Genomic DNA, 72089 nt, shown 5'->3' with positions numbered 1-72089 from the left:
GCAGTATAGGTGGTTGGAGTTGTTGAAGGAATATGGTATCAGTATCTTGTATCATGAAGGTGAGGCAAATATGGTAACAGATACCTTCGGAAGAAAGGCGAAGAGTACAGGGAGTTTGGCATTTATTCTGGCTGAGGAGAGGCCTTTGGATATGGATATGTAGGCTTTGGCCAACAGATTTGTGAGAGTAAAAATTGTTTGGGCTGAGTTCCCTAATTTCTATTGTTTTGCTCGGGAGGCTGTGAAGTTAATGACTGAGAGAGGTTGAGAACCTAATGGTGAGGATATTATAGGCATATATTATGGGCCGGGCTGCACGCCACAACGATACTTATATAGATCGGGCTGCACGCCACAACGATATATATATTGAATCGGGCTGCACGCCGTAGCGATATATATATTGGATTGGGCTGCGCGCCACAACGATATGATGCTTGGGCTGTACGAGCCCCTCTAGAGTCTGTACACCCCTAGTGAGCGTAATCGACTATAAATTACAGATCGGGCTGCACGCCGCAACAGCTACTATGATTTCTATTACTATGAGATATTAATAAGCCTGAGTGCTGAGAGTGAGTACTGAGTGATGAGAGTGAGTCAGAATGACTGAGAGGCTGCCCGAGAGGCCATGTTCTGAGTGATACCTTGCTCGAGGGGCCCAGTTATGATGTTTTCATTGATTTCACTTTTCTATTAAAAATAGCCTTTGTTGGAAAAAAATTGCTATGTGTATGATTTCAAGTTTAAGCTGAAGTTGATAATTTTACGACGAAACTGGTTTTAAACTGTGAAATGGACTTGTTATCCTGTTTTTTATTCAGTTATATGATTTTTTAACTGCTCGTCACTACTTTCAGACCTTATTTACTTTAGTTACTTACTGAGTTGGCGTACTCACGTTACTCCCTGCACCCTGTGTGTAGATCCAGGTGACCAAGTGGTAGAGTGAAGGTCCTCAGCTGATTCAGAGGTTGCCAGACATTTCAAGGTACCTGCATGGCATCCACAACCCTGTTTTCTCCTTCTTATCTTGTTCTTTTCCGCATTTTTCTAGACTTTTGTTGTATCAGACATTCAGTTATGTAGTAGAGGCTCTAGACTCGTGACACCGGATGTTTGGGATGTGTTTTCTTATGTTTTATTGACTTCCGCATATTTCAGTTATTTTAAACACTTCTTATGAAAATTGTTATTCAAACCCATGTTAGAAAAATGATTTTATGAAAGGATATTTGTTGTGGTTATATGGTTAGGTTGGCTTGCCTAGTAATGTGATAAGCGCCATCACGACCGAATATTTGGGGTCGTGACAAGTTGGTATCAGAGCCTAGGTTACATAGGTCTCACGAGTCTTTAGCCGGTTTAGTAGAGTCTCGCGGATCGGTACGGTGACGTCTGTATTTATCCTCGAGAGGCTGCAGAACCTTTAGGAAAAACTTCATATTCTTGAAATTCTTATCGTGCGAATCTGTTGATCCGAGTACTAAACTTGTGTTATTCCATTCTCTCACAGATGGTGATGACATGTGCTACTGGGCAGGATGGACGACCGCCAGTACCACCAATTGGGGCCACCAGAGGCCGAGGACGTGGTCGAGGCCGTTGTAGGGGCAGTGAAGCTAGGGCAGCACCTACAGATCCACCAGCTGCACCAGTTTAGGATCAGGTCCCAGTTGTGGACGCTACAGTAGCACCAGTTGTGCCTATTGTGATTCCAGGCCTTCAGGAGGCTTTAGCTTAGATCCTATCAGTGTGCACTGGTTTGGCTCAGGCGGTCTCGGTTACTATGGCCGCAACTACTTCTCAGGCCGGGGGAGGCACCCAGACTCCCGTTGCTCGCACATCTGAGCAGGTTGTGCTGGGAATCCAAACATCGGGGGCACCTCCAACCCAGCTGGTTGTACCAGCTTAGGAGTTTGTGGTACTAGTTATGCCAGACGACGAACAGCGTTGACTAGAGAGGTTTGGTAGACTCAAGCCTCTGACTTTTAGCGATGCAGAAGACGAGGATGCCGAGGGGTTCTTGGATAAGTGCTAGAAGATGCTTCGTACAATGGGTATTCTAGAGACCAATGGTGTGGCTTTTACTACCTTTTAGTTTTCTGGGGATGCCTTCACTTGGTGGGAGGCATATGAGAGGCGTAGGCTTGTTAGTGCATCGCCCCTTACTTGACAACGATTCTATCTTCTCTTTCTGGAGAAGTATGTACCACAGTCTCACCGATCGTAGGTAGTTCAAGCAGTTGCATCAGGGAGAGATGACTGTGATGCAGTATGAGATGCGATTCTCTGAGTTTGCTTATCATGCGGTCTGGTTGGTTCCGATAGATAGAGAGAGGATTATGAGGTTTGTTGATGGTCTCACATATCAGCTTCGGATTCTCATAACTAGGGAGAGGGTGATATGTGCTACTTTTGAGGAGGTTGTTGACATCGCCCATGAGATTGAGTCGGTTCGCTGCCAGGAGTGATAGGAGAGGGAGGCCAAGAGGCCTAGGGGATCTGGTAGCTTTAGTGGTGCTCCTTCGAGGGGTCAATTCCAGTAGGGCAAAGGTCGTCCATTCAGGCATGCTTATTCAGCTCGCCCAGGTTATCGTGGGGCATCATCAGGTCATGGTTCTCATAGTTCTCATCAGGGACACTCATCACTTAGTGCCCTTCCAGCCTAGAGTTCATCCCGTGCTCCATCAGTTCAAGGTTCTTCCATGCCAGGTCCTTCTACTGGTCATTCTGGTGCCAGGGGTTCCCTTCAGTCCCCATCTCCAGCACCGTGGAGTTGTTATGAGTGTGGAGAGTTTGGGTATATGAGGAGGCAATGTCCTCGTCTTTATGATGGTCAGTCTCAACAGAGGGGTTAGCCCTCGATTTCTGCTCCAGTTACTTCACCACCCGCCAGCCAGCTAGGGGTGGAGTTCAGTCAGCTAGGGGTCTCCCTAAAGGGAGAGATCGATCAGGTGGTGGTCAGGCTCGTTTCTATGCCCTCCCAGGTAGACCAATTCTTGCTGCTTTAGATGCCGTGATTTCAGGTATTGTTTCAGTCTGCCACATAAATGCCTCTGTATTATTTGATCTCGGTTCCACCTTTTCTTATGTGCCATCATACTTTGCCCGTTATCTGGATACGCCCCGTGAGTCTCTTATTTCACCTGTTTATGTATCTACTCCAGTGAGCGATACCGTTATTGTAGATCGCGTGTACCGATTATGTGTGGTGACTATTGGGGGTCTGGAGACCCGCGTGGATCTTTAATTATTGTGCATGGTGGATTTCGATATCATTTTGGGCATGGACTAGTTATCTCCATGTTATGCTATTCTGGACTGTCATGCAAAACAGTCACATTAGCTATACCGGGTGTGCCACGAATTGAGTGGCGAGGTTTGACTAATTATGTTCCTATTAGAGTGATCTCATTCTTGAAGGACCAGCGTATGGTTAGGAAGGGATGTCTTTCGTATCTAGCCTTTGTGAGGGATATCGGAGCTGAGACTCCCAGTATTGATTATGTTCCAGTTGTGAGGGATTTTCCGGATGTGTTTCCTGCAGACCTGCAAGGCATGCCACCGGGCAGGGATGTTGATTTTGGTATTGACTTGGTGTCGGTCACTCAACCCATTTCTATTCCGCCATATCGTATGGCACTAGCGGAGTTGAAGGAATTAAAAGAGTAGCTTCAGGAACTCCTCAATAAGGGGTTCATTAGGCCTAGTGTGTCAGTTTGGGGTGCGCCAATTTTATTTGTGAAAAAGAAGGATGACACTATGAGGATGTGCATTGATTATAGGCAATTGAACAAAGTAACAATTACGAACAAGTATCCTTTGCCTCGCATTGATGATTTATTCGACCAACTTCAGGGAGCGAGAGTGTTCTCCAAGATTGATCTCCGTTCAAGTTATCACCAGTTGAAGATCAGGGACTCGTATATTCTTAAGACAACTTTCAGGACCCGATATGGTCATTATGAGTTCTTGGTGATGTGTTTTGGGCTGACCAATGCCCTAACAGCGTTCATGCATTTGATGAACAGCGTGTTCTAACCTTATGTCGATTCGTTTGTCATAGTCTACATTGATGGTATTCTGGTGTATTTGCGTAGTCAGGAGGAGCATGCAGAGCATTTGAGAGTTGTGTTTTAGAGATTGGGGGAGGAGAAACGTTATGCAAAATTTTCCAAGTGTGAGTTTTGGCTCAATTTAGTGGCTTTCTTGGGGCACGTGGTGTCCAGCAAAGGTATTCAGGTTGATCCGAAGAAGATAGAGGCGGTTTAGAGTTGGCCCAGACCATCCTCAACCACAAAGATTCGCAGCTTTCTTGGTTTGGCAGGCTATTATCGCCGGTTTGTTCAGGGGTTCTCATCTATCGCATCGCCCTTGACCAAGTTGACTTAGAAGGGTACTTCATTTGTATGGTCGGACGAGTGTGAGGAGAGCTTTCAAAAGCTCAAGACAGCTTTGACCACAACTCTAGTGTTTGTTTTGCCATCAGCTTCAGGTTCATATACCATGTATTGTGATGCTTCAAGAGTGGGTATTGGTTGTGTTTTGATGCATGAGGGTAGATTTATTGCTTATGCTTCTCTTCAGTTGAAGCCCCATAAGAAGAACTACCCCGTTCATGATTTGGAGTTGGTTGCCATAGTGCACGCGTTGAAAATTTGGAGGCATTACTTGTATGGTGTGTCTTGTGAGGTGTTTACTGATCATCGTAGCCTCCAACACTTGTTCAAGCAGAAGGATCTCAATTTGAGGCAGCAGAGGCGGTTGGAGTTGCTTAAGGATTATGATATCACTATATTATACCATCTGGGAAAGGCCAACGTAGTGGCCGATGCTTTGAGCTGAAAGGTAGTAAGTATGGGGAGTTTGGCATATATTCCAGTTGGGAAGAGACGTCTTGCAGTTGATGTTCAGGCCTTGGCCAATCGGTTTGTGAGATTAGATGTTTTGAAGCCCAGTCGGGTATTGGCTTGTGTGGTTTCTTGGTCTTCCTTATATGATCGCATCAGAGAGCGCTAATATGATGATTCGCATTTGCTTGTCCTTAAGGACATAGTTCAGCATGATGATGCTAGGGATGTGACTATAGGTGATGATGGGGTGTTGAGGATACGGGGCCAGATTTGTATGCCCAATGTGGATGGGCTTCAAGAGTTGATTCTAGAGGAGGCCCATAGCTCGCGATATTCCATTCATCCGGGTGCCGTGAAGATGTATCAGGATTTGAGGCAGCATTATTGGTGGAGAAGAATGAAGAAATATATTGTGGGATTGGTAGCTCGGTGTCTCAATTGTCAATAGGTGAAATATGAGCATCAGAGACCGGGTGGCTTGCTTCAGCAGATGGATATTCCCGAGTGGAAGTGGGAGAGGATCACTATGGACTTTGTTGTTGAACTTCCACAAACTTTGAGAAAGTTCAATGCTATTTGGGTGATTGTGGATCGGCTGACCAAGTTTGCGCACTTTATTCTTGTGTGTACTACCTATTCTTCAAAGCGATTGGCAGAGATCTATATCCGAGAGATTGTAAATTTGCATGGTGTCCCAATTTCCATCATCTCAGATAGGGGCACTCAGTTTACTTCATAGTTTTGGAGGTCTGTGCATCGAGAGTTGGGTACTCAAGTTGAGTTGAGCACAACTTTTCACCCTCATACGGACGGAGAGTCCGAATGCACTATTCAGATATTGGAGGACATGTTGCGTGCTTGTGTCATTGATTTCGGAGGGTCATGGGATCAGTTTCTACCGCTTGCAAAGTTTGCTTATAACAACAGCTACCGGTCGAGTATTCAGATCGCTCCATATGAGGCTTTGTATGGGAGGCGGTGTAGATCTCTAGTTGGTTGGTTCGAGCCTGGTGAGGCTAGGCTATGGGGGACAGACTTGGTGTATGATGCTTTAGAAAAGGTGAAGGTAATTCAGCAGAGGCTTCGTACAGCGCAGTCGAGACAAAAGAGCTATGTTGATAGGAAGGTTCAGGATGTATCCAACATGGTTGGTAAGAAGGTTCTATTGAAGGTTTCACCCATGAAGGGTATTATGAGATTTGGGAAGAAAGGGAAATTGAGTCCTCGGTTCATTGGGCCTTTTAAGGTGCTTCGGAGGATTGAGAAGGTGGCTTATAAGCTTGTTTTGCCACCTAGCTTGTCGAGTGTGCATACGATATTTCATGTTTCTATACTCCGGGAGTATATTGGAGATTCGTCTCATATTTTGGATTTCAGCACGGTTCAATTGGATGATGATTTGACTTATGATGTGGAGCCAGTAGCTATTTTGGGTCGTCAGGTTCGAAAGTTGAGGTCAAAGGATATAGCTTCAGTGAAAGTGCAGTGGAGAGGTCGGCCCATGGAGGAGGCTACCTGGGAGACCGAGCAGGAGATGCGGAGCAGATATCCTCACCAGTTTGAGGCTTCAGGTATGTTTCTTGACTCGTTCGAGGATGAACGTTTGTTTAAGTTTGGGAAGATGTGATGACCCGGCCAGTCGTCTCATGAATTACCGCTTTATTTTTCCTATTTCCGCTTCTTTATGCTTTGTTTATCCATGTTATGTGGTCTCGGGTTGGTCAGATCGAATCAGGAATGATTTTGGTAAGGTTTGAGACACTTAGTCTCTTTTGAGAAAGCTTAAGTTGGAAAAGTCAACCGGATGTTGACTTATATGTTAAAGGTCTCAGATGTGAGTTTCGATGGTTTAGATAGCTTCGAGAGGTGATTTGGGACTTAGGAGCGCGATCGGAATGAGTTTTGAAGGTTTGGAGTAGATTTAGGCTTGAATTGACGAAGTTGATATTTTGGCAATTTTCGGTTGGTAGGCGAGATTTTGATATAGGGGGCGGAATGGAATTCCGAGAGTTGCAGTAGTTCTGTTGTGTCATTTGGGATGTGTTTGCAAAATTTTAGGTCATTCGGACGTGGTTTGGTTAGGTTTTTGATCAAAAGCAGAATTCGGAAGATTTTAGGAAGTTAGGCTTGAATCCGATGTGTTTTGGTCGATTTGATGTTGTTTGAGGTATTTTGAAGATTGGAATAAGTTTGAATAAGGTTTTAGGATATGTTGGTGCTTTTGGTTGAGGTCCCGGGGGCATCGGGGTGATTTCTGATGGTTGACGGAGAGTTTGAGAAATTGTTGCAGCTGCAGATTTTTTTGCTGCTTCTAGTATTTCCGCACATGCGGATTGGGGACCGCAGGTGTGACGCCGCATACGCAGAAGAGGAGTCGCAGAAGCGGAAGGAACTGCAGAAGCAGTTGTGGGACCGCATCAACAAAGGCGCAATTACGGTATAGTTCATCGCAGATGTGAAACCTGGGGACTTAAGTGATTCCCGCACAAGCGGTGATTAGGGCCATAAATGCGAAAATGCCTGGGCAGAAGGTATAAATTGTGCCCTTCGCGATTTTGAGCTATTTCACCATTTTTATCTCGGTTTGGGAGCTTTTTGGATGATTTGAAAGAGGGATTTCAAGGGAACTTCATTAAGGTAAGGAATTTGGACCTAAGACTCGTTCCTATGCTATTATTTCACGGATTAGAGCTATGATTAATGGAATTTAAGGGCTAAAATTGGGGAAACTAGGATTTGGAAACTTAGACCTTTGCTTGAGGATTTGAAAGACCATTTGAGGTCGAATTTCAGAACTTTTGATATGTATGAACTCGTGGGGAGATGAGGAATCTATTGATGTAAAAATTATCGAATTCCTACATGTGGGCCCGGGGTTCGGGTTTTGGTAATTTTGGGATTTTTGGTATTATTTGATTATTTTCGCTTTGGCTTCGTTCCCATAGCATATTTTGATGTCGTGATTCTGACTTTGGATAGATTCGACGCGAGTGGAGGCCGATTCAAGGGACAAAGGCATCGCGGAGTAGTATTTTCACAGGTTTGAGGTAAGTAACCATTGTAAATCTAGAACTGAGGGTACAAAACCCGGGTATTTGACTTGTTTTCATAAATGCGGTGACGCACATGCTAGGTGACGAGCGTGTGGACATGCACCGTTAGGGTTTGTGACTTGGTCCATCACGTAGCGATTATTAAGCCGCGTATTTGATTTGAAATCTTATGATATCACGTTTTTGAGAGATTAATACTACATTATGGGTTGTATGCCATGTTTGGGGCCTTGTGCCGACCTGTTGAGACCCTGAGGGACATTTTTACCGTTTTCCTCACTCTATCTATTTGAAAGCATATCCTCAGTCATGTTTTACCTGTTTATTGTTAAAACCAGGTTTTATCCCTCTTATTTTCAAAATGTCAAAACTGTTTGGGCTGAGTTCCCTAATTTCTATTATTGTGCTAGAGAGGCTGTGAGGTTAATGACTAAGAGAGGTTGAGAACCTAATGGTGAGGATATTATAGGTATATATTATGGGCCAGGCTGCACACCACATCGATACTTATATGGATCGGGCTGCATGCCGCAGCGATATATATATTGGATCGGGCTGCACGCCGCAGCGATATATATATTGGATCGGGCTACGCGACGCAGCGATATGACGCTTGGGCTGTAGGAGCCCCTTTAGAGTCTGTACACCCCTAGTGAGCATAATCAACTATAAATTACGGATTGGGCTGCACGCCGCAACGGTTACTATGATTTCTATTACTATGAGATATTAATACGCCTGAGTGCTGAGAGTGAGTACTGAGTGACGAGAGTGAGTCACGAGTGACTGAGAGGCTTCTTGAGAGGCCATATTCTGAGTGATACCTTGCCCGAGGGGCCCAGTTATGATGTTTTCAATGATTTCACTTTTTGGTTAAAAATAGCCTCTGTTGGAAAAAAATTGCTATGTGTATAATTTCAAGTGTTAAACTGAAGTTGATAATTTTACGACGAAACTGGTTTTAAACTGTGAAATGGACTTGTTCTCCTGTTGTTTATTCAATTATATGATTTTTAACTGCTCATCACTGCTTTCAGACCTTATTTACTTTAGTTACAAACTGAGTTGGCGTACTCACGTTACTCCCTGCACCCTGTTGTGAGCACGTGATTTTTGCCTTACGAAAAACTACTCCAAAATAAATCAAAAGATAAAATAAATTTCTTTTACTGTGTAATTTTTTTTGAATTTGCGTGGTGTTAAATACTTGTGTTATGTCCGTAAGTGTTTACATTGTCATAATAATGAAAAATAAAATAAAATACATATTGCATGCATATAGGATTTAATTATGCATTTAAAAGATAATTTAAATAAAATCACAAAACATATGCAATCGTGTGTTAAATAATTGTTATAGAGTAATTAATATATTTTTTGTGAAGTTAAAATTATTTTATAGTTAATATTAAAATTTAAATTAGAAAAAAATGAAAAAATAATACATATACACAAAATCGGACCTAGATTAAAATCCAGGCCCAAACCATTTTAACCCACCCCCACAGCCCAATCCAAAACAGCCCAGGTACCGGTCCAATTCAGCTACGCCAAACGACGTCGTTTGGTGATCATTCATCAAGGGCCGTTAGATTAGATCAATTCAACGGCTGAGATACACTGCCCTTTACCCGTAACCCGTAACCCGATCCAGTGACCCGACTCAGCTGACCCTGGAATTAAACCAAACGACATCGTTTGGTTTAATGAATTGATCCTGGCCCTTCATCTTACTTGATCGGACGGACAATATAAATCCACCCCACCCCTATATAAGTCCCAAGCCCCTACCCCGACCCCTAACTGAACACCCCCCTCCTCTCACTGTTCATCATCTTCCTCAGACCCCCCTAACCCTAGCCGCCCTAGGATCCCACCGCCTAAAACCCGGCGGCATCAACGCCGCCGGTCACCAAAATAACACCCTAGAATCCCCTGAACATCCTCTACACAGATCTAACATTGTTTTCCTTCGAATCAGGCCCCAACTCTTCGAATCTTAAATCGAAGGTTGGCCTGAAAACCTTATCTTCTCCGATGACCTCCAAAATAACACCACAGTTTCTCCTAAATCCCCTCACCAAGGATCTGTTAGTTGCATGGTTCGAATCATACTGGAACTACTCGAATCTTCATTTGAAGATTCGAGTACAACCTGACCTTATCCCAACCTACTTCAAACTCACACCAGTTAACCCCCTGACCTCCCTCACCCTTGTATCATGTTTGGTTCTCCTCGAATCTGACCAGAAATGGTTAAATCCCAAATCGAACTTTCAAGAACCCTAAAAATACCAAACTTTTGGATTCCGTTCAGATTGAATAAAGATTGAGGTTTAATCGACCTTAGTCGAAGTATTTTCAGTGGAAAATACTTCGACTAAGGTCTGTTTGATTTCAAACAAAATCCGAAGCCGAGTTGAGTTCGAGTCTGATTAAAATTCAGAGGTACTTTTCTATTTCTGTTTGCATATTCTGTATGTATTTTTGTTTGTTTTAATAACTTGTTAATTTTTTTTTATATTTTTTGTTTTGATTAATTCTGTCATTTTGTCTCATGCCCGTCTATATGATCAAAATATGAAACTGTTTCTGTTGGTTGTGATTGTTCATAATGTAAGTAATCGACTCGATTAAGTTCGTCGATTAGTTATATTATGAATTCTCATTTATGATAATGCTAATAAAAAAACAGTCTGCTTCTATTATTTTAGACTGATTATGGACAAATGTTGTAAATAGTCTACTGATTAATACTTGTCAATTAAATCATGTTTGTTTGCAAATCAGTAATTTCAAATGTATGATGTGTATATATCGTTTTCTGAATAGGGCATTGTCAGTATATTGACAAGGCTCCTGTGTTTGTTTGATTTATTGTTCAAAGTTAAAGCTCAGTTACTGAACTCAATATAATATGTTGCTATGGTGATTGGTTCTGAATTCAGTATGATTCTACCAATGTTTGATTGGATGTAATTGTGTTAGGCATTACATTTTTAATCAGAATTCAGTCCAAACTTTAGGATTGGTTATAGCTGCTTAAACAGATTTTAAAATCTGTATTGTGAAATTCTGAATTTAAGACAGTAATAACATTAATTACAGTAGAAAATCTGGGACATTTTTGGACAGAATAGTGAGGGTAATATGATATAAAAGTGAGCTGATAGTGGAGTGATAATGGCTATTAGTTAATGAGTAATAATGGGGAACAAAGGGTAATGGGCTGCTTAAAATCAGGATAGGATCATTTAATGTATTAAAAAGTAGTTTGTAATGGAACTTTCTGTTTTAAAAGAAGAAAGGGGTCCAAGAAGCACTTAAAAAGCATAGGACCAGCCCTGTATAAAGACAGGAGCTGGACAGCTTAATGAAAAACTTGAAGAGAGTTTGAGAGATTTTAGAAAAAAAAAAATCTGAAAAAACAGAAGATTTTAAGAAAGAAAAAGAAAGGAGACTGAGAGTTTTTGAGAGAGAGAATTGGGACTGATTTAGGGCAGCTTAAAAGAAAGAGTTTTCAGACAGAAAAATTAGAAAGGAAGAAGAGAGAAAATCTGATTTGAAAAGGAAAGGGGCAGATTTTGAATACAGATTTGGAAGAAAGATTGAAATCAGATTTTGAGAGGGAGATCTTATCAGTTTTCATAGAAAGAAAGAAAAAACTGAAGCACAAAAATAGAATTCTGTCTCGAAAGTCAGGATTGAAGTTGATTCTGTGTTTAAAAATTGAATTTTTTTCAGTCTGTTTTGTTCTAAGTCTCAGAATCAGAAATATCATTCTTTTCATTAAATCTGTCCGGATTTGTTCAATATCGTTGTTCAGTTAAAAATCTGAAACTTCCTAAAAGTTCTGTCACTGTGCATCTGGGTTCTTCGGGTCTTATTATTGCTCAAACCTGTGGAAAGACTGCTATTCCATTGATTTTGTTATTGCTGCTACTGCTGAAACTTACTTTTTCTACCTCCATTTCCAGGTACATATCCTTTTAAATTCTATGTTGGAAAGAGATTCAGTATGACAGATAAATGAAGCTTGAATTGTAATAATATCTTTATTCATTTAAGCTCTTTAATTAAAAATTCAGTTTTGTTTCTGGATCAAATAAGTAGTATATGTTGATAGGATGACTGTAAGTTAAATATCCTTTATTGAAGACTGTATAAGTGTTGTAACAAGGTTAATTTTCTAAATTTTCATTAAAGTATAATTGTGATTAAGATTGTCAAGGTAGGAAACATGGCATAAAGTGGGCCATTATTTAAATTTTATGGTGTTGTTAGATAAGTAAAGAGTAATGTAGAAATATCAAGAAAACTACATTACTAACTCTTGTTGTTAAATAAGGTTAAGATGGTATTGATGGTATATTTTTATAAAGATAATAGATGTGTGTATAAACGTTGGTGAAAGGTGATATGATATAGCTTGTTACGATGTTAAAACGTTATGAATGTTTACGACATACAGTTAGGTTGCATGTAAGGTAATTTTATTGAATTAACTTGTATAATAACTCCTTTCCTATAAACTCGATGCCTATCTACCTTCATAAAACAAATTGACCAAATAATTAGGCCTATTAGATTAAAAGCGAGTATATGAGAATGAAACGAGATGTATAAGCACCAATTGCAACACTTTATATCAATGGTAATTAGAAATAGAATTTGTTAGTTTCATATACAATTCATTCTTTGGCATACATATATATGTTGTATTTGCTAAAAATCAAATTTTTATCCTTTCACTGTGAATTTGAATAGTCTTGGGATGAACATAATTAATACTCGGAAAATTATAGTCAACGGGCAATATTTAAAAATTGTGAATTTCTTTTAAAAGAATTTAAAGACATCCCTTGAATATGAATTTCTCAGTATTTTCATATAAAATGTGTAGATACAACAAACAATTTGTGGAAAAATCCCTAATATCATTACAAATATTTTGCGCAATTAGGGATACGTTCGCGTACCCTGATTATATTTTTAAAAGCAAAAATTCGGATTATGCGTACGCGCAATTTCGAGCGAATATTTAATAAAAGGATTTTTTTTAAAGGCGTTAAATTAATTTCATAAAAACCCGCGATGTGCGGTTCAATATTTAAGAAAAACAAATATTCTTGATTCAACACAATTTCGAAAAAATGATTGCTTAATAAATATATTATCAAAAGTTATTGTGTACACGTACGCATGACACAATTCCGCATTTTTAAATTTATAACACGAATATACGTACGCGTAATTCGATTCAAAGAAGGGTCCTTAATCACAATAAGTAAAAGCGGTAGAAAAATCACGTAACAAAAAGTATTTAATAAAAATCAAGATAATTAAGCCAATAATAAAAACAGTTAAGCGACCGTGCTAGAACCACGGAATTCGGAAATGCCTAACACCTTCTTCCGGATTAACAGAATTCCTTACTCAGGATTTCTGGTTCGCAGAATAATAAACAGAGTCATATTCTCCTCGATTCAGGGATTAAAATTGGTGACTTGGGACGCCTTAAAATTCCCAGGTGGCGACTCTGAAACAAATAAACAAATCCCGTTTCGACTGTCCTTCAATTGGAGAAAACTCCCCACGCGCCCCGCGGGCGCGGAAAAAGGAGGTGCGACAGCTCTGGCGACTCTGCTGGGGATAATAGTGGTTTCTATCTTCCACTGTAACCCAGAACCACTGGTTCAGGGTTTAAAGAATTCGAGCTTAAAATAACTGCATTAATTGGCTTTGTTTACTATATGATTTTCAATTGTTTATATGCTTAACATGCTAAATTTTTTTTTACCGCTTTAATATTATTTGAATTGTGAATATATACAACTGCTACGAAACCCCCTTCTTTCTGAGTCTTCTGAATTTATGGTGTACACGTGCGCGTGACCCACCTTTCTGTTAAAGTCATACCAAATAAGACGGAGTTGGGACAAGTAACTAGGCCGGGCAGACTTTCGTGCTCCCGGTACGTTGCCCCCGCTTCGGCTCAAACTGTCTGTTTGGGTAAGCCAGGTTTAGAACAATCAACCTAAGGTTTTACACTTAGAATAACTCAGCCATGTACCGGATCCCTAGTAGGAACGAATATTTGCATCATATGCATTTGGCCTTGGAGACTCAACACAGGGGTTGGGTCTGTCTAGGACAGGTGAACCCAAAATAAAAAGACCATCATGATGCATCCTACTTGTTACTTGTGCATTCATTTGCCTCGAACATGCTTGTTGACCAGCTTAAATAAAATCATGGTAAGAAGAAAGGAATAAAATGGGTTGTTTTAAAAATTTCGAAAAAAAAATATAGTTTTAAATTTTGAAATAAAGGTATTTAATAAATAAAAAAAATTTCGAAAATGATTTTTTTTTCTAGTATAAAGTTTCAAAATGAATTTTGACTTTATCAAAATTAAATTTCAGATACAAAATGAGCACCACACAAAGCCCCTCATCCACAAGTACGGAAGAATTTCTATGTCAGCTTCAAATGTGGTGGTATGATTTAGGCGAAGACGGTCAAAAATGGGTCGTCAAGCATTTGGGAAATCTCACGGACATTATGAAAGTTAAACCCCGTGATGATCTGATTGCGGCGTTAGTAACTTTCTGGGATCCTGTTCACAATGTTTTTCGTTTCTCTGACTTCGAGCTTACTCCTACATTAGAGGAGATAGCTGGCTATGTTGGTTTTGACGGAAGTTTAAGAAATCAAAGCTTGATATTCACAAAGGCTCCTTCGGTACATCGATTCTTCGGTCTTCTGAACATCAGCAGTCAAATCAGGAAAAGCAATGTCATCAATGGATGTTGTTCCTTCAACTTTTTGTATTCAAGGTTCGGAAAGTCAGATGGGTTCGAAATTCATGAGAAAGGCCTTACCAATAAGCAAAACAAAGACACTTGGCAGATTCACCGTCGCTTTGCTTTCATGGTGGCTTTTCTAGGAGTCATGGTCTTTCCAAACAAAGAGCGAACAATTGATATTCGCACCGCGAAAGTTGTGCAAATCCTCACGACCAAAGAAAATCACACCCTTGTCCCCATCATTCTATCAGATATTTATCGGGCTTTAACTTTATGTAAATCAGGAGCAAAGGTCTTCGAAGGATGCAAAATTTTGTTGCAAATGTGGGTGATGGAGCATCTCCAACAACAGCCCAAGATCATACAGTATGGGTCAAACAATGATAATTGCATCGAGAGCTATGAGGAAAGAACAAAAAATTATCAGGCTCCAGAAGGGATAGAAGCATGGGTATCTCATCTAAAGGCTTTAACGGCAAATCAAATTGAATGGACTCTGGGATGGCTCCCGATGAGGGAAGTAATACACATGTCAGCCTCAAATAGTTATCTACTACTATTGGGATTGAGAAGCATTCAGCCGTATGCACCACTGAGAGTCCTAAGGCAATTAGGGAGATATCAAATAGTTCCTGATGATGAAGATTTGAGTGTGCAAGTAATCGAATTACACCCAGAAGCCACTATTCCCGAGGCTCTACTTCAGCAGATGTGGAATGGGTGCCGATACTTGAAAAGTGATACTCAAGTCCCAGACGCTACAAAGGGTGAGATAAATCCTGGATATGCAAGGTGGTTTGAAAAACGATCTCGCGTGGATGATGTATCAGAGCCTGAGCTAAGAAGGCCAACAAAAAGACCCCATGTTCAAAACTTCAGTGATAAAATCCAAGAACGGTTGATCTGGGGAGAAAAGGAAAAAGGGTACAAAGCAACTATCCATGCCCTAAAAGAAAATCTAAGAAGCCTCAGTTTGGAGAAAGATTTGCAAGCACAAGAAGCCGAAGGCGAGAAAAAGAGTCTAGCTTGTGAGAATGAAAATCTTCATGCTCGATTCCAAAAAATGAAAAGAGTTTCTGAAACGCCAAAGAGGAGCTGGAAGGATCAAAAAACCATCGCCAATCTCTTTGAAAGAATGCAAGATTATGATTCCATTCTTGCGGAAAACGAAAGGGCATTGAGCAAGGCAAAAGAAAGGATCCAACAATTAAACGAAGAAGCCAGATCTAACAAGGAACGCCAGGATAGGCAATCCGAAAAAGACAAGGCACAATTCAAGAAGGAAAAGGACTATTGGATGCGATCAGAAGACCAGCTTCATGCACAACTAGAAGAGGCAAGAAGATGCAACAAAGAACACCAACAAGCAGACCTCGACAGGGAAAGAGCGCAGGCAAGATTAGAGCAGGCCAGACTCCGAGCTCTGTTATAATCAGCTCTAGATCGTGAGAACCGTGTCAGAGATATAGCCACCACTCGTCAGCAGCAATTGCAAGACCAAGACCAACGTCTCCAAGGTTTCAGGGCACAAATCCACGATCTGACAGTCTTCACATCTCAAAGTTATGTAAACTGCCAAGGAATGGATTATAAAAGGTTTACAGAGCATGCACCCACTTTTGCTCGTCATCTAGCAATGGAGTTGGAAAGGATGTATCGTACGCTGGGAGGCCATCCGGGTCAAGCCCCACATTGAGCAGATAATCCAATATTTGACAACAAAAGTGGAAAGTGGGGCACGTTGTGAGATGTTAAGAATTGTATCTTTTATTTTGATTTAAGTGTGTGTTTTCAAGCCATTTTCTTAAAGTTTTCAAATGTAATTCCATCTTTGTGTAATGAATAAAAGTGATTGCCTTTGGTCCGAACTACGCAAGGTCTGATTCATGTAAGGCATGATACGTAGGCAATCTCTAAGATTCGACCACCACGATAAAAGATATATATAATAAATAAAAGTGAATAACAATAAAAATTTCAAGAAAGCTGGGACGACACAAGCAGCCGAGCAAATGCATAATAGAAAGGGATTATTTGTCTAGGAGCATTGCATCTCAACGTGTGATTATATATGTGTTAAACTCTCAAAACTAACAAGTTTGTTCATTTCCAGAATTCAAGCAGTTAGTTTCTCTAAAGAGTATACTGGCATATTATCACTATCACACAAGATCAAAAGGACCAATACCCGAAAGTATGTCTATCCCAGATGTTGACACAGGTATGGAGATAGAGGAGATGGATGTCGGGAAAATGAAAGAAGAGATGTTTAAGCTCAAGCAGCAAATGGCTGAGATGTACCAAGCTTGGTCTACAGGACAGTTACCCCCATCTTACCCAAATAACCCTGCTCCATCAATGACCCAAACTCAGGATAATATCACCACTGAATTATCCCCAAACTTCCCCATTTACCAGCACTACCGAGGCACCACCTCTCAGACACCGCAGTCTCCACCTCCAAAACCCGTTCCATATTTTCCTCCACCTATGACTCCTGTTTTCGTAGCACCTCCCCCTGCTACATTCCACAAATCTCCAAGTGAGCCTACATTCCAGGCCCAAGACAACCAAATATTACCCCCCGGAGCCCACCCTCAAAGCCTCCGAAATCCATTCAACTGCTCCTCGTTTTGATCTCCCAACCGAAATTGACAAGCCAGCCAAAAATGCTGAACAAGAAGAGATGTTCAGGAAGGTCAAGAGTCTAGAACAATCGTTCAGAGACATGCGAGGATTAGGTGGGCAAGTCAGTGTAGCCTACAAAGATTTGTGTTTGTTCCCAAACGTACAATTACCAGTTGGCTTCAAGATGCCCAAATTTGACTTATACAACGGGCACGGTGACCCAGTAGCCCACTTAAGGGGTTTCTGTAGCAAGATGCGAGGAGCTGGGGGAAAAGATGAATTATTAATGGCTTACTTCAGTCAAAGTCTAAGCGGATCAGCTTTGGAGTGGTATACACGCCAGGACCATGGGAGATGGTACACCTGGGATGACCTGGCACAGGCATTCGCATACCATTTCCAATACAATCTGGAAATCATCCCAGATAGATTATCTTTGACAAAATTTGAGAAGAAACATAATGAAAGTTTCAGAGAGTATGGTTTTCGGTGGAGAGAACAGGCAGCAAGAGTGGATCCTCCTATGAAGGAGAGCGAAATGGTAGACTACTTCCTCCAAGCCTTGGAACCGACTTACTATGCCCATTTGGTTTCAGCGGTTGGGAAATCATTCAACGAAGTAGTAAAGATGGGAGGTATGGTGGAAGAAGGCCTCAAGACAAATAAAATCATGAGCTATTCAGCAATTAAGGCAACTACTCAAGCTATTCAAGGCGGGGTAGGAGGAATCAGAAGAAATAAGAGGAAGGAAGCAGCAGTAGTTGATTCAGGAATTTGGCCGAGACCCAGAGGTTCACCGCTTTACTATAATCAGCAACGACCTCGCCAATCAGCTTACCACCATGATTCATCCCAACACTACTATCACCCTTCAGAGCCTCATTTTTCCATTAACCATGCTCAAGCATACAATCAGCCACCTGTTCACACCAATTGGCGTGCTCCTGTCACACCAAATACTTACCCACGAGCCTATCCCGGACCAGGTTTCAGGCCTAGGCCAGCATTCAGGGGAGAAAGGGAACAGAAAAAGAAAACTTACACTCCATTGGGAGAGTCTTACACTAGTCTGTTCCACAGGCTGAGACAGCTAGACATGCTGAGACCAATACAATCCAAGCTACCCAATCCTCCTCCAAAGAATCTGGATTACACCATTAGCTGTGAATATTGCTCCGGTGCACCAGGCCATGATACGGAGAAATGTTGGCATTTGAAAAATGCAATACAAGAACTGATTGATACTAATAAAATCGAGGTTCAAAACCCCGAAGCCCCAAATATCAATAGAAATCCAATGCCAGCCCATCAAGAGGCTAATATGATAGAAATCATACAAGCTGATGGGGAGACAAAGAAGCCGTCACAAACTGTCATGATGATCAAATCTCATGAAACCAAGCCAGATAAGCAGTTAACAAAGGAGAAGCCGGTATCCAAGCAGAATAGAAATGGTAATGGACCATCTATCGAGGAGGAATCATCGAGCAAAGTTGCCGCAAAACAAGAAAATCCGAAAGTGATAGTACCAGGGGTTGCTAACAAACCCATTGTATTCGTGGAAGGAGCCCGTACAGATCGGGTTATTATTGCACCTGTAATTCAGCTGCCAGTCATCAATAACAAAGCCATTCCATGGAACTATGAACGAGTGACTGTAATGTACAAGGGCAAAGAAATCAAGGAAGAAGTATGTGAGGTGCAAGGCTTGACACGTTCGGGAAGATGTTTTACTCCCGAAGAGTTGAGAAAAACTAAAAACAATCCAATGCCAACAAAGAGAGCTGTGACGGAAGAAGAGGCGGAGGAGTTTTTAAGAAAAATGAAACTCCATGATTATTCTGTTGTGGATCAATTAAAGAAGACCCCCGCTCAAATTTCATTGTTGTCATTACTGATCCATTCAGAGGAACACCGTCTGGCGTTGATGAAAATCCTGAATGAAGCTCATGTTCCTGAAAAGATCTCTGTAAATCATTTGGGAAAAATAGCCAACAGAATCTTTGAGACAAACAGAATTACATTTGCTGATGATGAATTACCTGTGGAAGGTACCGAGCACAACAGAGCTCTTTACCTCACCGTGAAATGTGAAAACTCCGTAGTAACCCGGGTATTGGTTGACAATGGGTCAAGTGCAAACATATGCCCTCTCTCCACTTTAAACAAATTAAAAATTAAAGAGGAGAGGATCCAGAAAAATAGTATCTGCGTACGGGGGTTTGACGGTGGAAGCAGAGATTCATTTGGCGACATAGTGTTGGAGTTAACTATAGGGCCAGTTGAATTCATAATGGAATTCCAAGTGTTGGACATAACTGTTTCTTACAACTTGTTGTTGGGTCGACCATGGATCCATGCTGCTAAAGCAGTTCCGTCAACACTACATCAGGTTGTCAAGTTTGAATGGGATCATCAAGAAGTAGTCGTGTATGGAGAAGAAAGTTTAAATGCTCACAGCAGTACCATTATACCGGTCGAGGGAACAGAAAATGACCAGGGATCATGGGTATACCAAGTGACCGACACAGTATCGATAGAGAAAATTCCAGAGGGGAAATATCTTCCAAATCCAAAGATATCCTCTGCATCAGTCATGGTAGCTTATGAAATGTTAAAAAATGGCTTTATACCCGGCAAAGGTCTGGGTTTATCTTTGCAAGGAATTATACAACCAGTATCTCTCCCCGAGAACTGGGGAACATTCGGTTTGGGGTTCATACCCACTGCCAATGACGTGATAAGGGCTAGGAAGCTGAAACACCAAGCATGGGTTCTTCCAAAACCAGTCCCACATCTGTCAAAGTCTTTTGTCAAGACCGGTGCTAAAAATCGCCCGATAACAACAATTCCTAAATCCCGGGTCAATCCTGAGAAGGAATTAATTGAAAGGTTCGAGAAATTGTTTAGTGATGTGAATATGTTGGAAAGCGGAGAAGGGTGTAGCAACGCAGAAGTTCAATTCGTTGGGCCAGAAACAAAGCTCAATAATTGGAAAGCCACTCCTCTCCCAATTCGAAAGGAGTCTTGGTAGTTTATTTTGATTTTCTTTCAGTTTGTTTGGGTTACTTCAGGGTTGTAATCCCAAAGCTTATCTTACAGTTTGTTTGAAGTGTGCAAACCTTGTTATCTTTCATCATCCAATAAAAAGCAGTTTCCTTTTTATTATCATTCCTAATAGCTTTCTTTTCTTTTTCTTCTTTCCTGTACAGTTCCTTTTACGCTGGCTCTAGTGATATGGCATGCATGAGGAATCCTCAGCCCAGTCTTAAAAATCAATCTGGTTCCGAAATATTAATTCAAGAAATATATTGTGATTATGAATCAGAATATGATGAAGATGAGGTTTTTGAAGAGATTAGTAAAGAGTTAATTCACTTTGAGGAAAAAATCAAACCTAACTTGAGTGATACCGAGGACATCAATATAGGGGACACGAGTAATATCCGAGAAACTAAAATAAGTGTCCATCTGGAACCAAAGATCCGAGAGGAGTTAATTAAAGCACTCATAGAATTCAAAGATGTTTTTGCATGGTCGTATGACGACATGCCGGGCCTGAGCACTGATTTAGTGGTTCACAAATTGCCCACCGATCCAACGGTGCCTCCTGTCAAGCAGAGGCTGAGAAAATTCAAGCCTGACATGAGTGTGAGAATTAAGGAAGAAATCACCAAACAATTGGAAGCAAAGGTCATTCGAGTCACTCGATATCCTGTTTGGTTGGCTAATATCGTTCCTGTACCAAAGAAAGACGGCAAAATTAGAGTATGCGTCGACTATCGCAATCTCAACAAAGCAAGTCCAAAGGATAATTTCCCATTACCTAATATCCATATTTTGATCGACAATTGTGCCAAGCATGATATAGGGTCTTTCGTGGATTGTTATGCCGGGTATCATCAAATTCTAATGGATGAAGAAGATGCAGAAAAGACGGCATTCATCACACCATGGGGAACTTATTGCTACCGGGTAATGCCATTCGGTTTAAAGAACGCCGGAGCAACCTATATGAGAGCAATGACCACAGTGTTTCATGATATGATACACAAGGAGATTGAGGTATACGTGGACGATGTGATCATAAAATCAAAGCATCAGGCCGACCACGTTGGGGATTTGAGGAAGTTCTTCTTAAGACTTCGCAGGTACAACCTCAAGCTTAACCCTGCCAAGTGTGCATTTGGAGTTCCATCTGGAAAGTTGCTGGGATTCATAGTCAGTCGACGAGGCATCGAGCTAGACCCATCAAAAATCAAAGCCATCCAAAAATTGCCACCTCCCAGGAACAAAACTGAAGTAATGAGTTTGTTGGGAAGATTGAATTATATCAGCAGGTTTGTTGCTCAGCTCACAACAACTTGTGAGCCAATTTTCAAATTGTTGAAAAAGGATGCTGCGGTCAAATGGACCGATGAGTGTCACGAACCGTTCGATAAGATAAAAGGGTACTTGTCGAACCCACCCGTGTTGGTCCCGCCAGAGCCAGGAAGACCTTTGATTCTTTACTTGACGGTTTTGGAAAATTTATTTGGTTGTGTATTGGGGCAACATGACCTCACTGGCAGAAAAGAACAGGCCATCTATTACCTTAGCAAGAAGTTCACAGCTTATGAGGTTAAGTATACTCATCTGGAAAAGACATGTTGCGCCCTAACATGGGTAGCTCAAAAATTGAAACACTATTTGTCATCCTACACTACTTACCTCATTTCTCGGTTGGATCCATTGAAATACATTTTTCAAAAGCCTATGCCAACGGGAAGACTGGCAAAGTGGCAGATATTACTCACAGAATTCGACATCATCTATGTGACTCGAACTGCAATGAAGGCTCAAGCACTGGCCGATCATTTAGCCGAAAACTCGGTCGATGAGGAATATGAGCCGTTGAAAACTTATTTTTCTGACGAAGAAACAATGCATATCGACGAGGTGGAGCGAATTGAAAAGCATGGCTGGAAACTTTTCTTTGATGGAGCCGCCAACATGAAAGGAGTCGGAATAGGAGCTGTAATCATTTCTGAAACAGGGTATCACTATCCTGTTACGGCTCAATTGCGATTTTATTGCACCAATAATATGGCTGAATATGAAGCTTGCATTTTGGGTTTAAGGCTAGCCGCAGACATGGGTATCCGAGAAATCTTAGTCATGGGAGATTCGGATCTTTTGGTACATCAAATTCAAGGAGAATGGGAAACCCGAGACTTGAAGCTCATACCATACCGACAATGTCTACATGATCTTTGTCAGCGGTTTCAATCAGTGGAATTCCAACATATTCCAAGAATCCATAATGAGGTGGCCGATGCATTGGCTACCCTGGCATCAATGTTGCACCATCCGGACAAAGCTTATGTAGATCCAATACATATTCAAGTCCACGATCAGCACGCTTATTGCAATATGGTTGAAGAAGAATTTGATGGTGAACCATGGTTCCACGACATCAAGGAGTATATCAGGATGGGGATATATCCCGCACAAGCCACAGGAGATCAAAAGAGGACCATTAGGCGATTAGCAAATGGATTCTTCTTAAGCGGAGGAGTTTTGTATAAAAGAACACCAGATCTTGGATTATTAAGATGCATAGATGCCAGACAAGCTACAGCTGTCATGTCTGAAGTACATTCAGGAGTTTGCGGACCCCACATGAGTGGATATGTGTTGGCAAAGAAAATCCTCCGAGCTGGTTACTATTGGCTTACCATGGAGCGAGATTGTATCAGTTTTGTGCGCAAGTGTCATCAATGCCAAATACACGGAGATTTGATTCATTCTCCACCATCCGAGTTGCACACAATGTCGGCACCATGGCCCTTCGTTGCCTGGGGCATGGATGTAATTGGACCAATTGAGCCGGCAGCATCCAATGGGCACAGGTTCATTCTGGTAGCTATTGATTATTTTACCAAATGGGTTGAGGCCAAGACATTCAAATCAGTGACCAAGAAAGCTGTGGTCGATTTTGTCCACTCAAATATCATATGTCGATTCGGAATCCCGAAGGTGATCATCACAGATAACGGTGCTAATCTTAACAGCAACCTAATGAAGGAAGTATGTCAACAGTTTAAGATTACACATCGCAACTCTACCCCATATCGGCCCAAGGCGAATGGAGCAGTAGAAGCAGCCAACAAAAACATAAAGAAGATACTTCGGAAAATGGTAGAAGATTCAAAACAATGGCATGAAAAATTACCATTTGCATTATTGGGATACCGCACTACTGTTCGCATTTCAGTAGGAGCCACTCCTTATTTGTTGGTATATGGCACTGAAGCAGTAATTCCTGTAGAAGTTGAGATTCCTTCCCTTCGGATCATCGCCGAAGCAAAGATTGATGATGATGAATGGGTCAAAACCCGTCTAGAATAGTTAAACTTGATTGATGAAAAACGATTGACCGCAGTATGCCATGGTCAATTATATCAAAGAAGAATAGAAAGAGCATACAACAAAACGGTACGTCCCCAGAAGTTTGAAGTAGGTCAGCATGTGCTGAAACGTATTCTTCCACATCAGGTTGAAGCAAAAGGCAAATTTGCCCCGAATTGGCAAGGACCATTCATTGTGACCAGAGTATTATCTAATGGTGCACTATGCTTAACAGACATTGAAGGCAAATGCATAGACATGGCGATCAATTCTGACGCGGTAAAGAGATATTATGCATAAAATTCTTGAATGTTTGTATTTAGCATTATTTCGAAGATTGGAATGACAAAGGCAATTTATTCTGCTATCCAAACACTATACCCTTTGTTTCCCCCCTTTGAGCCATACTTGTTTCTTTCTTACCCTCTCTTGGAATCAATGAAAAACAAATATGAAAAAATAAAAAAAAAAATCAAAACACTATTATTGTAGTGAACTACGTTTGACCTGATTCCTCAAAGAAGGATAAGTAGGCGCCTCACGGCTCGGTCATAGGGTGCACAATATACATGATGTGCACAAAAAGTTATGTCAAGCGACCCCAATCAAAAACTGGGGCAGAAACTGTATTGGAAATAAGAAAAGATTCCAAGAGTTGTAATTTTAAACCCATACCAGAACTATTTAGCTGTTAATACCTTTTCCATTTCTAGCCCCATACCAGAAGACCTTTCGACCAATCTTAGAAAATGCTGAGTCAAGCAAATGAAGATGGTTCATAATACTTTGGTACAAACAAGAAAAGAAAGTAAAAATGAGAGAGTCTTATAGGTGAAAACCCACACGGGCACTATAAGGCGACGGAAATTGAGAGAAAAGTAAAATGAGAGAGTCTTATTGGTGAAAACCTTCATAGGCACCCTAAGGCGAAAAGGAAATGAGAAATGAACAAATGAGGAAAGTTTATCGGTGAAAACTCTTTGAGACGTTGCAAGTCCAACAGGTCTGTGAAATGAAAAATGAAGTTGGGTTATGGAAATTTTGGCAAAAACAAAAATGAGACAATTGAAAGGAGATTGATTAAAAGACTGGGTTGATTAATCCGAAATGCATACCATGATCATTGGTGCCAGTAACTCCAATCAGATAAGTTTTTATTCTTTCTCCAACAGTCATCCAAAATTGGATTTTTCTTTTCATTCTATAATTGTCGAAATCAACGTGTTTCGTCACTAATAATCTTACTTTTCTAAAAGCTTTGAGATAAGTTTTATTCCAAACAAATAAGAAGGAATGTCAAGGTATACTACCGAGATTCAAGGTTACAAAATACAGCCACGAAAGGTGGGAGATAAAAGATATGGGTGTAAGAAAGGTGAAATTAAAAATGGATCAGCAAAGTCAGGAGGGACATATGAGTACAGTTAAAAAGGGTTTGAAGGAAAACATACAGAGGGGAATCCTATAGTCAAGGATCAATTACAAGGACAAAACAGTCTTTTCAACCATTCCAAGGCAACAAAGAGAAAAGAAGAGAAGCCTCACCATCGGCAAGAATGCCCCAATTAACCACCCTGCTTTAAACTAACAAAGTTTTCTTTGATTTAAAACGGGAGCAAATACAATATCTGTGTCAGGAAATACCTGGTAAAGAATTAAAGAAGTCAGGCGTCCACCTGGAGAATGAGGATGAAGAAGTTAAAAAGAAGTCAGGCGTCCACCTGGAGAATGAGGATGAGAATTAAAGAAGTCAGGCGTCCGCCTGGAGAATGAGGATGAGAATTGAAGAAGTCAGGCGTCCACCTGGAGAATGAGGATGAAGAAGTTGAAGAAGTCAGGCGTCCACCTGGAGAATGAGGATGAGAATTAAAGAAGTCAGGCGTCCACCTGGAGAATGAGGATGAGAATTAAAGAAGTCAGGCGTCCACCTGAAGAATGAGGATGAGAAAAGAAGAAGTCAGGCGTCCACCTGGAGAATGAGGATGAGAAAAGAAGAAGTCAGGCGTCCACCTGGAGAATGAGGATGAGAATTAAAGAAGTCAGGCGTCCACCTGGAGAATGAAGATGAGAAAAGAAGAAGTCAGGCGTCCACCTGGAGAATGAGGATGAAGAATTGAAGAAGTCAGGCGTCCACCTGGAGAATGAGGATGAAGAAATTGAAGAAATCAGGCGTCCACCTGAAGAATGAGGATGAAGAAGTTGAAGAAGTCAAGCGTCCACCTGGAGAATGAGGATGAGAATTAAAGAAGTCAGGCATCCACCTGGAGAATGAGGATGAAGAATTAAAGAAGTCAGGCGTCCACCTGGAGAATGAGGATGAAGAATTAAAGAAGTCAGGCGTCCACCTGGAGAATGAGGATGAAGAATTGAAGAAGTCAGGCGTCCACCTGGAGAATGAGGATGAGAATTAAAGAAGCAATCAGGCGTCCACCTGGAGAATGAGGATGAAGAATTGAAGAAGTCAGGCGTCCACCTGGAGAATGAGGATGAAGAATTGAAGAAGTCAGGCGTCCACCTGGAGAATGAGGATGAAGAATTGAAGAAGTCAGGCGTCCACCTGGAGAATGAGGATGAGAATTAAAGAAGCAGTCAGGCGTCCACCTGGAGAATGAGGATGAAGAATTGAAGAAGTCAGGCGTCCACCTGGAAAATGAGGATGAAGAATTGAAGAAGTCAGGCGTCCACCTGGAGAATGAGGATGAGGAAATTGAAGAAATCAGGCGTCCACCTGAAGAATGAGGATGGAAAAGTTGAAGAAGTCAGGCGTCCACCTGGAGAATGAGGATGAGAATTAAAGAAGTCAGGCGTCCACCTGGAGAATGAGGATGAGAATTGAAGAAGTCAGGCATCCACCTGGAGAATGAGGATGAGAATTAAAGAAGTCAGGCGTCCACCTGGAGAATGAGGATGAAGAATTAAAGAAGTCAGGCGTCCACCTGGAGAATGAGGATGAGAATTGAAGAAGTCAGGCGTCCACCTGGATAATGAGGATGAGAATTGAAGAAGTCAGGCGTCCACCTGGATAATGAGGATGAGAAAAGAAGAAGTCAGGCGTCCACCTGGAGAATGAGGATGAGAAAAAGAAGTCAGGCGTCCACCTGGAGAATGAGGATGAAGAATTAAAGAAGTCAGGCGTCCACCTGGAGAATGAGGATGAAGAAAAAAGAAGTCAGGCGTCTACCTGGAGAATGATGATGAAGAAAGAAAGGAAGCAGTCAAGGCACCCACCTGAAGAACGAGGGAATGCAATTGAAGTGTTGAAATCAAAAGCCCGCTCATATGATAAAGGAGCACACTTAGAATCAATAAAACAGAGAAGTCCAACAGAATCCCCAGCAAGAAACAACAAGAGTTCCAAAAGGAATACGGAATAAGCCAAATGCCCAAGAGTCACCAAGATATCAAGACAACAAGAAACGCAAGGGCATGATCTAGATAAGATTTTTATAATTCATGTACCATAGTCTAGTTTAGCTTTTTGTATTTCCTTTAAAGTAAGGTGTAATAAGGAGGTCAGCAAGCAGTAAAAACAGCACGAAGCAGCAGTAACATCACAGTCCCACGGTAGTCCCAGCTACCCAAAACTTCCCGAACTACATTGACCTGATTCCTTTATAGCCAAGGATATGTAGGAAACCTTTGAAGCAGAGGTTCGGTCAAATCTTTCTAAAAATGCTTCCCACGGAGTATTCGAACGGGCAAAAATCGCTCGTATCCGCTCACTTTATCTTTGCACGAAAACTCTTCGAGTTTCCGCACAAAGAGGGGCAGCTGTGAGCACGTGATTTTTGCCTTACGAAAACTACTCCAAAATAAATCAAAAAATAAAATAAATTTCTTTTACTGTGTAATTTTTTTTGAATTTGCGTGGTGTTAAATACTTGTGTTATGTCCGTAAGTGTTTACATTGTCATAATAAAATGAAAAATAAAATAAAATACATATTGCATGCATATAGGATTTAATTATGCATTTAAAAGATAATTTAAATAAAATCACAAAAAATATGCAATCGTTCTATTTTAAATATTCCACTGTGTGATTGATGTTTTGTTTATGTGTTAAATAATTGTTATAGAGTAATTAATATATTTTTTGTGAAGTTAAAATTATTTTATAGTTAATATTAAAATTTAAATTAGAAAAAAATGAAAAAATAATACATATACACAAAATCGGACCTGGATTAAAATCCAGGCCCAAACCATTTTAACCCACCCCCACAGCCCAATCCAAAACAGCCCAGGTACCGGTCCAATTCAGCTACGCCAAAAGACGTCGTTTGGTGATCATTCATCAAGGGCCGTTAGATTAGATCAATTCAACGGCTGAGATACACTGCCCTTTACCCGTAACCCGTAACCCGATCCAGTGACCCGACTCAGCCGACCCTGGCATTAAACCAAACAACATCGTTTGGTTTAATGAATTGATCCTGGCCCTTCATCTTACTTGATCGGACGGACAATATAAATCCACCCCACCCCTATATAAGTCCCAAGCCCCTACCCCGACCCCTAACTGAACACCCCCCCTCCTCTCACTGTTCATCATCTTCCTCAGACCCCCCCCCCCCCTAACCCTAGCCGCCCTAGGATCCCACCGCCTAAAACCCGGCGGCATCAACGCCGCCGGTCACCAAAATAACACCCTAGAATCCCCCGAACATCCTCTACACAGATCTAACATTGTTTTCCTTCGAATCAGGCCCCAACTCTTCGAATCTTAAATCGAAGGTTGGCCTGAAAACCTTATCTTCTCCGATGACCTCCAAAATAACACCACAGTTTCTCCTAAATCCCCTCACCAAGGATCTGTTAGTTGCATGGTTCGAATCATACTGGAACTACTCGAATCTTCATTTGAAGATTCGAGTACAACCTGACCTTATCCCAACCTACTTCAAACTCACACCAGTTAACCCCCTGACCTCCCTCGTGCCTAGAACATCTTTGGTTCTCCTCGAATCTGACCAGAAATGGTTAAATCCCAAATCGAACTTTCAAGAACCCTAAAAATACCAAACTTTTGGATTCCGTTCAGATTGAATAAAGATTGAGGTTTAATCGACCTTAGTCGAAGTATTTTCAGTGGAAAATACTTCGACTAAGGTCTGTTTGATTTCAAACAAAATCCGAAGCCGAGTTGAGTTCGAGTCTGATTAAAATTCAGAGGTACTTTTCTATTTCTGTTTGCATATTCTGTATGTATTTTTGTTTGTTTTAATAACTTGTTAATTTTTTTTATATTTTTTGTTTTGATTAATTCTGTCATTTTGTCTCATGCCCGTCTATATGATCAAAATATGAAACTGTTTCTGTTGGTTGTGATTGTTCATAATGTAAGTAATCGACTCGATTAAGTTCGTCGATTAGTTATATTATGAATTCTCATTTATGATAATGCTAATAAAAACAGTCTGCTTCTATTGTTTTAGACTGATTATGGACAAATGTTGTAAATAGTCTACTGATTAATACTTGTCAATTAAATCATATTTGTTTGCAAATCAGTAATTTCAAATGTATGATGTGTATATATCGTTTTCTGAACAGGGCATTGTCAGTATATTGACAAGGCTCCTGTGTTTGTTTGATTTATTGTTCAAAGTTAAAGCTCAGTTACTAAACTCAGTGTAATATGTTGCTATGATGATTGGTTCTGAATTCAGTATGATTCTACCAATGTTTGATTGGATGTAATTGTGTTAGGAATTACATTTTTAATCAGAATTCAGTCCAAACTTTAGGATTGGTTATAGCTGCTTAAACAGATTTTAAAATCTGTATTGTGAAATTCTGAATTTAAGACAGTAATAACATTAATTACAGTAGAAAATCTGGGACATTTTTGGACAGAATAGTGAGGGTAATATGATATAAAAGTGAGCTGATAGTGGAGTGATAATGGCTATTAGTTAATGAGTAATAATGGGGAACAAAGGGTAATGGGCTGCTTAAAATCAGGATAGGATCATTTAATGTATTAAAAAGTAGTTTGTAATGGAACTTTCTGTTTTAAAAGAAGAAAGGGGTCCAAGAAGCACTTAAAAAGCATAGGACCAGCCCTGTATAAAGACAGGAGCTGGACAGCTTAATGAAAAACTTGAAGAGAGTTTGAGAGATTTTAGAAAAAAAAAAAGAAAAAATCTGAAAAACAGAAGATTTTAAGAAAGAAAAAGAAAGGAGACTGAGAGTTTTTGAGAGAGAGAATTGGGACTGATTTAGGGCAGCTTAAAAGAAAGAGTTTTCAGACAGAAAAATTAGAAAGGAAGAAGAGAGAAAATCTGATTTGAAAAGGAAAGGGGCAGATTTTGAATACAGATTTGGAAGAAAGATTGAAATCAGATTTTGAGAGGGAGATCTTATCAGTTTTCATAGAAAGAAAGAAAAAACTGAAGCACAAAAATAGAATTCTGTCTCGAAAGTCAGGATTGAAGTTGATTCTGTGTTTAAAAATTGAAATTTTTTTCAGTCTGTTTTGTTCTAAGTCTCAGAATCAGAAATATCATTCTTTTCATTAAATCTGTCCGGATTTGTTCAATATCGTTGTTCAGTTAAAAATCTGAAACTTCCTAAAAGTTCTGTCACTGTGCATCTGGGTTCTTCGGGTCTTATTATTGCTCAAACCTGTGGAAAAACTGCTATTCCATTGATTTTGTTATTACTGCTACTGCTGAAACTTACTTTTTCTACCTCCATTTCCAGGTACATATCCTTTTAAATTCTATGTTGGAAAGAGATTCAGTATGACAGATAAATGAAGCTTGAATTGTAATAATATCTTTATTCATTTAAGCTCTTTAATTAAAAATTCAGTTTTGTTTCTGGATCAAATAAGTAGTATATGTTGATAGGATGACTGTAAGTTAAATATCCTTTATTGAAGACTGTATAAGTGTTGTAACAAGGTTAATTTTCTAAATTTTCATTAAAGTATAATTGTGATTAAGATTGTCAAGGTAGGAAACATGGCATAAAGTGGGCCATTATTTAAATTTTATGGTGTTGTTAGATAAGTAAAGAGTAATGTAGAAATATCAAGAAAACTACATTACTAACTCTTGTTGTTAAATAAGGTTAAGATGGTATTGATGGTATATTTTTATAAAGATAATAGATGTGTGTATAAACGTTGGTGAAAGGTGATATGATATAGCTTGTTACGATGTTAAAACGTTATGAATGTTTACGACATACAGTTAGGTTGCATGTAAGGTAATTTTATTGAATTAACTTGTATAATAACTCCTTTCCTATAAACTCGATGCCTATCTACCTTCATAAAACAAATTGACCAAATAATTAGGCCTATTAGATTAAAAGCGAGTATATGAGAATGAAACGAGATGTATAAGCACCAATTGCAACACTTTATATCAATGGTAATTAGAAATAGAATTTGTTAGTTTCATATACAATTCATTCTTTGGCATACATATATATGTTGTATTTGCTAAAAATCAAATTTTTATCCTTTCACTGTGAATTTGAATAGTCTTGGGATGAACATAATTAATACTCGGAAATTATAGTCAACGGGCAATATTTAAAAATTGTGAATTTCTTTTAAAAGAATTTAAAGACATCCCTTGAATATGAATTTCTCAGTATTTTCATATAAAATGTGTAGATACAACAAACAATTTGTGGAAAAATCCCTAATATCATTACAAATATTTTGCGCAATTAGGGATACGTTCGCGTACCCTGATTATATTTTTAAAAGCAAAAATTCGGATTATGCGTACGCGCAATTTCGAGCGAATATTTAATAAAAGGATTTTTTTTAAAGGCGTTAAATTAATTTCATAAAAACCCGCGATGTGCGGTTCAATATTTAAGAAAAACAAATATTCTTGATTCAACACAATTTCGAAAAAATGATTGCTTAATAAATATATTATCAAAAGTTATTGTGTACACGTACGCGTGACACAATTCCGCATTTTTAAATTTATAACACGAATATACGTACGCGTAATTCGATTCAAAGAAGGGTCCTTAATCACAATAAGTAAAAGCGGTAGAAAAATCACGTAACAAAAAGTATTTAATAAAAATCAAGATAATTAAGCCAATAATAAAAACAGTTAAGCGACCGTGCTAGAACCACGGAATTCGGAAATGCCTAACACCTTCTTCCGGATTAACAGAATTCCTTACTCAGGATTTCTGGTTCGCAGAATAATAAACAGAGTCATATTCTCCTCGATTCAGGGATTAAAATTGGTGACTTGGGACGCCTTAAAATTCCCAGGTGGCGACTCTGAAACAAATAAACAAATCCCTTTTCGACTGTCCTTCAATTGGAGAAAACTCCCCACGCGCCCCGCGGGCGCGGAAAAAGGAGGTGCGACACCTGTGTGCAGATCTAGATGCCCGAGTGGCAGAGTGAGGGTCCTCAGCTGATTCAGAGGTTACAAGAGATTTCAAGGTAGCTGCATGGCGTTCGCAGCCCTGTTTTCTCCTTCTTATCTTGTTCTTTTCTGCATTTTTCTAGACTTTTGTTGTATCAGACAGTTAGTTATGAGAGGCTCTAGACTCGTGACACCAGATGTCTGGGCTGTGTTGTCTTATGTTTTATTGACTTCCGCATATTTCAGTTGTTTTAAACACTTCTTATGAAAATTGGTATTCAAACCCGTGTTAGAAAAATGATTTTATGAAAGGATATTTGTTATGGTTATATGGTTAGGTTGGCTTGCCTAGTAATGTAATAGGCGCCATCACGACCGGGTATTTGGGGTCGTGACATAACTTCATTAATTTAGTTAATATAGAATATAATTATTCCGAGCTTGAATTAGCGAATTTGAAGATCATTAAAATAGAAAATATTTAATTTATATTTATATTTATTTCTATATATTAGAAGAGAACGTTTTTCGACATGTATGCTTCAATTCTTTTCAACAAAGTCTGGGGGCATTTAGGTCATTTCACATGACCTCTATACGTGCCCTTTCATGCGATCCGCAGATACTACGTGTAGGTTTTAACCTATTCCCACATGTACACTTTTCTCATATCAACGCTGACAGCAGCCCTGCCTTGATAATCTTAAAGTTTTAAATTCTTCTGTTCCTCTTCTTCAGTTCTCTACCGCTGTTTCTTTCTTGATTTTTCCCCATACCTTTTTGTTCTGCTCATGGTAGTTGTCCAGATGATACTCAATCGGATAATTGTAAAAAAAATGAGGGTTTTGTCATCCAATGAAGTTGTTTTAGGTTTTTCCTTTCTGTTTCTTCTCTGATTTTCCTCGCATCCTTTTTCCCTTCTTTTAATTTTTGCCATATCTTCTTTTGGGTTCTGTTCATGAATTTTAATATTGCAACTCGATGGTTGCTGTTTGTTAAATCGAGCAATAAAAAAGTATTTTTTATCTCGAAGCGTGCTGAATTTTGGATTTCGGTTTTCTCGGTTCTTCGCACACTTCTTGATTTCGCAATTTTCTGGTTGATGTATACGCTAAATTGTATAAGTCTTAATTTAAAGGTTTTTATTTATGAAATTATTTGCGAGACACTATCTTTCCCTAACTGGTAGAGACAATATAATCAAATTGGTTGTTGTTTAATCATCACATGTGTAACTGCTTCTAACTCTTAGGTTGTTCTAACTTTTTTATCTTTCTCCTCTATTTTGGTTGGAGTTATCTATTACTGATACTATTTTTTTTCCTGATTTATTCTCTTTGTTATTGCAGTTCTTGCGATCCATTGTGATTGTCGTGTATTGTGTTATTCAATAGCGCCGAAAGGTAAATTTTCTGACCTTTAATCATTTATGCATAGTATTTAAGTATTTTTCCTGGGTTCTTTACTGCAACCAAAAAGTGTAGAACGAGAAGAATTACACCAATTTAAGTGCTAGAGACAATCATGCATGCCCTATCAGGTAGTTCATGTTTAAGGCTACCATGCTGGAGAAGATCAAGTATTTGTTTGCTTAATTAGTATAGTATTTAGTCTAGATCAAATAATCAAACAACATTGGAAGATAAATCCCCCTTTTTTCTTCTAAATTAAGATCTTCAGAAAGAAATCTAAAACAAACAGATAAGGTGGAAATGAAAATTCCTCCTTCCAAAAAGTGTTGAGAGGTATTGAACTTTCTATTCGTTGTAGATTTAATATGAGATTCAGTTATGTGGAAAAGCCAAAAAATTTGAATGATTACTGTTTGTTAGTGCTTTTGCTAGTAATAGAAGAGCTTAAAGTTTCGACGTATTAGCTTATTGGCATTACATTTGTATCTGAGGGCAATTTGGACTTTAAACATACCTAATGAGACGTGTCCATCAAACCCAAAACTTAACCACTGAATATGTGCCTTATTTATAGCCACACAAAATATATGTGCGTTATTTTATAGCCACACAAAATAAGGCATTATATTTTGTGTGGCTATAAATTAGTTCAACCTTTGGTGTAGAACGAGAAGAATTACACCAATTTAAGTGCTAGAGACAATCATGCATGCCCTATCAGGTAGTTCATGTTTAAGGCTACCATGCTGGAGAAGATCAAGTATTTGTTTGCTTAATTAGTATAGTATTTAGTCTAGATCAAATAATCAAACAACATTGGAAGATAAAACCCCCTTTTTTCTTCTAAATTAAGATCTTCAGAAAGAAATCTAAAACAAACAGATAAGGTGGAAATGAAAATTCCTCCTTCCAAAAAGTGTTGAGAGGTATTGAACTTTCTATTCGTTGTAGATTTAATATGAGATTCAGTTATGTGGAAAAGCCAAAAAATTTGAATGATTACTGTTTGTTAGTGCTTTTGCTAGTAATAGAAGAGCTTAAAGTTTCGACGTATTAGCTTATTGGCATTACATTTGTATCTGAGGGCAATTTGGACTTTAAACATACCTAATGAGACGTGTCCATCAAACCCAAAACTTAACCACTGAATATGTGCCTTATTTATAGCCACACAAAATATATGTGCCTTATTTTATAGCCACACAAAATAAGGCATTATATTTTGTGTGGCTATAAATTAGTTCAACCTTTGGTGTAGAACGAGAAGAATTACACCAATTTAAGTGCTAGAGACAATCATGCATGCCCTATCAGGTAGTTCATGTTTAAGGCTACCATGCTGGAGAAGATCAAGTATTTGTTTGCTTAATTAGTATAGTATTTAGTCTAGATCAAATAATCAAACAACATTGGAAGATAAAACCCCCTTTTTTCTTCTAAATTAAGATCTTCAGAAAGAAATCTAAAACAAACAGATAAGGTGGAAATGAAAATTCCTCCTTCCAAAAAGTGTTGAGAGGTATTGAACTTTCTATTCGTTGTAGATTTAATATGAGATTCAGTTATGTGGAAAAGCCAAAAAATTTGAATGATTACTGTTTGTTAGTGCTTTTGCTAGTAATAGAAGAGCTTAAAGTTTCGACGTATTAGCTTATTGGCATTACATTTGTATCTGAGGGCAATTTGGACTTTAAACATACCTAATGAGACGTGTCCATCAAACCCAAAACTTAACCACTGAATATGTGCCTTATTTATAGCCACACAAAATATATGTGCGTTATTTTATAGCCACACAAAATAAGGCATTATATTTTGTGTGGCTATAAATTAGTTCAACCTTTGGTGTAGAACGAGAAGAATTACACCAATTTAAGTGCTAGAGACAATCATGCATGCCCTATCAGGTAGTTCATGTTTAAGGCTACCATGCTGGAGAAGATCAAGTATTTGTTTGCTTAATTAGTATAGTATTTAGTCTAGATCAAATAATCAAACAACATTGGAAGATAAAACCCCCTTTTTTCTTCTAAATTAAGATCTTCAGAAAGAAATCTAAAACAAACAGATAAGGTGGAAATGAAAATTCCTCCTTCCAAAAAGTGTTGAGAGGTATTGAACTTTCTATTCGTTGTAGATTTAATATGAGATTCAGTTATGTGGAAAAGCCAAAAAATTTGAATGATTACTGTTTGTTAGTGCTTTTGCTAGTAATAGAAGAGCTTAAAGTTTCGACGTATTAGCTTATTGGCATTACATTTGTATTTGAGGGCAATTTGGACTTTAAACATACCTAATGAGACGTGTCCATCAAACCCAAAACTTAACCACTGACTATGTGCCTTATTTATAGCCACACAAAATATATGTGCCTTATTTTATAGCCACACAAAATAAGGCATTATATTTTGTGTGGCTATAAATTAGTTCAACCTTTGGCAGAAACCTCCTCCTGTTATTTACATTACATGTCATGGACGGCTGTTGAGGATATATTATTTCATGTAGTTGTCATATACCAGTATGTAATATACCAGTAACAAGTATGTATTCACCACAACTTAATTTTGCTTCTGTAACTGAGGCGTAGTTGTTAATTTGTATTTTTTCCCATCATTCAGTGACATCCAATAGACTTAGGGTTGCTAAGGTTAACTTATTGTCCACAGAGTAAGATATGGGATTGATATATAGCACTATCAACTTTTCATGACCTCATTTTTCCATATTTCTTCTTAACATATTATATCGTCAGAATTTAGTTTATGATGAGATGCTTTCTTGCCCATCTTATTCTAACCAAAGTAATATGGGATAATAATAATAGGAAGTTGGTGAATATGTTAATCTCCATATAGGACATTCATTTTTACTGGTTGTGCAGCATTCAAATATTTACGTTGTCAAATTATAGTTCTATCAAAGACTTTCTCTAATGGAATTTAGGAAGTTTTCCATTTTTACATAGAGAATATGATTAGTAACTAGACAGTAGAGGAAGTTTTGATTTTTATGTTTACCATTAGATTGTTAAGTGTTGATCAGTGTTAAAAGTTAGGGCATTTGCAAATGAACGAAAGCACTTGTGTTGATCTGGTTAAAGTCAATCTATATGTCTGTATCTTTGTGTGTTGGGATAATTATGAAGTACTGTACTGTGAATAACATGGGATACAAAATATCAATGGTGAAACATGTCAACCTAAAAATAATAAGAAAGTGATAATGATTGAGACTTTCATGTAACCTTACTATCTATGTGGATCTTTGTAAGTTTATAGCATGAATCCCGGTTTGTATCAAATCTACTTGGTGGCCTTTTAACTTATTTGAAAATGCGAGGTTATGCTTGAGCAAGAAACATTCTGATAAGAAACTTATATCAAATTTAAATAAACGGTTTTAACAACTACTCCATCTTACTAAGTGAAATCGAGTGATAATATATCTCCTGCTTATTGTAATTCGGAAGTATTATTAGCACTATGCCAGTGGAAGGATTAAGGATTAGTTATTTCTCCAAAAATTATATTTCAAAATACCTTTAAAAAATTGTATTACAATAATTCTTCATATTGAACAAAAAATTTCTTAAAAGAGGATTGCTCAATGACCAAGAAAAAAGGTTTAGAGAATGAGAAGTTTTAAGAGAAATGTAGAAATTAATCGCAGGGGAAAATTAAATTTCTTTTTATACGAAAGCAGGTAAATTTAGGTGAACTAATAAAAAGACAAACCCAGCAACCTTAAACAATAGTATATATAGGAAAAATAAAGAACTAGAACGTTAAACCGGTTAGAAGAAATTGTTCAACTGGACTAAGAAAGATAATCTTGGTTGCAAGGAAATGGCCTTAGAAGTCATCAGCTTGATCAAAAGCAAACCTGTGTGCCTCTTGCATAGAAGCGTTATTGCAGGACACGAATAAAGCTTCCTTCATTGCTGCTAATCGTTCTTCACTGGAAATGAATTGCTCATAAACTAAGCCCCTTTATTCGCTACTTATAGGTACGTCAACCTGTTGGATATGACACTGACTTGGCAAAAATGTAGGAATGAGAAACCAAAAAGAAAGAAAAGAAAGACATAGTACATGATGCTGACACTTTTCCAATTTTTACGATGTTGCTTGTGTTTTGAATTATATGTCATGTGAGTACAACTCATGGTAGTTCTTATTTTTTTTTTTTGGGGGGGGGGGGGGGAGGGATTTTTTGCACTATTTGTCGAACCTGGTCATGCCTGTTACAGTTTCCCCACTGTTTATCAAAACTAGTCATGCTTCTCCCCGTTATAAAGATGTCATCTTTTTAGATGGGTTATGTTAATATGTGATATTTTATATGCCATTTGCAGAGCTACGTACTTGAAATGTTGCAGGATATAATTATTCATAACTATAGCTTACAACTTGCTCATTATGAAAGTTATTGATTCATGTTTCATATATAACTGACAGGATTGGAAGCATCCTTCTTTCTGTTGGACAAGATGATTTCATGCTGAAGCATTGCGCACCCTAGGATATGTTGTAAACCACTAATATTATACGTGTGGAAATTGAGAAATGTAATGCAGTACTTATTACGCGTAAAAACTTTAAGTGTCACCTAGATTTCCCTCTCTTACGGTGTGAAAGAGATATTGATCACCTAAATGCAGAGATATAGATTTTGCAGCAGATAAACTTGAGGAGCAAACAAATGAAAACTCAGAGAAGATGCCTACAGTTAGAGGAAGTTGCTAGAAAAATGCAAAAGATGGAGCAATTTCTAGAGGAAGGTGAAATAGGTAAAATGACATGCTCTGGAAGATATATGTGGTATCTTGTAGTAATGTAGAGAAGTTTAAACTCGAATTTGTGGTAGCATGGAGCAAACACGTTTTAATACGTAAAACACCTCTTGAACTTAGCTCCTGATTATAATGGACGATATGATACTTTCATGTGATGATCCGGACAGTCGTCTCATGAGTTACCGCTCCATTTTTCCTATTTCTGCTTCGTTATGCTTTGTTTATCCGTGTTATGTGGTATCGGGTTGGTCAGATCGAGTTCGGAAAGGAGTTGTGTTTTAGAGATTGGGGGAGTTGTGTTTTAGAGATTGGGGGAGGAGAAACGTTATGCAAAATTTTTCAAGTGTGAGTTTTGGCTCAATTCAGTGGCTCTCTTGGGGCACGTGGTGTCCAGCGAAGGTATTCAGGTTGATCCGAAGAAGATAGAGGCGGTTCAGAGTTGGCCCAGACCGTTCTCAGCCACAAAGATTCGCAGCTTTCTTGGTTTGGCAGGCTATTATCGCCGGTTTGTTCAGGGGTTCTCATCTATCGCATCGCCCTTGACCAAGTTGACTTAGAAGGGTGCTTCATTTGTATGGTCGGACGAGTGAGGAGAGCTTTCAAAAGCTCAAGACAGCTTTGACCACAACTCTAGTGTTTGTTTTGCCATCAGCTTCAGGTTCATATACCATGTATTGTGATGCTTCAAGAGTGAGTATTGGTTGTGTTTTGATGCATGAGGGTAGAGTTATTGCTTATGCTTCTCTTCAGTTGAAGCCCCATAAGAAGAACTACCCCGTTCATGATTTGGAGTTGGTTGCCATAGTGCACGCGTTGAAAATTTGGAGGCATTACTTGTATGGTGTGTCTTGTGAGGTGTTTACTGATCATCGTAGCCTCCAGCACTTGTTCAAGCAGAAGGATCTCAATTTGAGGCAGCATAGGTGGTTGGAGTTGCTTAAGCATTATGGTATCACTATATTATACCATCTGGGAAAGGCCAACGTAGTGGCCGATGCTTTGAGCTGAAAGGCAGTAAGTATGGGGAGTTTGACATATATTCCAGTTGGGAAGAGACGTCTTGCAGTTGATGTTCAGGCCTTGGCCAATCGGTTCGTGAGATTAAATGTTTTGGAGCCCAGTCGGGTATTGGCTTGTGTGGTTTCTTGGTCTTCCTTATATGATCGCATCAGAGAGCGCTAATATGATGATTCACATTTGCTTGTCCTTAAGGACAGAGTTCAGCATGATGATGCTAGGGATGTGACTATAGGTGATGATGGGGTGTTGAGGATACGGGGCCGGATTTGTATGCCCAATGTGGATGGGCTTCAAGAGTTGATTCTAGAGGAGGCCCATAACTCGCGATATTCCATTCATCCGGGTGCCGTGAGGATGTATCAGGATTTGAGGCAACATTATTGGTGGAGAAGAATGAAGAAAGATATTGTGGGATTGGTAGCTCGGTGTCTCAATTGTCAATAGGTGAAATATGAGCATCAGAGACCGGGTGACTTGCTTCAGCAGATGGATATTCCCGAGTGGAAGTGGGAGAGGATCACTATGGACTTTGTTGTTGAACTTCCACAAACTTTGAGAAAGTTCAATGCTATTTGGGTGATTGTGGATCGGCTGACCAAGTCTGCGCACTTCATTCCTGTGTGTACTACCTATTCTTCAAAGCGATTGGCAGAGATCTATATCCGAGAGATTGTAAATTTGCATGGTGTCCCAGTTTCCATCATCTCAGATAGGGGCACTCAGTTTACTTCGCAGTTTTGGAGGTCTGTGCATCGAGAGTTGGGTACTCAAGTTGAGTTGAGCACAACTTTTCACCCTCATACGGACGGAGAGTCCGAATGCACTATTCAGATATTGAAGGACATGTTGCGTTCTTGTGTCATTGATTTCGGAGGGTCATGGGATCAGTTTCTACCGCTTGCAGAGTTTGCTTATAACAACAGCTACCGGTCGAGTATTCAGATCGCTCCATATGAGGCTTTGTATGGGAGGCGGTGTAGATCTCTAGTTGGTTGGTTCGAGCCTGGTGAGGCTAGGCTATGAGGGACAGACTTGGTGTATGATACTTTAGAAAAGTTGAAGGTAATTCAGGAGAGGCTTCGTACAGCGCAGTCGAGGCAAAAGAGCTATGTTGATAGGAAGGTTCAGGATGTATCCAACATGGTTGGTAAGAAGGTTCTATTGAAGGTTTCACCCATGAAGGGTATTATGAGATTTGGGAAGAAAGGGAAATTGAGTCCTCGGTTCATTGGGCCTTTTAAGGTGCTTCGGAGGATTGATGTGGTGGCTTATAAGCTTGTTTTGCCACCTAGCTTGTCGAGTGTGCATTCGATATTTCATGTTTCTATGCTCTGGGAGTATATTGGGGATTCGTCTCATGTTTTGGATTTCAGCACGGTTCATTTGGATGATGATTTGACTTATGATATGGAGCCAGTAGCTATTTTGGGTCGTCAGGTTCGAAAGTTGAGGTCAAAGGATATAGCTTCAATGAAAGTGCAGTGGAGAGGTCGGCCCATGGAGGAGGCTACCTGGGAGACCGAGCGGGAGATGCGGAGCAGATATCCTCACCAGTTTGAGGCTTCAGGTATGTTTCTTGACTCGTTCGAGGACGAACGTTTGTTTAAGTTTGGGAAGATGTGATGACCCGACCAGTCGTCTCATGAATTACCGCTTTATTTTTCCTATTTCCGCTTCTTTATGCTTTGTTTATCCATGTTATGTGATCTCGGGTTGGTCAGATCGAATCAGGAATGATTTTGGTAAGGTTTGAGACACTTAGTCTCTTTTGAGAAAGCTTAAGTTGGAAAAGTCAACCGGATGTTGACTTATGTGTTAGAGGTCTCGGATGTGAGTTTCGATGGTTTAGATAGCTTCGAGAGGTGATTTGAGACTTAGGAGCGCGATCGGAATGAGTTTTGAAGGTTTGGAGTAGATTTAGGCTTGAATTGACGAAGTTGATATTTTGGCAATTTTCGGTTGGTAGGCGAGATTTTGATATAGGGGTCAGAATGGAATTCCGAGAGTTGCAGTAGTTCTGTTGTGTCATTTGGGATGTGTGTGCAAAATTTTAGGTCATTCGGACGTGGTTTGGTTAGGTTTTTGATCAAAAGCAGAATTCAGAAGATTTTATGAAGTTAGGCTTGAATCCGATGTGTTTTGGTCGATTTGATGTTGTTTGAGGTATTTTGAAGATTGGTATAAGTTTGAATAAGGTTTTAGGATATGTTGGTGCTTTTGGTTGAGGTCCCGGGGGCATCGGGGTGATTTCTGATGGTTGACGGAGAGTTTGAGAAATTGTTGCAGCTGCAGATTTTTTTGTTGCTTCTAGTATTTCCGCACATGCGGATTGGGGACCGCAGGTGTGACGCCGTATACACGGAAGAGGAGTCGCAGAAGCAGAAGGAACCGCAGAAGAAGTCTAAGCCGCGCCTGATTCGTTGGGTGTTGCTGCTGCAAGAATTCGACCTTAAAATTCGTGACCGTAAGGGCACAGAGAACCAAGTCGCTGATCATCTATCACGACTTGAGGGAGCTGAAAATGCAGTTGAGGTTGAAGATATTCTGGAAACCTTTCCAGACGAGCAACTACTCGCTACTAATCTTGAGAAAGCGCCATGGTATGCAGATTTTGCAAATTACCTAGCCTCCGGTATAGTTCCCTATGACCTTTCATCTGTACAAAAGAAAACGTTTTATCGTGACTGCCGCATGTATTATTGGGATGAGCCTTACCTGTTTAGAATTTGTGTTGACAATATGATCTGGAGGTGTGTCCCCGAGATAGAACAATCTTCTGTTTTGCAGGCTTGTCACGCATCGGCTTTTGGAGGAATTTTGGAGGGGTCATGACAACTGCGAAAGTGCTTGAGGCCGGATTCTTTTGGCCAACAGTGTTTAAAGATGCGCACTAATGGGTGAAGGGCTGCAATAAATGTCAGCGGACCGGGAACATTTCCCGTCGCCATGAGATGCCCATGAACCCAATTCAAGAGGTGGAAGTATTTTATGTCTGGGGGATTGACTTCATGGGTCCCTTCGTCAGCTCCTATGACAATAAGTACATACTTGTTGCTGTGGATTACGTGTCCAAATGGGTAGAAGCTGCAGCGTTGCCCACTAGTGATGCAAGATTGGTGGTGGGGTTTTTGAAGAAGAACATATTCACCAGATTTGGGACACCAAGAGCGATTATCAGTGACGGAGGCACTCACTTCTGTAATAGAGCTTTCGAGAAGTTGCTTGCAAAGTATGATGTACGCCACAAGGTGGCTACCCCTTATCACCCGCAAACTAGTGGGCAGGTTGAAGTGTCCAACAGAGAGATAAAGAGTGTGCTAACCAAGACTGTGAATGCCATAAGAATTGATTGGACGAAAAAGTCAGATGATGCACTCTGGGCCTATAGAACTGCTTTTAAAACACCGATTGGTATGTCACCATATAAGTTAGTGTTCGGGAAGGCCTGCCATTTGCCAGTGGAACTTGAACATAGAGCGTGGTGGGCACTGAAACAGCTGAATCTAGACATCGAGGCTGCGGGCACAACGAGGATCACAGAATTGCATGAGCTCGACGAGTTCAGACATCTTGCTTTTGAGAGCACAAGGTTGTACAAGGAAAGAATGAAGAGGTTGAATGACAAGAACATTGTGGAGCGAAATTTCAATCCTGGAGATATGGTGTTTCTTTATAACTCACGATTAAGGCTATTTCCGGGTAAACTCAGGTCACGATGGTCTGGACCATTTAGAGTGGTCGAAGTTTTCCCTTCAGGTGCTGTCGAGATTTCCATAGAGAAAGACTATCGTACATTTAGAGTCAATGGGCAGAGATTGAAACTATATGTGGGCATGAGCAAACCAAAGGAAGTGTCTGAGCTACACCTGACTGAACCATAGAGGTCGAGCGAGCCTTAAATGCGCTCATCTGTGTCGTACCGCGACGTTAAATCAGGCGCTGCGTGGGAGGCAACCCACGAATGTGTTGTAAGTGTAATGCATAACTTCAAAAAAAAAGTAGTAGGAACACGCCCAGACCACGGTCCCAGCGTAACCGCGGTCGGACCGCGGTCAAGGACCTCCTCTGAAAGAAGTCTACCGCGGTCCCAGCGTACCCGCGATAGGACCGCGGTCAAATACACCCTCTGAAAAGGGTCTACCACGGTCCCAGCATAACCGCGGTAGGACCGCGGCAGACCAGCGCGGGCCAGGTAAGTGCAGATTTTTTTTCCTTTTTTTTATTTTCTCCCCCCCTTTCATTTTTTAATAACCCTAACCCCCTACTATTCCCCCAAACCCTTCTTTTCTTCAAACCACCCACATTCCCCATCCCCTTCTCTCTTCTCTTCTCTCTTTTACACCATCTTCTATCTCTCAAACCCCCATTGTTTCCCCTCATTTTCTTCTCCATCTCTCTCTCTCCACAACCTATTCCTTCCATTCTTTCTCAAGGTAGGCTTCTCTATTTTTTTCTCTTTCTTTACATAACTTAGTGTAGTGTTTTAGCGTAATTTTTTTTTATTTTTTTTCTTTCTTTCTTTTCTTTCCTTTTATCCATTATTTGCTTCTTTTGGCCATGATTGATGTTTAAATGGTTGGGTTTTCATTGTGTTTAACTTGTGGGCGATTTTTAGAAGGTATGGAGGCCTAAACAAGTTTTTTAGGGTGAAGCTTGGTAGAGGGGTCTAAATGGCCGAAAATTGGGGGTGTGTTGTAAAATTTTGGTGCACTTTGTGCCCTTCTTAGTTTGTGGTGGTGGTAGCATTTGACATGATTCACTTGTAGGAGATTGTGTGGGGTATTATATGGCGGAATTGTAGAATTAATAGTGGTGTGAGGGCAATAGTGGAGGTTGTCCACTTTGGGCACCTTACTAATTGGGTATACTGACATTGTTTGACAAAAGGAAACTGTTTGGTGCCATCAGGTGGCGAAGTCTAAGTACCCATCCGACTGGCACAGGTTAGGATGCATCTGATTGTTACCCTGAATTATCTGCAGGTAATATGGCCCGAAAAAGGCGAAGGAGCTCGGCAAGCACTTCCCAAATGCCAACATATGATGCCACCAGGTTCCAGTAACAGGATGCCGAGGACGCGTTTCACGCTAAGGCCCCCAAAAGCTTTATCCCTGAGATTCTTGTTGACAGGGCTGCCCTCCGTATGGAAAAAGCAGACATGTATGAGGAAATCAGATGGAGGGAGATGAAGTTCTTGTTTGATGAACCTGAGACGACAAACCCGATGATAGTCCAGGAGTTCTACGCGAACTGCCCGAAAAATTTGTGTCGGTCTGTGATTGTGCGGGGCAGGGTGGTGGATGCCTCAATTCTGAAGATTCTCCAGGTCTTGCGGCTGCCCCAGTTCACTGGTGACATTGATCATTACCACGACACCCAAGGGGTCACTTGGGACATTATGATTGTGACAATATGCGCAGGGGGTCGACCAATCTGGCTACAGGAAAACATTACCCTTCACTCCAAGTCGTTCACACATGAGGCTAAGTGCTGGTTCACCATTATTTGCAGCCGGTTATTACCCACGGGCAACACGACAGATGTGAACCACCTACAAGCTCTATTGGTGTGGTGCTTCATCACCAAGAAAGACTTTGATGTGGCGAGAATTATTGGAGATGAAATGATCCTTCGGTCACCTCTGCTATCTAAGGGGTTTTACTTCCCCTCACTTGTGACGAGGTTGTGTCTGCTGGATGGTGTCCCCACCAATCTTACAAATGGAGCTTTGCCCGTAAAAGCGGCATTCAGAGCTTCAAAGATCACAGTAGGCAGAGATGCACCCACAACCATTGAGCTTGATGATGAGGATGACGCCCCAGCACCCATGGCACCATCCAGGAGATCCTATGATGGAGCCGGATCCTCTCGGCGACCCCATACTGGGGCAGGGTTCTCTAGATCACAGTCCAGTCGACCCATGTTGCATTCTTTGGAGGAAGAGGTGGCAGATCTTCGCTCCTCGGTGGATGGCCTGCATGTGCGTATGGGTGCCATGTCTCAGCAGCATGCCAGGTCTGAGAGCCGGATGATAGCTTGGTTCCGTGCTTTGGGGAGGGCTTGTCATGTGGATCCCAGCACCGTCTCCGACTCCGAGTGACGCTCAGGGAAGTCTTCTTACCCTTCTGCACTTTATTTGTGTTATGACATGGGGACATGCCATATTCTTTTTGTGTGGGGTGGGAGACTTGCTTTAGTGGTGTATTGTTAGTGTACATATACATTGGTTGTAAAATAAATAAATGTAGGAGACTCTTCCTGAGGACGGACCACTTGGACAATACTCTTGAGGGAAGTAGTCCATTTAGATTTTTTTTTATTTTAGTTTTCTTTTTAGGTAGTGTAGTAATTCCTCCTTGGTTTTTCTTTTGACCACGGTTCTTTTCCAAAGGCTTTTCTTGAACCGGGTTAGGTAGATTTTTTTTAAATATTTTTAGGACCCTTAGGACTCTATTGGACCAAGATGGGTAAAGGCAAGAATGCGACCCGTAATGTACACACCTGCAAATAACTAAAACGAACTTGATGGTGCGACGTCTAGGCTCGTTTGTAGACTCGTAATTTTATGCCTTAATTCTGAACACCTTGTCTTTCTTGAACGCTCACGTGAGTGTGTTGACAAACTAATTCGGAATGTGTTACATGCCAAGTGTGTGTGAGATAATACTTGTATTCTGTGCTTGCATGCGATACCTAGAACTTGCCCTGTGTGTTTGCAAAGCGAAATAGAAGTTGTTTGGTCTTAGAGATGATTGAGGCATTACCTTGTGTAGCCTGTATAACTATGAATCCACATGTACATATTGCCATAGTTAACCCCTTCGAGCCTGAAGCCTGTTCTTTGATAACCTTACAACAACCTACATCCCTGTGTTTGAATAGTTTGACTGTTTGAACCTGTACCTCATAGAAGCACTTGAATCGTTAAAGAGCATATAAAAGTCAAAGTGTGAGGTAGTAATGGAGTGGGAAAAGGAAAATCAGGAAAATACTTGAATGGTGCAATGACTATAAAAAAAAGAGAGGCCAGTTGCACCTAAAGAAAAGTGGGGGTAGCCTATGAAACAAGTGTGGAAGAATGATTGGGTTGAACAGGGAAATTGGAATAAAGGGAACGATTGTATTAAAAGTTCTTAGGGAGGTTAGTCACTATATCCAAATATATCCTACCCGTCCCTTAGCCTACATTATAACCAAATAAAGACCCCTGATCTTGGACTGAACAACTCGATTAGTAGAGTATTACACTAAGGGTAGGCTTATGGTGTATCTGTGTGGCATGTGAATGTTCTTTGCTGAGAGTGAGTGGATTCGTTCTATCTATAGTTCCTTGTTGCTTGATTTTATGTGTGTGGAACTTCTCTCAGAAATGTTATGTGAGGGCATGTGACTCAGGAAGAAAAAGCAAGTTTTCACCTCTATTTAGATTAACTAGAGTAAGCACGAGTGTGGCATGGTATTAGAGTCTTCATCTGAGGTGTGGCTGTTGCACTGCTTAGGTTGTTCTTTCATAATGGCGAGTGTGACATAAACTGGGTAATGCATCGAACGATTAGGCCTAGAAGTGTGGTTCAACTTGCTCGAGGACGAGCAAAGATTTAAGTGTGGGGTGTTAATAATAGGTGAATTGGACTATAATTAGGCCCTAAAGAACCACCTTCTTGTATAATTTTTGTGGTAAAAAGTGATAACAAAATGCTCTGATTAGTGCTTTTCATTTTTTGCAGGATATATACAATAAAAGAAGTCTATGGAGTACTTTTGGGATCAATTATGGAGAAAAAGAGGCCAATCGTACAATATCCGCTAAGTGCACCACGCGAAGGCAGCAAAACCAGAACTGGAGATGGACTGCCGCGATCCCGGCGTAACCGCGATCGGACTGCGGCAGAAGGCTGTTGAGGATTTTGAGAGGCTAGTTGGCCACGGTCCTGGCGTAACCGCGGTAGGACCGCGATAGGAAGCGAAAAATTGAGGGTCTGAAGTGCAAAACACAGGATTTTTAGCCCAAAACCCTAAATTAAACAATAGAACTCGTCCAAGAGAGGCATGTAATGTTTTAGAAAGTACTTTGGCAAGAGAAACAAGTGTGAGGGATCACCCAAAACATCATATTTTCTTCTTCTATTTATTTTTCTTGCAATTTTGATCATTAATATTTTCATAGTTTATTTACCCATTGTCATGAGTAGCTAAATCTTTTGTCTAGGGTTTTGATGGAACCTATTGAAGGATGAACTTCTTGATTATGTTAATATAGTTTGCCAGTTTAATCTCTATTTGTTCAACTACGTGTTTGTTGTAGTTAATTGACAGGATCCTCAATTGGCTGTGCCTATTTAGTATGCATAACTCGGGAGAGAGTGCATATTTAGGTAATTGTTGAATAACATTACTCCCAAAGTATAAGAGGGATCTATAACTGTGGGTTTAAAGGCGGGATTAGGGATAACGAAATCTTGGGTGCAATCTAAAGTGAACTGTAATAAACAAAGCTAGCTAGCGTATCTCGGGAGAGTGCGTCTAGTAAATTATCGTGATTACTCGGGAGAGATTCATGGTAAAAAGAGTGTTCATGGTTGATAGAGATGTGTTGGTAAATATATATGAAACATAAACAGAAGGGATTCCATCAATAGGGGAAATCACTACCTTAGAACCATCTCATTATTGTTCACAACTTAAGCTTATTTAGTTTACAACTGTTTATTGACTTTCAATCTTAGTTATTAAATATACCATCAACTGTTATTCACAATATTTGAGGAAGTTGATTCTAAAGAATTTAGCAAGTCTAACGAAAGTAATTGATAGGTTAATTCTCTGTGGATTCGACTCTGGGCATAAATACTCAGGTTATATTTGCAACGTCCGCATTGTCCTTTTATAAGGCATAGTTGGGCGTGATCAGATTGTCCGATATAATAGTACATGCTCCCGTTTTGGCGGGGTCTGATTACATCGACCGTTTGCCAGATACATCGTCTCCCTGTAGGAACCTTTGCTTGGCATTTCCCCACTTCCTTCGAATCGGGTGGCTTCGAGTGGGAATGCCCTTCGCCGCTTGAAAGTTGGCCGCAAGGGTGCTTCAAGCAATTCGTGGAGTTTCCCCTTTAGGCAGCTTTGTAGACGTTGCCTCATTAAAAACATTGTGGGTAAAAACCCTTCTTTTTTGGGATAAAAACTCGGTCAAAGGAAGAGAGTGCAACGAGCACGCTTTTGGGGGTCTCAAGGCATCTTGATAGTGTTAGCATTCTTGTATCTCTGGTTGAGTGCCTGCACGAGGGTTAGTTCTTAATCCGAAATGAAACAAAAGGAATGGCTGTACCTTGAAACGAGATATGCTGGTGGCATCTTGAGATTGGCTTATTATGACCGCTGGAAGGCGGACATGCGATGCAGATTTCTACTTCGTGTTGTTAAAACCAACCGGGGTTGAGACCTGATTCGCCCTTCTGGCTTATTCGGGAGCGGGGGTATGGGCATTGATAACACGTCATGTATTGCAAACATTTCCCTTGACGCGTGTTGTTCCCCATAGATGGTTTTGACCCCGTCCTTCGTCGGGAATTTTATCATCTGGTGGAAGGTGGATGGTACTGCTCTCATGCAGTGTATCCACGGTTGCCCAAACAAGGCGTTATACCTCATATCTCCCTCGATGACATGGAATTTGGTGTCTTGGGTTGTGCCGGCCACGGTAATCAGAAGGACGATTTCTCCTTTCGTTGTTTCGCTCGCCATGTTGAACCCATTGAGGACCCGAGTGGCGGGCACGATCCGTTCAAGCAGTCTGAGCTGTTCTATCACCCTCGACCTGATAATATTGGCCGAGCTACCTGGATCTATGAGTACACGTTTTATATGAAAAGAATTTGCAAGAAAGAAGGTTACCAGGGCATCATTGTGGGGTTGAGACAGGGCCTCGGTATCTTCTTCGCTGAACATGAGGGCATCTTCGGGGATATATCCCTGAGTCCGTTTTTCCCTGGTGATGGATATTTTTGTTCTCCTCATCACGGGTTCCTGTGGGGCATCGGTGCCCCCCATGATCATGTGGATGACGTGTTGCGGTACGTTTGCCTCGTTCTTCTTGGTTGCCTCCCTGTCTCGAAACTAATTTTTTGCCCGATCGCTAAGGAATTCCCGAAGGTGACCTTTGTTGAGAGTCGGGCCACTTCTTCTCGTAGTTGATGGCAATCCTCGGTCCTGTGACCGTGTGTGTTATGGAACTCAAACACTAAGTTGTAATTTCTCTGTGAATAGTCCGACTGTATTGGTTTGGGCCACTTGGTGTCCCTAATTCACGATGTCTGATATGTCGACGCTGAAGTTGTATTCCGATAAGTGGGGCGCGTTTGTCGGCACCATGTTCCGATCGAACCTAGTTCTGTTGATGAGCCCCCGAGGATCCTGTCCTTGATCTATCCTCCGATCGTTGCGGGGTAGGTTGCGCCTCGGGGCGTTCCTTCTATCTTCATGGTACGGTTGGTACCTTTCTTTGCTTGGTTTCGATTCTTTTGCCAGGAGTCTATTTAGGTATACTGAGCCCGAAAGGCTCCCAGCTGGTCATCCTTGGCCTTGATCTTTGACTAGTATCAATTGTGAACGTCCGACCAGGTCACGACCGGATATTCGATTAGATTCTGCTTCAACTATTTTGAAGCCATCGAGCTTCGTTCGTTCAGGCCTTGGGTGAAGGCTTGCACCACCCAGTCTTTAGAGACTGGTGGCAGCTCCATCCGTTCCATCTGGAAGCGGGATACGAATTCTCGCAACATCTCGTTCTCTCTCTGCTTGATTTTGAAAATGTCAGATTTCCTTGTTGCTACCTTGATGGCTCCGGTATGTGCTTTTACGAAGGAGTCTGCTAGCATGGCGAACGAATCTATGGAGTTGGGAGCCATGTTATGGTACCACATCATGGCCCCCTTTGAAAGCATTTCTCCATATTGTTTCAGCAACACGGGCTCGATCTAGTCATTTTTTAAGTCATTGCCTTTTACTGCGCAGGTGTAAGTAGTGACGTGTTTGTTAGGGTCGGAGGTGCCATTGTACTTGGGGATTTCCGGCATTCTGATTTTCGGGATAGGCTTCGGGGCTGCTTCCTCGGGGAACAACCTCTGAATGAACTTCTTTGAATCCAAACATTTGAGGACCGGGGGAGCACCTGGGATTTGATCGACCCTGGAGTTGTAGGTCTTGACTTTTTTGTTGTTGGCTACAATCATTCTCTCACCTGATTCAATCCTTTTGGTGAGGTCCTCGAGCATTTATACAATGGCGGGGTCAGCCACTGACCCGTTGTTGCTTGTCCTTTCGAGTGCTCGCTCGACGGGGGGAGCCGTCTCTAGCGCTGCTGTGCTGGGGGTTCTTGGATGGTTTTGCAGCTGAGCAATGGCCAGTTGTTGTGCCTGCAACATTTCAAAAATAACATGAAGACTAACTTCCTATTCTTCCCAGGCCGGGGTTTTTTGAGCTTCCTGTTGGTCGTTGTGCTGTACGCTCCTGTCGGTGTGAGAAGTTTCGTCGACTTGTTGTGCGTCCTGTGAATCTGTGTCCGCTAGGATCGGTCCGGGAGCGATATCAGGATTCCGCGGAGGTGCTTTAGCAGCCGGGACATCCATACCATTTTCCCCGTGATTTTTGAGGTTGTCGTTCTCAACTCCGTTTACCGAGCCGAACATTTTGGCCTGAAGTCAAAGGATTTTGGACAAGAAAAAGTGTGAAAGCTGATGTGTATTTGTGTAATGAAAACTAGCAAGAAAATAATTACTTTTATTTTTAGTCCCACGGTGGGCGCCAAACTGTTTACCGTGAAAATGGTAACAACAATTAATTTGTAAATGAGATTCTAAAAATACGTGATCTATTCTCGAGCTAGTTGTTAGAGCAGTTAATGCTAAGAATGCTAAGTGTAACGGTGAAATGTGGGGTAAAAAGAGGCAGTAACCAAACCGAAGGTGGGGGCTGTTGCCCGGATGCAGAGATGGTCGATGCAACCTCGGGGTCGGCGTTAGTATCGATCTTGAACTATCGGGGATAGCTGGGGATGAGATAACAGTTAAATATATAACTAGACAAGGCTCTTTGGGTCGATATTAAGTTATATAATGAAGAACAAGTTAAGAGGCGATGAATACGGAGACGACCTCGAGCCAGTACCAAGTGATAAACAAGAAGAATGACCGAAGATAAATGGCTTTAAGCCAAGGGGAATAAGCAAATTAGAGAAAAGAGGAAGAAAGAAGATATTATTTCCCTTGAGTAGGATGATTGAAGCTACTCTACAAGATGTTGGTGACCTCCCTTTTATAGGAAGGGGACGCCCAAACTAAGTACAAGACGTGTAGTATGACAAAAGAGAATGAGATGTGATAGCTTGTTAGCCTTACGTCGCATGTGGGTTGACGTTGAGCCGCATGAGTAGATTTGATCGACCCCGGGTGTATTCCTCGGGGGGATTCCTGCGTTCGTCGGGGCTTCAGCCAATGTTATTCTTGGTAGGGCATCGATAGGTTTCGAGGGAAGCGACTGACTCAAGATCCCGTGTTTTCGGGGTCACTCTTCGAAGCATTATGTCAAGGGCAAATCGGTCCCCCGAATTTCACCGCACACACAACAGCAGGCTTGACAAGTACCATTTAAGCTCCTCCAAGGCCTGTTGGCATTTTGGAGTCTATGTAAAGTTATTCTTCTTCTGCTTCAACAATGAAAAGAATCGATGGCTCTTATCGGAAGACCTCGAGATGAATCGCCCCAAGGCGGCTATGTGCCCTGTTAAAATCTGCATGGCGTTTACGTTGTTTATTATCGTGAAATCCTTGATAGCTTTGATTTTGTTGGGGTTGATCTCGATACCTCGATTGGATACCATGAAGCCGAGAAATTTGCCGGAGCCGACCCCGAATGCGTAATTTTTTGGGTTGAGCTTCATGTTGTATTTCTTTAGTATATTGAAAGTTTCCCTATTTGTTCTTCGAACATTTGGTTTACTAGGTGTTGATAGGTTGCACCAGCATTTTTTAGTTGGAATGGCATTACATTATAGCAGTAGGTACCATGCTTAGTGATGAACGAAGTTTTTTCCTAGTCTTCTGGGTTCATCTGTATTTAGTTGTAACCGGAATAGGCATCGAGAAAACTTAGAGTCTCGTGGCCAGCCGTGGTATCGATCATGTGATCGATGTTAGGTAAAGGGAAAGAATCCTTGGGGCATGCTTTATTTAGGTCTTTGTAATCTACACACATCCTAAGCTTGTTTCCCTTCTTAGGGACTACTACTACATTCGCTAACCGTTCGGGATATTTTACTTCCCGGATGGACCCTATTTTGAGAAGTTTGGTTACATCGTCTTTGATGAAAGTGTGTTTGACCTCAGACTGAGGCCTCCTTTTTTGTTTCATCGGGCGGAACTTCGGGTCCAAGCTTAGTTTATGAGTAGTGATCTCCGGTGGGATCCCTGTCATATCGAGATGAGACCAAACAAAATAATCCATATTACCTATAAGAAGTTGAATAAGTTTTTTCATGAGCTCGGGAGTTAACCCTATACCCATGTATACCTTTCGATCGGGTAGATGCTCGATTAGTATGACTTCTTCCAGCTCTTCGACCGTTGATTTTATGGCATCGTAATCATCGGTGACTATGAAGGATCGAGGAACCCTGTAATCATCATCTTCTTCAGTCCCATGCATCTCCAACTGGGTAGGGGCTGATGTTTGTGGTTGCTATTTGACCTCCTATTTCCCCTTCGAATTTGACTCTTTCGTTGATGAGAAAGCCGATATTGGTATCACTTCTTCGACGGCAAACATTTCCTTGGCGGAAGGTTGCTCCTCGTAGACTGTTTTGACTCCCTCTGGTGTCGGGAACATTAGAAGCTGGTGAAGGGTCGAGGACACTGCCCTCATATCGCCCTCGATCACATGGAACTTCATTTCTTGGACGGTCCCAACCATATTTACTGGAAAATTTATCTCACCTTTGGTTATTTCACATGCCATGTTGAAACCATTTGGTACTCGAGCCGCGGGCACAACCTGATCTTGTAGACCGAGCTATTCTACGACCCTTGATCGGATGATGTTGGCCGAGCTACCTGGATCAACTAAAACACGTTTAACTTGAGTCTTATTCATAAGTACAAATATTACCAGTGCATCGTTATGGCGTTGTATGATCCCTTCTGCATCCTCGTTATTGAAAGACAATGTTCCTTTTGGTAAGTAATCCCGAGTTTGCTTTTTCCCTTGTGATCGACACCTTGGCGCATTTAAATACTGGTCCTTGAGGAATATCGACCCCTCCAACAATCATGTGAATCATATGCTTTGGCTCTTCTTGTTCGTTATGTCTATTTGAATCTCTATTTTTGAAGTGATTCTTGGCCCGATCACTTAATAATTTTCGAAGGTGCCCCTCGTTGAACAATCGGGCTACTTCCACCCTTAGTTGTCTGCAATCTTCTGTTTTATGGCCATGGGTACCATGATACTTGTACACTTGGTTGGGATTTCTCTGGGCTGGATCGGTCTGTAGAGGTCGAGGCCATCTAGTATCTTTGATACGTTCGATGGCTGACACGATGGCGGATGCATCTATGTTGAAGTTATATTTTGACAATTGCGGTGCTTCTTTGGGCCCGACATCCTTGTCGAAACCACTCTTGCTCATGAGTCCCCGTGAACTTTGACCTCAATCGTTTCTACTCTCATTTTGTGTAGAGTTTTCCCAGATCCGCTGCCTCTACGGTCTCTATTATATGGTTGGTATCGATCTTTATTCTACCTTGGTTCTCGATCAATATCCCTTTTGATTCTATCCACGGGCCTGTTAGGATAAACGGACCCAGAAGGAGCCCCCATTTGATCATCCTCGACTATGATCTTTGACTGATGCCGATTGTGTACATCGGCCCAAATGACAACCGGATATCGATCAAATTCTGCTTCAACTGTTGTGAAGCTATGGAACTCCGAACATTGAGACCTTGAGTAAAAGCTTGAATAGCCCAATCGTCGGTGACCGGTGACAAATCCATTCATTCCATTTAGAATCGACATACGAGTTCCGTGAGAATCTTGTTGTCCTTCTGTCTTACCTTGAAAAGGTCTGACTTTCTTGGTCTGACCTTAATGGTCCTGGCGTGTTCCTTTAGAAAAGAATATGCAAGCATAGGAAACGAGTCAATAAAATTAGGCGGTAAATTGTGATACCATATCATAGCACTATTCGATAAAGTCTCCCCGATTTTTTTCCAGCAAGACCGATTCGATCTCGTCATCTTCCAAGTTATTTTTTTGATAGCACACGTGTCGGGGGTGACGTGTTCGTTTGGATCAGTTGCCCCATTATACTTAGGAATTTCGGGCATACGAAACTTCTTGGGGATTGGCTTCGGAGCCGCACTTGGGGGAAAGGTTTTTGTACAAAATTTTGGAGTCTAGTCCTTTTAATATCGGTGGTGCCCCTGGGATTTGGTTGACCCTGGAGTTATAAGTTTCCACCTTCTTATTGTTTTCCTCGATTTTCTTTTCCCCTATCTCGATTCACTTTGTTAGTTCTTTGAGCATTTTTATGCTAGCAGGATTGGTCTCCGATTCCTTCTCATTCGATTTCCTAGAAGTTGATTCGACCCTTTATATAACTTCTTGGGATGACTCGAGTTCGACCCTGCTCGGTGTGTAGTTCTGATTTTTGAGCTAGGCTTTTGCTGCTTGTTGGCCTGCAACATTTCAAAGATCACCCGCAGGCTGATCCTGCCATCTTCACCGCCATGTGCATTCTGAGTAGCTGACCGGGTCCCTCCGCGAATGTTGCTTTATCGACGACCAAATTTCCATTGATGGCTACATGTGAACTGACATCTGATTGGATCTACAAACAGAATTCCATCGAGGCCTGCTGGGGGTACAACGTTTCCTGGTGCAATATTCTCATTCTCGCCATGGTGGCTAAGATCATTGTCAATGTGTTGAGGTGCTGACTGAGAGTTTGACATTTTTTGATCCTATAATGAAAGATACTTCAAAGAACAATTGTAAAATAATGTGTGTTATGAAAATACCAGGCAATCACTATTATCCTTATCCCCACGGTGGGCGCCAAACTGTTTACCCTAAAAACGGATAACAATTGAATTTGTATTATGGTTTTAAGGACACGTGATCTTACTTAGCCCAAACTGAGCAACAATGTAAATTGATATTACATTGAAATTGATAATAAATAGGAATTAAAGCAAACCATATGAATCAAGTAACCTTGACCCTCGAATTTGATCACCCTTGATCAACCAAGTGAAGATTTAGTTGACACAACAATAAAGTAATAGAATGTTAAAAGCTTAAGAGAAAAGTAGTATATTGCTTTATGTAACGTGAATATGATGTCTTTTACAAATGAGCAGACCCCCTTTATATAGTAGGGGAGTCCTACCCTTAATACAATCCAAAATATGGTAAAACATCCCAATTAGCTGATTAATCGGCCTCTTCTTGATACGTGCCGAGATTTCCACCGTGATCCTCGCCCGATCGCGGATATCTTGGCTTTTCGTTATTTGACTCGGCATGCTTCCCTCGATCTTGCTCGATCTCTATCCCGTTCGATCTCGATCGGTTCGTGAGTCACGAGCTTGGCCATCTAACTTCGTGTCACGGTCTGGTATGACATGGGGTCGAACCTTGTCTGTCACGCCTCGATCTCGATTAATCATAAAAAAGGACAAGCCCGATTTTGACCGTATACCGGAGTATTAATTTTTTCATTCTTTGTCATCTCTTTGGTTTTACTACACATTTCATTAATATGGATTTATCAAGTACCAAGACCCAAGTGGTGGAGTTGGTTGCGAATTTACGTAACTACCTTAACCGTAAACATGCATGTGAATGTAGAAGTAGGAAATGATTTAATGTTCATCACGCATGTGCTCTAGTAAATCTTCTACGGATAAGAGAATTGTAATCCCTTTAGTAGATTCGAATATGAAAGTCCAACACAATTAAATTGTGCAGCTAATCAATAAATTGTTCATAGAAAGCAAAGTTCAACCTCAACTTAAATTCCGCAGTTTTCTTCAAGTGAACTCCAAATAGGAAAGTGGTGTACACTTCATGGCTAATAATAAACTTTTTCACATACAGAGATACAAGTGAAGAAGAGCCAAACAATCAACTAACCTCATCGAATTATTCCGATTTTTATAATTCTATCTTTTTCTACATATAACATAAAGTAGAACTCGTTGAGCATTGCTCTGATTTGCTGGCATTATTTTTGAAAGAATTCATCCAAGCTGAATGTCCACTAAGAAGACATGTTTGGTTTAGTGCATTGTTGTGACGGTTCTATCTCCCTCGTCAGCAACAATGTCTTATCATAAATTGCTTCTTTTAAAATATAAATTACTTATTCTTCGTTTCCGAAATAATGAAGAAAAAAAAACCAAATACATAATAGACATTTGATTTATAGCAATAATTCTTAGAAATATTTGAAACCTTTTCTTCACCTGTAAATTATAAAAATATTCAAACTGTGGGAAAAAGATCACTTTACCAGTTTTCATGATGAGAAACTTTATAGAAATAAGTAAGCCATTATCTGAATGAAGAGAAGTGTTTTATTGAACAATTCCATTATAAGATGATAGTGGAGTCCATACAGTTTTTGATATGGAGACGTGCTTAGCTAGCTTTGTTTGTCCCTGTATCAGCAGGAGAGTCAGGATTTTCATTAAGAGGAGTCAAAATATAAAGAAATAAACTCACCAGTATATATATACTATAATTTTCCGACAAAGGGTTGACCCAAGGGTGGTCAACTGAACACCCTTCGCCAAAATATTATACTATGTATAAGGTAAAATATTAGTACTTGTTATTGATTAAATAATAAACTTTGAACACCTTTGCATAGCGCACTAAAAAAGGGTGTTCAAAATTTGAATACCCTTATGAATTTCCGGGTTTTACGACTGTGCATGTCGTTCGCCACTGTGCATGTGGCTCCGCCACTGCCCTATATATAGAACCGCAAGGCGGGGTTTGTGAGGTACAAAGCATTGCTTACCCAATACTTTAACTAGCTAGTTGAAATATTAAAAAAAGAAAAGAAAGCTACGTACTGTGCAGTAAAGAAAAACGAAGCATGTCAACAAGGGAAAGGATATTGAAATTTGTGAAGGAAGCACAGCCATATTTGGCAGTGATATTGTTACAGTTTGGATATGCAGGATCAGCTATAATAGCTAAGTCTGCTCTAAATCATGGCATGAGCCATTTCACCTTTGCCGTCTACAGAAATGTCTTTGCCACTTTTGTCTTTGCTCCTTTTGCCATGGTCTTGGAAAGGTCTTGTAACATATTCATGCAGTGCAACTCTCTTTTTTACTTAGATGAAGTTATTTTTGTTTTAAAAAAAAGATAATAATTCTGGTTTCTCTGGTTGTTTAACACACAGGAAAATAAGGCCAAACATGACTGTATCCATTTTCTTGAAGATTATGTTGCTGGGCTTACTGGAGTAAACATCTATGACATTAATACATTAGCAATTTTTTCCACTGAAAACAAAAGCTGCCTTTTTTTGCACATTGTCTGATATTACACTGAAAACCTATGTTACTTGGACTTTACAAAAATGTTGTTGGGTGCGTACGTGTCGGATCCTCCAAATTTAGTACATCTTTTGAGGATCCGACATGGATGCATCAACACTTTTGGAGAGTCCGAGCAACATAGTTAAAAACATAAGCTGCCTTTTTTTATTGCAGGCCTGTCATCGACCAGAACTTGTACTACACAGGGTTGAGATACACTACTGCAACTTTTGCAACGGCAATGTGCAATGTGCTTCCAGCCCTTACCTTTTTGTTGGCTTGGATCCTAAGGTATTATTTACCTATCTTGTCTGCAATTTATTTTATCACATGCACGTTCATATTCAACGTTTAAAAAGGACAAAAAAAAATTGATAAGTACGATCGATGTATTTAACTGAACTATTGGATCAGCAAAAAGAACCAAAAAAAGTATCAGCAAATATCGTGTAACAAAAGAGCCCATGGGAGTTTTGAGCCGTCTTATCGTCCAAAATATTCCCTTTGTTTAGTAATGACTAGAAAGTACAGTTGACATAAAACCCAGTACAGCTTAAAATACAATTGTTAATGCATCAACGCAACAAAATAAGTACTCCCTCTATGATACTCTTTCTTTTTAAATTTGTTTTAAAAAAGATGACACTTCTGAATATTTGGAAACTTTTTAATTTAAACATTCATTTTACCATAACTAACATGCTCTTATATCCAAAGAATTATGCTAGATATTTTAAGAAAAAAAAGTTATAAGAGTACCTTTGATATGTGCTAAAAGTCTTATATTTTTTAAAATTTGTACTGATCAGTCAAATAGTATCATATGAAATAAATCAGGGTATACGATGTAAAGTTGGTTACATGAGTAGGTAAATAATAGGTAAGTTGAAAGTGTAGGCTTGAGAAGGTGAACATAAGGAGATTATCAAGCCAAGCAAAAATAGTGGGAACAACAGTGACATTTGGTGGTGCCATGATTATGGCACTAATTGGAGGACCTACAATTGGATTGCCCTGGACCAGACATCTCCTTTCTACTACAACTGCTACTAGTGCTTCTCTGACTGAGCTACAACCCATTAAGGGTGCTCTCTTCATCGCAGCAGGTTGTATCTGTTGGGCCTGCTTTTATAATCTTCAGGTACTATCCTTAATAAACTTAAGTTATTAAATGATTCACTATAGATGACAATGTTGAGACCAGCAGGATAATCTACGTAGATCCGTTAACATTATTTTTTTCTTACTTACCTGGACGGGTCGATGGGCGATCAGCAAGAACCATGGCCTAGGCTGATGACTTTCATTGCACAATATTGGAGGGGTGCTAGCCTAATTAAGGTTGACCCAAGTGGTCGAGCCTACATCATAATTTGTGGTGGGGGCATGCGTTCGCGCAGCCCCTATCACCCCAATTGTGAGATTTTACTGGGTTGTTGTTGTTGTTATTGTATTGTTATTTTTCTTTTTTTCATATTTTATGTTTGTGTTACAAACAGGCAATAACCTTGAAGACATACCCTGCGGCATTATCGCTCACTTGTTTGATTTGTTCGGCGGGAGCGGTGGAAGGCACAGCTTTGACCCTTGTGGCTGAAAGGGGCAATACTTCAATCTGGGCTATCCACTTGGACACTAAACTTTTATCTTACGTTTATAGTGTAAGCTTGAACAATATTCTCTAGTATGTGCCATCATTAATTCATATTAATATTTATCACCTATTAGTCACGACTTTCCTAGAGCTTACTTTAGTTCACGCAAAACAAAATTTCACGGATGCAGGGAATGGTCACTTCTGGGCTGGGCTATTATGTTTCTGGATTGATAATGAAGGATAAAGGGCCTGTTTTCGTCACTGCTTTTAATCCTCTAAATATGGTACTGGTCGCAATTTTGGGTTCATTCATTTTATCCGAGCAGCTAAACTTGGGAAGGTACGTACATGCTTATTTACTTTATTAATATGATTATTATTATTAATTTTTATTTTTATTTTTTGGGGAACGAACAATTGATTATCGCGATATCATTAATGATTTTTATTTCAAGTAGTAACGTTGAGTGCAAAAGAGGTTGTCTAATATGGTGCCGGATGAATATATAGGGTTTTGGGAGGGGCAATCATTGTCATTGGACTGTATTTAGTAATATGGGGCAAGAGCAAGGACCAAATATTGTCGAAATCGAGCAGCACTGACGATGCTGAAGCCGAACCTGTTGGTAAAGAAACATCTATAACAAAGTCTTTAAATCAGGTAAAAGCTGGAGACGAAGCTGTTTAAGAAGAAATTGCGAGGATTTAATAATAGCTCCTTTTTAATGGTTGGGTTTTAGATAATGCTCAAGTTCCCCGCACAGAAGGATGTTGCTTTTGCATTTCTTATTAAAGAGAATTGGAAAAATGACCAAGTGCGTTTAGCATCAGCGAAGCATTTGTCAATTTATTCTGCTGATGAAATGGACGTCCGATTTATTGCAAATGCGCTTATTGTATTGAACTAACTAATAAAAAATGAAAGAAAGGAAGAGCAAAAACAAGAAGAGGTAAGACTCATTCTAATGATGGCTTAAACAAATGGGAGGCAGAGGTGCTGGACATTAGAGTATTATATTGAAATTAATCTTGTGAACCCATTTAATAAAATAACTAACTTCCCAAATGCTAGGCTCGAACGAAAATTAAGAAAAGCCAGACAAGATGACTTTTCATGGAATAGAATGGAAGAGCATATCAAATGTCTTCTCAATATGGCTGGTTCGAACATAGGAAATTTTAATACTCCCTTCGTTTCAGCTTAGATGACGTATTTTCCTTTTTAGTCTGTTCCAAAATAAATGACACATTTTTAAATTTGGAAATAATTCAACTTTAAACTCTTTATTTTACTCATTTTACTTTTAATGAGAAACTTTTATAACCACAAAAATATCATAGCCCCACAAAGCTTTTACTCCTTAAGCTTTTAAGACTACAAGTTTCAAAATTCTTCTTCTTTTTTCTTAAATTCCGTGCCGAGTCAAACTAACTCATCTAAAACGCAACGGAGGGAGTACTAAACATGCCAGACCCATCTGAATAAACAGACATGGAGTATGGAGATTTATTTAACGTCATTCTTTGTACAGTATCAACTGTTTCACCTTTTTTGCTTTTCCTTTGTAGAATCTGTTATGATCTATTAGTAAGTAATTACCAAGTAGTTTTATTCTTGATCTAATTTTATTGGTAGTAAAAACTTCCTTGCTCTTGATCTAATTTTATTAGTAAACTCTTGCCTCAATACCCATGCAAAAGTTGTTATGCTTGGAAATGACCCTTGTGCAATTGTGCATGGGCATTTTTAGTTTTGCCTTAGCCTTCTTTGTTGTGCATGCATATGTCTTCATTAATTCATTTCATTTTCTCCACCTTGCTTTTTGCTCTTCCCTTTTCCTATAAGCTTGTGAGTGGGTGACGAGCGAGATAGTGGAAGCTCGTGGTTGCCAAACGCCAATGCTGATTAGGTATTATTTGCCTGGCCTAGATATGACAAAGTTTCAACGAGAATAGAGAACCCCACAGCCAACTCACGTGTCGAAAGCAAAAACTCCTTTTTTTCCCCTTCCAAGTGCATAGATACCGAACCCAATAAGTAAAAGGACAAGCAATCAAATAATCCCCCACCCCCACCCCCCAACCAAAGCAGATTTCCCATCGCCTCGAGCAAATTCGACTCCCCGATTCCACATCCAACCGAGCTGAATTTTAATCAGAATTGGCAGCAAATTGTTTACCCTAAAAACATATTACAATTGAATTTATACTGTGATTTTAAGGATACGTGATTCACTTAGCACAAATTGAGAAAAAACGTAAATTGACAATGAAATTAACTGTAAATATAAATGAAGCAAACCAAATAACACGTATAGCTTTAATCCTTGAGTTAGATTGCCCTCGAATTAAGTGAGTATTTCGCCAGAAAGTATGAACACAGTAGCAAAAATATTGAGAGATTAAGAGAGAGTAAATATATAGCTTTTGTAACGTGAGTCTGATAATTACAAAATGATTAGAACCTCCTTTATATAGTAGAGGAATTCTACTTATGGTACAATTCTAAATACAGAAGGAAATCACATGATTGGCTAAATGACCGGTCTTGACTTGATACGTGCCGAGATTTCTGCCACGATCCTTGCCCGATCACGGATATCTCGTCTTTCTGTTATTCGGCTTAGCAGGATCCCTTCGATCTCGCTCGGTCTCTATCCTGCTTCGGTCTCGATCACGGCTGGTCTCGATCTTGATTGGTCATCGACTCATGAGCTTAGCAATCCATCTCCGTGCCGTGGTTCGATGTAATGCAAGGCCGAGCCTTGGTCTGCCACCCTAGTGTCATTTAGCCATAGAAAATTAGGGAAGCCCGATTATGACCTTATACAGATAGTCCCCTCATTTTTCGGAGTGTAATGACAACAAACGAATTGAGTCTTCGAACATCCCCTCGGTTTACCATGATGTAAGCAATGTGGCGCAAGAGGCAGAGGTGACCGAAACATCCCGTCGATTTAGTTTCCTAGGCATTTAATGCGCGTCAGTCGACGATCGGCCACTACCAGTATTGAACTGCCGTTGCGAAACCAATAAATAGCCACCTTCTTCATTCTTTCAAACTTTACTTTCAATCTCCTTCATTCTAATCTTCACAGCTCTTTGCGTTCCCTAGATCATTGTGTTTTCAGTTCCCCGAGTTTCTTTACTTGTTTCTTCGTAAAATATCCAAGCGTTCCTCTTCCGTTTTATTCTTCCCAATTTAAAAAAATGGCTAAGACCTCAAAAACTGTCCCACACAAGGAAACCGCTTCTTCCACTACTAGAAATCCAGTAAAAAGCGACCACAAAAAGCGACAAAAGTTGATCGCTTATAGGCCTAAAAGCGACCAAAAAGCGACCAAACATGCCTAGTCGCAATATTGCTGGTCCCTTTACTTTAGGGACCAAAGTTGGTCGCTAATTAGCGACCAACTTTGGTCTCTAAGGTAAAAGGACCAAATATTCTGATTTTGACTTTAGTGACCAACTTTGGTCGCTATATTAATTTAATAATATAAATTTGGCGACCAAAGTTGGTCTCTACATATGAAATACGTTGTTTTTAATTTATCATTAATCATTAGAAAGCGACCAACTTTGGTCTCTAATCCAAATATTATATTTTAAAATCTGGACAATAGAGACCAAAGTTGGTCGCTAAATTCAAGAATTTAATTTTTTTTAAAGATAAGCGACCAACATTGGTCGCTATATTTCCAGAAATTGTATTTTTTTTAATAGAAATCTGGGCAGGTAGCGACCAAGGTTGGTCGCTATTGCCCAGAAAATTATTTTTTTATAGTGAAATGCGACCAAATAGAGACCAAAGTTGGTCGCTTTTCTTGGTATATTTTTGGCAGAAACTGCCTGTTTTGGCAGCTACACCACCTGCCAGCTTACCAAACATCCTAAACAGGCATTTTATGCCAGCAACAACAACAACAACAATTAAAAGCAACAATCAATAGAACTAACACATTAAGCTAACAAAACTAAGTTAACGCTTATTACAAGCCCATTCGAACTAAAAAGAACTAACACAATAGAACTAAATTTTTTTGTCTAGTTCAAAGTATATAAAGTACTCAAGGAGTGTTCTTTCAGCATCCTCGTCCGAAAGTTGGATTGCCTCGCCCGATTCATTAGGTGGTTTACTGTGTATGAATTCTCTCACGTCAGTTGCATGTGAAGCGAACCTATATGAAAAATTATATATATTGAATTAGTATTTTAAAATTTATATAAAAGTAAATCAAATCAAAATACTTAATGAAAAGTAAAAAACTTACATGTATATAGTCGAGGTTCGACCCTCCTTTCTGAATCAGTCTCTTTCTTCTTCTTTACAATACGAGTTTCATTGAATAACTCATCTTGCTTCATTGGCATCATAAAGCTGTCTGGTGGCTTTGGTGATTATCCTCGTGGTACTATTACTCCGGATGAACTTGGATACAGAGAATAACTTGGATACAGTACCTGACAAGGTGTGTCTTTGATCAATTGTTGATCTATATAGCTACAATGATAATGAGAAGGCAACGACATGTGTTTCAAAATAGTGATGGTATAGGTAGGATTTAACCTTTCCTAAGTAGATAAAAGAGGTTATAGAGGAATTCTCTACTTCACTTTCCAAGAGGAAGAGAAGTTTGATTGATAGTGACAACGTTGATGAAGACGGAATATTTTCCGTTGGTCATGACAGTTCCCATAAAGCGGGGATCATAAGACTCTATGATGATAAAGATTATAGGAAGTTTTGTTCTAAACTTTCTTGCAAGTCTGATCCGTACAAGCTTAATATGATATTGGTGATATTTCTTCGGATTCAGACAATGATTTGACCGACAAAAGTATGGAAATGCTCTTAAAAAGAATTAAAGGTAAAATGTTTTTCTTGGTAGAGAAGGATGCTGAAAAGATTTTACCTTTAATTCTTTTTAAGAGCATTTCCATACTTTTGTCGGTCAAATCATTGTCTGAATCCGAAGAAATATCACTAATATCACATTAAGCTTGTACGGATCAGACTTGGAAGAAAGTTTAGAACAAAACTTCCTATAATCTCTGTCATCATAGAGTCTTATGATCCCCATTCTATGAGAACTGCCATGACCAACGGAACACATTCCGTCTTCATCAACCTTGTCACTCTCAATTAAACTTCTTTTTCTCATGGAAAATGAAGTACAGAATTACTCTATAAGCTCTTCTTTTATCTACTTAGAAAATACTAAATTCCTACCTACACCATCACTATTTGAAACACATGCCATTGCCTTCTCATCATCATTGTCGCTAATGAGAAGAACAATTAAAGGCACACTTTGCCAGGTACTGTGTCTTAGTTATTCTTGGTGGAAGTTCTATTGCTTGTCTAATAACATCATCAACCTCTTCTAATAATCCTCTAGCAATCTAAAATTCCAAAACATAAACTAAAAGTTCAATTCATATCCTAAACCTTCAATTCATATCCACAAAAGTTCAAGTCATATCCTAAAGGTTCAACTCATATCGTACAAGTTCAATTCACAAGAACAAAACCTAAAAACTAAAAGTTCATCAATTCTTATTGTCACGACCCAAATCCCGGTCGTGATGGTGCCCAACACACTACTAGGCAAGCTCGACCATTATTCAACACTTAACCCAATTTATCAAAAATAGCGGATGGAAATATTAATTAATTCAAGATCAAAGTACTGAAGAGTTTAACAAAATACACAACATAATCTCACTAGGACCCGGTGTCACGAATCTGAGCCTCTAGAGTACAGAATATCATCCTAATACATAGTGTATCCAAAGTCTGATAATGCGGAAGAAAAAAAAGATAGGATAGGATAGGATAGGATAGGATAGGATAGGACGGAAGAAATCAATGCTGCGAACACCATACAACTACCTTGATACACTCCCAGAGGCTGGATCTGCTGATCAACTGGATCTACTGAGCCTGAGACTGCCCTGGATCTGCACACAAGGTGCAGGGAGTAAAGTGAGTACTCCGACCCAGTGAGTAATAAAAGTAACTACAGTCCGAAGATAAGAAAATCCAGTAAATACACAAAGTAAGCTAAAATCCAAATATACAGCAACATATGGAACTGAGCAGCTAAACACCAGTATAAATACAAATACATGAATGCAATGCAATGCATATGATGGTACATTCCAGTACCCACTGCGGCGTGCAGCCCGAGCCATCCATATTTATTTATCGTCGACGGCGCTCACTGGGGGTGTGTACAGACTCCGGAGGGGCTCCTACAGCCCAAGCGCAATATCTTGGTCAGTCATTGTTACCTGACCGGTCAGCCATTGTTACCTGACCAATTTATATCATACAGTGCCATTGTTACCACTGTTCAAGTATATCATCCAGTGTCATTGTTACCACTATTTCAAGTATATCACACAGTGTCATTGTTACCACTGTTTCAAGTCACTTTATAATCAGTCCAGAAAATAATATAATAAGCCCCTTGGGCATTTACAAAATAGAAGTTCCCAGCCCGGAATACATTTAAAAATATCATTTAAGTTTTCAACACTTAGAATTATGGCTGAGTTTGCAAAACAGCATTTAAAACCTTGGACTGAAATTAAATGATATGCAAATCATGCTAAGCAGTAATATCAATCCTCGAAGGATTTTACAAATCGGCACAAGGCCCCAAACATGGCATCAAGCCCAGTAATATCAATGAAGTATGTGTATCAATCACCAGTATAGTATAAACATCACACGGGGTGGACCAAGTCACAATCCCCAGTAGTATCCGACCCCGCACTCGCCATGGAGTGCGTGTCACGCCTCAATATAGCGTTACGATGTGAAAGTCCGGGGTTTCAAACCCTCAGAACAGCATTTACATCTATTACTCACCTCTAGTTCTCTATGCCCTTGCCTCTCTAATTGGCCTCCTCGTGTGACGAATCTTCCAAAAATCACACAAACCTCGATGAAGTTCGATTTCTAAAAGACGGGGTTTTAACCATACATATCTGAAATTCGCCCCTTAATGATACTATAATGATCCTATACAGTTATGTAACTTCAATCTACTATATAACACTCAATATGACCAATATTAGTACTAGATCCCATAAATTATGCCATTTAAGCATATTATCAAACATCTTGTAGGTATAAATATTTACACCTCTTAACTATAGCATTGGTTCCTCCAACTATCACCATTAACCAACAATTCATCGCACTATTATTCTTTAACAATTTATACTCCTAACATCACATGTGTGATCAACCATTCACACCCAAACCAACAAAAATTCCATCAAATAAACACCTTTAAATCCCTACCATGTTCATGTATTTAAATTGGGAATTTATGGCTTCCAACCACCATACAATAAGTTGTAATACTTGATTCATACTCATATTTCCATAATATATCCATATATGTGAGTCTAAGGTGTAGGATTTACCTTTTGGAAGAAATCTTGCAAAACCCTTCTTTGAGTTCTTGAAGGAATTTCTTGAAAATCTAAGGATTTTTAAGATCAATCCATGTTAATATAAGTGTTTGGGAGTAGTAATCAACTCAAAATACTCCAAAAATCTTACCTTAGGAGTGCAATTAGGTGCCTTGGTCGAATTGGGGGTGTAGAGGAAGCCCTAAGCTTGAGAAATGACTCAATTCCTTTCATTTACGATCTTTAGAGTACTTAAAAACCTTCAGTCTTGTAGTTCGCGCGTTGTTCGCGCGTTTTTTCGTGCGTTTTTCAGAGCATTCTGCCTCAGACGCGCGAAATGCGCGACTTCACGCGATACTTCGCGCGCTCTGACACCTGACCAGTGAAATGGTCATAACTTTTTGTATACACTTCCAAATGACAAACGGTTTATTGCGTTGGAAACTATACTCAAAGGGATTTAATTTGATAGGTTGTTGCTCACACAACTTCTTATATAACGAGAGATATTATCGTTCAAAATGAGGCCTTGCGCGCACTCATTTACAACTTTCGTCTATTATGAAATTTCCAACTTCAAAAGTTCCTGTTAGCCATCCGAAATCATCCCGAGGTCCTCGGGACCTCAACCAAAAATACCAATACATCTTAAAATATTATTCAAACTTGTTCCAATTATCAAAACACCTTGACTAACACCAAAATTATAGAATTCAAGTCTAAGTTCCTTTAAAACTTCCAAAACGAGCATTCGTTCAAAACTCGACCAAAATATGTCCGAATGACTTGAAATTTCGCACACATATCCAAAATGGCATAACGAAGCTACAGAAATTCTCGGAATTCCATTCCGACCGTCGGATCAAAATTTCACCTATCAACCGAAAATCGCCAAAATACTAACTTCGCCAAAATGAGCTAATTTCTTCACCGGACCTCCAAAATTAATTCCGATTGCGCTCCTAGGCCTTAAATCATCACCCAGAGCTAATCGAATCATCGGAATTCAATTTTCATCCCTCTAACTCATAAGTCAATATCCGGTTGACTTTTCCAAACTAATTCTTCCTTAAAGAGACTAATTGTCCCATTTCATACCAAACTCGATTCGAATTGACTCAAATTCACCAAGTACACATATTAAAACATGAATAAGTATTTAACGGGGAATACAGGAAGAAAATACAGGAAACAACGGTTCGGGTCGTTATATTCTCCCCAATTAAAACAAACGTTCGTCCTCGAACATGCCCAGACTTTTTCCAAAAGCCCAACAATTGCTGAATAACCTTACCATGTATAAATCCGGGGATGAACTCACGTTATCCTATCTCACGTAGGTCTGATAATACAATAAAACTGAAATTTCATAGCCATTTAGACCATAAACTGTAGACCCACATTGCACTTTCCGAAGTCATACCCATAATTAACACGAACCAGCTGTAATAACCAACAATCCAACACTCGAAACGATAGTCTCTATTCACAGCAGTTGCCCACAATACCCAAATACCGATAGGAAACCTCTTGTTAGCTAAAGTCTTATTCCAACACATTCCTATACTGCCAACTATAAATAAAACACGCGATAAAACGTAACCATTTCTCAAATCAACCATTTATAAAGTCATTTCCTCTTTTACTAATATCGCAACAGATCTCCGAGCCGAACCTCGATATTATCCTCCTAACAAGCCGGAATCGATTTTTGTTCGTATTCATCACTGCCCCTAATGATCACCTCGAATCCAACACACCACTCTGGTGTTATAACACCCCAATACATGCCTAAGCCACAACTTGCATAATACGCGCACCCATAAGAAACGGTCCGAACATACTCAAATCATGAATATGACTCAACTGAGAGAGTTGTACCTCAAACTCTAGTACTGCCACAACACAAGGCTGAGACCCGGTCTCACATCATAGAAATAGGACACACAAATTTGACCAGCAAGGTCATGTTTCCACACATCTTTGCTGCAACGCGCGATCTTATCCAAATACTACTCCACATGAAACACCTCAAGTCACAATGCTTGAAATCGACAACCATGCTCAATTTATGGCTGGAGCTAGAGCAAATCATTACACCCACGGTGATACAAATAACACCTACTACGCAAACCTGATAGAACATAATCCAACTCACCTAGCCACTCAACCCGTGGCATTCCCGGCATAGCCCACGACACAATAGTTCAGAATTGCCTGACGCTAAGACAACCAGTCTAAATTCTGACATCACATACAAAATCTAACATACCAGCAAGTAAAGATCTACTCGAACCTCCAAATTTTGATAGCTGTTAAATAGTACCGACGCACACGATCCACAACCACAATATAGCATGTACATGAGTCCTCCCAGTCTCCAACTCCATGTAGCACACGCATCATCATACCTTACCCCAATACTATTGAAGTGCCATCAACTTAATCACATTGGCCTTTTTCTGAAACATGTAACCTCTACAAATCACTATGATTAGAAATAAAATTTCCTTAATCATCTGAAAATCATTCACCCTAATCATCTGAAGCTCATTTCTCTAATCACCCAAAGTTGCCTGTACTGCCTAAGAACGTTATGAATTTCCATTCAGGACTGAACCATGACCTTACACACGCAATTCTCAATCCTTCACAACATATGGCATATACCATATCATCCTAAGGTAACATGAGGACTTCACCTCCCCTTCCAAATCAGGAATGCTTACGTACTCAATTAGTCAAGAACTTTCATTGATCCCCTCTAGAAGAAAAACCATTATACATCCCATGCTCTGCATGACACATATAGGTCTTGTTCAAATTCTTACAATACTGACACGACGGATAAAATCTGTATAAATTCATAACACTGCCGAATTAATAATTCATTGGGTCTATACTTTTGGCAAAAACTATCACCTCATTCTGAACCAGACAATAGTCTTAGCCCCTTAATTTACTTTATATACTCAGATTGCACTGATCTCGAATTCAATGATCTTGTCTCACCCATTACGAACTGTCCAGGCAATAAGCCACCTCAGATATAATCAAAAGATGCATATGATGCCCCAATATGCCAATAGGATACTAATTCGAACGTGTCACAAAAGGAAAACAAATTCTGGAAGGAATTACCAATCCCAACTCTGGAAGCATCACACTATACCGTGTATGAACATGTAGCTGATGGTAACACCAACACTAGAGTTGTGGTCAGAAGTGCTTTGAGCTTCTGAAAGCTCTCCTCACACTCGCCGGACCATACAAATAGGGCACCTTTCTGAGTCAACTTGGTCAAAGGCGATGCAATAGAAGAAAACCCCTGAACAAATCGGCGATAATAGCCTACTAGCCCAAGAAAACTCCGAATCTCTGTGACTGAGGACGGTCTAGACCAACTCTACACTGCTTCTATCTTCCTTGGATCAACCTGTATACCCTCGCTGGACACTACGTGTCCCAAAAATGCCACAGAACTTAGCCAAAATTCACATTTGGAGAATTTTGCATAAAGCTTCTTCTCTCTCAATCTCTGCAACACTACACGTAAATGCTGGGCATGCTCCTCCTGGCTACGTGAATACACCAGGATATCATCAATGAATACAATAACAAATGCATCTAGATAAGGCTTAAATACACTGTTCATCAAATGCATGAACACTGCTGGGGCATTTGTCAGCCCGAAAGACATAACCAAAAATTCATAGTGACCATATCTAGTCCCGAAAGCAGTCTTGGGAATATCCGACTCCCTGATTTTCAACTGGTGATAGCCCGAACGCAGATCAATCTTAGAAAATACCCTCGCTCCCTGAAGCTGATCAAATAAGTCATCAATGTGAGGCAAAGGATACTTGTTCTTCACTGTTACCTTATTCAACTGCCTATAATCAATGCACATTCTCATTGTGCCATCTTTCTTCTTCACAAATAAAACAGGTGCACCCCATGGGGACACGCTAGGCCGAATGAACCCCTTATCTAAGAGTTCCTAAAGCTGTTCCTTCAATTCTTTCTGCTCTACTGGTGCCATACGATATGGCAGAATAGAAATGGGCTGAGTGCCCGGCACTAAGTCAATGCCAAAATCAATATCCCTGTCCGGCGGCATGCCCGACAGGTCTGCAGGAAATACATCAGGAAAGTCCCTCACAACTGGGACAGAATCAATACTAGGAGTCTCAGCTCCAACATCCCGCACAAAAGCCAGATATGATAGATAACCTTTCCCAACCATACGCCGGGCTTTCAAGAAAGAAATTACTCTGCTAGAGACATAATCAGTCATGCCACGCCACTCGATCCTCGGAACACCCAGAATAGCCAAAGTAACTGTCTTAGCATGACAGTCTAGAATAGCATGATATGGAGATAACCAATCCATGCCCAGAATAATATCAAAATCTACCATGCTCAACGGCAGTAGATCAACTTAGGTCTCCAGACCCCCAATAATCACAGCACATGACCAATACACACGGTCCATAACAATAGTATCGCCCACCGGGGTAGACACATGAACAGGTAAAGGAAGAGACTCCCAGGGTATACTCAAATGACGGGCAAAATATAAAGACACATAAGAATAGGTGGATTCCGGATCAAATAAGACAGAGGCATCTGTGTGGCAGACTGAGATAATACCATAGTGAGATTAAACTCACTCCTTCATAAGCTTATAGAAACACAATTCATCTGAAATTTTAACTCTTCTGCGTTTTCTTGCATTCACTCACATAATAGTTAAGCCTACTCTCTAGGGGACCAAATTTTTACTAAGTCCCAAATTTTTCAAAAATTTCGGCAGAGTCTCCTTTGTAATTGGGCCTATCCACCTGCCAGAGAATCACCAAAACCATCCTAACAACACATCCACAACTTGATAAAGCATCACAATGTATATTAATTACATTAATATAAATATTACATGTATTATACTATCAAAATTGATACATGGACATGTGTTGTACCTATTTGAATCATAACACATAGAAAATATCTTTCAATCCTCCATTATTGGGCTACTCAACCGAGTAAGAACATATTCTTTCTTTAAATGTTTTCGACCTTCAAGGTGGTCTCCTCGACTCATAGATTTTGTCATAATACATTTACATAA

The 72089-nt window shown here is 40.1% G+C and overlaps 2 protein-coding genes and 1 non-coding gene across 5 annotated transcripts; all 3 read left to right on the top strand.

Annotated features, from left to right (window-relative positions):
- Positions 1 to 32759: 32759 nt before the first annotated feature.
- LOC104221879 (uncharacterized) lies at positions 32760 to 47546 on the top strand. 3 transcript variants are annotated; one of them, XM_070156730.1, is made up of 4 exons: positions 32760 to 32965; positions 33445 to 33498; positions 37968 to 40892; positions 47053 to 47546. In XM_070156730.1, exons 3-4 carry the CDS (start codon positions 40466 to 40468, stop codon positions 47064 to 47066), a joined length of 441 nt encoding a protein of 146 aa, XP_070012831.1. In that variant the 5' UTR covers positions 32760 to 32965; positions 33445 to 33498; positions 37968 to 40465; the 3' UTR covers positions 47067 to 47546. The 3 variants fall into 3 exon arrangements, with proteins under 3 accessions (XP_070012831.1, XP_070012829.1, XP_070012830.1); XM_070156728.1 differs by lacking the exon at positions 47053 to 47546 and adding an exon at positions 44308 to 45608; XM_070156729.1 differs by lacking the exons at positions 32760 to 32965; positions 47053 to 47546 and adding exons at positions 32972 to 33347; positions 44308 to 45608.
- Positions 47547 to 57388: 9842 nt separating this feature from the next.
- Positions 57389 to 60419, top strand: LOC104244536 (WAT1-related protein At2g39510-like). The gene is made up of 7 exons (XM_009799983.2): positions 57389 to 57688; positions 57798 to 57860; positions 58111 to 58227; positions 58834 to 59077; positions 59436 to 59597; positions 59722 to 59873; positions 60044 to 60419. The coding sequence occupies exons 1-7, from the start codon at positions 57486 to 57488 to the stop codon at positions 60219 to 60221; spliced, it is 1119 nt and encodes a 372-aa protein (XP_009798285.1). The 5' UTR covers positions 57389 to 57485; the 3' UTR covers positions 60222 to 60419.
- Positions 59180 to 59343, top strand: LOC138878783 (U1 spliceosomal RNA). Its single transcript, XR_011402559.1, has one exon. It is a non-coding gene; the product is annotated as a U1 spliceosomal RNA (small nuclear RNA).
- Positions 60420 to 72089: the final 11670 nt, after the last annotated feature.

The sequence above is a fragment of the Nicotiana sylvestris genome, chromosome 9, assembly GCF_000393655.2.
Source record: "Nicotiana sylvestris chromosome 9, ASM39365v2, whole genome shotgun sequence".
NCBI lineage: Eukaryota > Viridiplantae > Streptophyta > Magnoliopsida > Solanales > Solanaceae > Nicotiana > Nicotiana sylvestris.
This window is presented reverse-complemented; position numbering and strand designations above follow the sequence as displayed.

Bases quoted from the DNA above. Each gene is read 5' to 3' on its own strand.
- LOC104221879 (XM_070156728.1), top strand. From the start codon at position 44,469: ATGGAAAAAGCAGACATGTATGAGGAAATCAGATGGAGGGAGATGAAG.
- LOC104244536 (XM_009799983.2), top strand. From the start codon at position 57,486: ATGTCAACAAGGGAAAGGATATTGAAATTTGTGAAGGAAGCACAGCCA. The intron at 58,228-58,833 runs GTATTATTTACC...TTGAAAGTGTAG, and splicing joins TTGTTGGCTTGGATCCTAAG to GCTTGAGAAGGTGAACATAA. The intron at 59,874-60,043 runs GTACGTACATGC...ATGAATATATAG, and splicing joins GAGCAGCTAAACTTGGGAAG to GGTTTTGGGAGGGGCAATCA.